At 38.7% G+C, this 72,089-nt stretch overlaps 1 long non-coding RNA gene across 1 annotated transcript; it reads left to right on the forward strand.

The window, feature by feature from the left end:
* Positions 1-11,476: 11,476 nt before the first annotated feature.
* LOC114626385 lies at positions 11,477-45,944 on the forward strand. Its single transcript, XR_003712230.1, has 3 exons — positions 11,477-11,553; positions 45,399-45,446; positions 45,873-45,944. It is a non-coding gene; the product is annotated as an uncharacterized LOC114626385 (long non-coding RNA).
* The last annotated feature ends 26,145 nt before the right edge of the window (positions 45,945-72,089 follow it).

Genomic DNA, 72,089 nt, shown 5'->3' on the forward strand with positions numbered 1-72,089 from the left:
TTTATTCCAGAGAAAGTCAATGTGAGAATCTAATCACTTAGCCATGCCAAAGTGGGGTAGAACTTTTTTCACTAATTAATTAATTTATTTACTTTATATCCTAATCACAGCTTCTCCTCCCTCCTCTACTCCCAGTTTGGCCTCTCCCTTCCCCTTCCCCACCCCCCTTGGCTTCTCCTCAGAGGAGAGACTTTCTATGGATATCATCTCGAATTCGAAGTTGAAGTATGACTTGGTGTATCTTTTATTGAGTCTAGACAATCTAGTTAGCGAAAATGGATCTAGAGGCAGGCAACAGAGTCAGAGACAGCTCCTGCTGTTGGGAATCCCACATGAAGACAAAGCTGTACACATGTTAATATGTGTAGAGGGCATAGATCTATCTCATGCATGCTCTCTGGTTGGTGGTTCAGCCTCAGTGAGTCCCTATGGGCCCAGATTAGTTGATTCTGTAGGGTTTTTTGTTATGGTGTCTTTGGCCTCTCTGGCTTTTTCAATTCTTCCTCCTATTCTTCCATAAGATTCCTACTGTTTGGCGGTGGATCTCTTAATCTGTTTCCATCAGCAGCTGGGTGAAGCCTCTCAGATGACAGATATGCTAGGCTCCTGTCTACAAGTATAGCAGAATATCCTTAATAGTGTCAGGGCTGGGGTCTCTCTCCATGGATATCAAGTTATTTCAGTCATTGGTTGACCCTTTCTTCAATTTCTGTTCCCTCTTTATCCCTGCACATCTTGACATCTTGCAGTTAGGAAGAAGTGGAACTTTTGTTGATTATGAGATTCTCCATGACGAGCTCCATCCCTTATCTCATGCTTCACTGACATAAAAATCAACTTTTAGTGATGGCAAGGGGAAGGTTGCTTCAAATAGCAAGGTTCAGAAGAATGCCAATCAGAAACAAATCACTTTCACTGACCAGTAAATATCTAGTGTCTACCGATGTGCCCAGGAAGCAGCCAACAAATTTGGCTTACTTAATTAGTGGAAATAGATGCTTTCCTGATCGCTACTTGTCTATCTTTCTTTCAGGCTGGGATTGCTAAGCACCTGTCTCTTTCTTTCATCATACAGAAATAAAGAATTTTGGTTTTTATGTTTTCTACGTTAAGGCATGTCACATTGTCTTCTCTTTATTTTGTCTTTTTCTAATTTTTCTATCTTAACATTACTGATTTTGGTTCTATGTGGGACATTAATAGTACTAACACCCATCACCAGCAGAATGCACCCTCTGGCCAGCAAACACTAAGAGCCACTTGAGGGAGCATATATAGAAACCTACTACTACAATAGAAGCTTCGTAACATATATACATGTATGAAATAAATCTAAATGGAGTAATCAAATAATGGGGGAGAGAAAGACCGAACAACATATCTTTCATCACCAAGTGATGAAAAAAAAAAATGATCTCCAGTACCAGGAATGTATTAAATCTAATTAGTTGTTGGCCAAAGAGGATCTGTAAGAATGCCCATAGAAAACCCAGGATATTGCCAAGACTAATTTCTGAAGACTTATCTCACTGAACACAGAGGAATCAAGCTGCCTAACTAGAATTTTCTTCTGACTAGGAGTCATGGTACTGGAATGTCCTCTGCATGCTGGCAGGGGAGAAGGGTAAACATCAACCCAGCTACAAACCCTTTCATCTGCAGTGCTGCCCTGCCTGCAGGATATGAGGATGTAATACTGTCAAAAGCTGTGGATCTAACCAAACACTATTTGTTCGGACTTAAGTCCACTTCCTGAGGTGGAACCCAGGCCTGGCCCTGATAAAATGGCCAAGAATCTGAGACTAGATAGACCATGGTCCTAGGAGAAAGCCAAATGCTATTGTACTGCTAACAGCAATAAAATGATTCCTAACAACAATATGCTGTACCCGTAGATCAGTGCCTTGCTCAGTTATCATCAGAGAAGAATCCCCTTGGAGTAGATAGGAAGTAACACAGAAACTTACAACTGGACAATGTGAAGACAGTAAAAAACCTTGGAACACTAATTCCTAAATGAGATATCTTCACCAAATTCCTCCCCTACAGGGCTCAGGGAACCTTGTGTAAGAGAAGACAGATTGTAAGAGCAAGAGGTAATAGATAACATCAAGGAAACAATATCTTCCAGACACAACAGGACTGACATGCACATGAACTCACAGAGACTGTGCACAGGGGCTTACATAGGTTCATGTCACATGAGGTTCCAGTGTTGAAAGGGGGAAGTGGACACAAGAAGATACGTTTAACTGACAATTGCTTACAAAGGAAAAATTAGTTTCCTTCAATGTAGTCATACTGGATATACTTAAAACCATACTTAAAAGCAGGCTCCATGACCTGCAGAAAATAACCAACACAAATTCAGTGGTATTTTTGTAGATTTTTATTTATTATCTCATAATGCTTTATTTTGGCATTCCCCCCTTATTGGTCTTTAGTTTGTATATTATGATTTGCAATGTTCTGTTTTTATGGTTTTGTGTGTGTGTGTATGTGTACATATGTGTTTATATTTTGTGCTTTTGTTTTTGTTTCTTTTGTTAATTCAGAGAATCTTGGAGGAGTTGAAGAAAAGGAAACTATGACTAAAATGTAATGTGTGAAAACATTTAATGCATATATACAATATATGCGACATATTGTATATAATATATTCTATTGAATTCTATATATTATTCTGTAGAATACATTGTGTTCAATATATATATAATATATTATATACAATATATATACAATATATATATAATATATATTCTTATTGAAAATATTTTTCTATCTTTCCTTCTATCTCTATCTACTTACCTATGTAACTATGTATGTATGTATGTATGTATGTATGTATCTATCTATCTATCTATCTATCCATTTATTATTTATCCTCCTTAGGATGGTGTATGAAATCCTACTTGTTTCTAGCCAGTGTTACTATTCATTTATTTCCTACAGATGCTGTTTTCTCTGTTCATGAAAAATGACTCTTCTTTCTGAGCTTCTATTGTTTAAATCCCCATGACTTAGGTATATTCTGTGCACTCATCTCTCAAGACTATCTCATGTCTTCCTTTGAGTCTACTCTGACACCATGCCCCTAGTCCCAGAAGCTGAGAAGCTTATTTCTCTCTGCTGCATTGCTCCTCAAGCTTCTGTTGTAAATACAGAGAAATGGGTTTCTTGAAGGAAACAACTATGTTGCTCGTTTCTGGATCATCATTTGTGTCATGTGGTATCTGTTATGTCAAAGACACTTGAGCCCTGTGTGTTGAATAAAAAGATTGATGGTAGAAAATTAGTTTAATGAGTGATTAAAGACTCAGTGAAATTTTACTCTTAGGGTGAGAGATTGCAATCTAATAACCAATGATGACAAATATACAAGATAGACAATTTTAGAGATGTCAAAGAAGGTATATTTTCCAGCATACTGTCCATGTATACATGTATGTCACTTTTTTCTTAGGACATTCTTCATTCTGTCACCACCTCTCTGTGTGACATGTCTTTTCCTTTTGCTCTCCGATATTACTAGACTAAGTCTTGAGAGCATTATGGAGCCAGTGTTTCAGAGCGTGTTTATCACTAATGTTAACATTTTCATGAGACAACAAAGTGCACTCTTTCCTTTATGACAGGATATGATGTCTGGTATGGCAGTGCATGCCTGTAGTCACAGCACCCAGGAGGCTGAAGCAGTAGAATGGCAAGTTCAATGCCATCCTGGACCATAGGGAACATCAATTTTAAAAACCTAAACATACATACACAGAAACACATACACACATGCACACACACACTCCATTACCAAACCATCCTGGGTTAAATGCAACAGGGCCACAATATTCTTGAATCTCTTCTTATCTACAGGTGGTCTTTTTTCTGCTTCTTTTTATCTATGCTGCATCTCAGACTTGCACTACCAATAGGAATACGATGATAACAAGGGAGTATCTAGGCCATTGGAGGCCTGAAACTCCTGGTTGTACTTTTTTGGAATCCTAAGTGATTTTGTAAAGGCCAGTGCCTGTCGTACTTGAGAAATTGCATTCTAACTGAAGTCCATGGCCCCAGAAGCCTGAAGCAAAAGAGATGACTCAGAAGTTTTATTTCTTAGTTAGTCCAGATTTGCTGAATTATGATAAAATAAATCATAGTCCTAAACTGAGCTTTAAGATGATTTACTATACACCTGCGAATAAGTAGAACACACAGAGCAAGTTGATAATTATTCAAGTTAGCGTTGCAATGACGATTTGAATGATTTTTCTTTAGCTGTGAGTCCACTAGTGCCTTGTGCATGTAAAACAGTCCTTGTAACTGACTTTTTCATAGTTTGCTCTCACATGTGTTTGGATGTGTTCTTTGTTTTCCCTGTTGTCAACGGCTCTCTTTTAAGCTTGTGTCAATGCTCCAAAAATGATATCTTTCTGGAATTTATGACTTAGCTGCAAGACTTCGACCTGGGCTGCACCTTGGCATCTAAAGTGTCAGAAGGGGGCATTTTCATCTTTATCCTGTTATAGATTCAGAAAAGTGAGTACAGGCCTTATATCTTTGCCAATGTGCACTTTCTCAGGAGAGCAGCTTTCAGTCTCTGGGCACGTGGAAATGTCTGAGTGTTATAGAATTATGAATCACTTTGTCATTCAGCTCTTTCATCGTCGTTCAGGTCATTCTGTCAGATGTATCCGGTGAGAAACATTGAAGGAATCATTTATTCAAAGTGAGATGATCTTTATCAAAAGTGAGTACACTGTCTTTTAAGGAACTGGCATGAAAATGGTTTCTGAATCCTTGGCCCACACCAGTTTCAGATGAAGGAAAATATTTTGGTTTCTGAAGAAGGATTTTATAAAGAGAGCTAATTCAGAGGTAACCTTTGAAAACAAGGAGGGCAGCAGATCATGGCTTCTATACATGAAGTTTAGTATGGGAATGGCGTCATTGGGACTCTTACCTAATAAGGGCTATTATGGTCTCTGCAGTCACTGGGTATGGGCTTGGCACACATAAAGAGCCTCTGACTACCAAGTGGTGTGCACTATGTGACATTCACAGGGAGTTGAGTATAAGAGAGTATCAGAAAAATCTTTTATTGCTACATAATAATGAAATATAGTATAATATTTCTGTGCATGATGCATACATACAATAGGTGATGGTCAAAGCAGAGTACTTAGCATATCCACTATCTAAAATACCCATTTTTTTTCTGTTAGAAACATAGGAAATTCTTGTTTCTAGCTATTTTGAAGCATGCATAAATTATTTTAGATGATCATCACCCTATCATGCTATAGAATGCTAAAACCTACTGCCCTTACGTACTTCTATATTTACTCATCATCTTGTCCTTTCTCTTCCCACCAAGGAAAGGTCCAGGTATGAGCTCTACAGAAGGGGGACTGGTAGGCACTTGGGCAGGGAATGAGACTCAGTGAATTTCAGGAGAGCCAGTTAGAGGCATCTCTCTGTAATCTGCTTGCATGGGGTCTACCTGGAGCTCCATAAGACTTGGAGAGGAAGACAACATAACAACGGCAGCCAGGAAGCACAAGGCACTTTCTAACACCCCTATCAAATAAGAATTTTCTTTACTTCTACTCCTTCCATTTCCTCAGCTTTAGGCTGAGATTGAAACAGGAATTATAGAAGATGAAATGAGAAGAAAGAGACTATGAATGTAGTCTAAGACTAAGAAATGAAGCTCTGCATGATGGTAGGACACAGACCCTTTCACCTAATTTGAGATCATGGCTTTCACCTTACAGTGACTACAGGATATCCTGTTCCCTAGGACAGACTGGGTGAATCATGGGAGTACTTTCACTTAGGCAGAGTGTGATACTATAAAATGGCATTGCGATCAGATAAATTGCAATTCAACATAGGGTTGGTGACATTAGTTGGAATGTTTTCATGAATGTCTCAAGTACTCATCACTGAGAAAACAACTTTATTTAAGAGCAATACAACCTCATTTATCCATTATTTTCTGAAAATATGTACATAAACAGAGTTGGGTATTTTTTACTTATTTGAGCAGTAGGTTTATTTTAAAGAAACAAAATTTATTAATATAAAACAATTTATTATCATTTTCCAAGTCAAAACCTACCGTAATCTTACATCCCACTTCTTGATAGTTTGTTGGCTTATTGTAACCAGTGATGAGATCTATCTGGTTTTTTAAAAATGCATCTGATGTAGATCACATATCCAAGGTGAACAGTATGTTTTCATAATATTTCATAGGGTCTGTCTTAGTTCGGGTTTTAATTGATGTGAAGAGGCACCATAACCAAGGCAACTCTTACAAAGGACAATATTTAACTGGGGTTGACTTAGAGTTTCAAAGGGTCAGGCAACTATCATTCTGACAGGAAACATGATAATGTGTAGGCAGACATGGTGCTAGAGGAGCCAAGAGTTCTACATCTTCATCAAAAGGAAGCCACGAGCAGACTTTCTTCTAGGCAGCTAGGAGAAGAGTCTCAAAGCCCACCCCCACAATGACACAATTCCTCCAACAAGGCCACACTTCTTAACAGTACCACTTTCTATGGGCCAAACATATTCACACCATCTAAGGTTCTATTCATTTATTATGTATTTGAAAGTGATTATACCATAATAGTAATAGTCCATAAATTTATCCTCTGTATTCATATTCAATAATATAACCAACAAGAATATTGCCTGATAACATCATTTTACTTTTTCTGTGATACTATGAATAATATAGATTAACAATAAAGTTTCTCTGTGGATTTCTCTATTTTGCCCAGGACATTTTACTTTACCTACAGGAAGTGGAAAAGAGTTACATCAAGGCTAATTGACTTGTCCAAGGTTAGATACCAAATCAATGAAAGGCAACCCAGAAGTCCCACCTCAAAAGCGTTAAGTCACCAGACTAAATACAAGGTCTTGGTAAGACACAAGAGGGATGAACACAGCATTAATGGAGATTAGGAAAGTGGGTATGGAACACAGGGGTAAACTTTTATGCCTTTTGATTTCTTAGTATGCAGCTTATATGAGTGTTTATGGAGCTCCAAAAATAGATGTATCTGATATATATCTAATGATGTACATGTTTTGACTTGCTTAGTTTGTCTATTATTGAGGGACCAGAACCTATTCTGAACTTTGCCAAAAGAGATAAAAGACAAAACTCTCTTAGATGTAGAATGTGTAAGCTGTCTCATGAGGAGATATTTTAGAGTAATTGGGGAAATACAGAAAATTGGAAGCAATAAGCACAATAGACTTCATTCGTAGTATTATCAGGGAAGACAAAACCATTCAGGACCTGATCTTGATACATGTGATACTGCGGCTGAGTAGGAAATTCAACTAAAACAGAGTTGTTTGGTAAATTGTTAATCTCATGCCAATTAAAAAATAAAACTCTTGTATTACATAAGCTAAGTTTTTTGATCTCCTGGTGTTTCACAAAGTTGTAATCAAATTGTTGACTAAGTCTTTGGTCTCCTCTGAGGACCTGACAAAGGGTCTGACTTCAGACTCATTCCTGTGGTGGTCAACAAGGCTCAGTACCTTGAAAGCTGTTGAACTGAAGGCCTTAGCTTCCTCTAGGCTTCTGGTAAGAATCCTCTCAGTTACTCTACTCACAGATCTTTCTTGAGCAGGGGTTCTCAACCTCTGGGTCATGAATTCTTCTGCAAACCTCTATTTCCAAATATATTTACATTACAATTCATATCAGTAGCAAAATTACAGTAACAAAGTCACAAAAATAATTTTAGGGTTGAGGATCCTCACAACATGAGGAACTATATTAAGAGGGCTTGCCACTAGGAAAGTTGAGAACCATTGCTTTACAGAGACTTCATACCACAATAGTGGGTTTGCACAAGAGTCAAGTGAAAGAGTAGGAGATGGTAAGCAAGAGAGAATGAATGAGATCTCCTCCATAACCTACCGTGATAGTGGCATGAATCATTTTTGCAGTGTTAGATGTGAGGTGCTAGGTCTAGCTTGCTGGAAGAAGACTAAAGGGCATGAGCACCAGAAGGCAAGAGGAACTGTTAGCACATTTAGTTCTGCAAGCTGATGGGCTATGAGTCGAGGAAGTCACATGAAAGACATTTTAGCTTTGGAGGAATTTTGCAATGATTTCTAAGTTTGTTTCTAAATTTTTATTCTGTTGTTTTTTATTTATAAATAATTTTAAATTAATAACTGCATATTGAATACATGGCTGGTGGTCTACTGGTTCTTGCGAGGATAGCCATCGTTGTGGTCCTTGTGGGCCTCAGTACTCTATAGCATTAAAGCCCACCTTACTGTGCGTAGGACTCTAATACAAAGCAGAGGCTTGAAGTTAAACACAAGTTCTTGACTTGGCACATGCCCTGGTACACTTGAGTAGAAATACCAAGCTATAGAAGTCTGAAGTAGATTTTATTACTAAGAAGATGGTCATCTGCCTCAACTGAAATGACATCTACCTTTGAAAAATCTTTACTGAATGGTATTCCTTTAAAGAACATTGGCAAAATAGAACTTTTTGACATTACGGTTATTAACCATGTTACACAGGGTCATCTTTATGAACTTTCAAGAAAGAAATTTGTTATAGACTTGGAAAACATGTCCATCTCAACAGCTGGATGATTTTGGAGGCCAGAAGCTCGGACTTCAATTCCCAGCATTGTGCTGCAAGAATATGGAGCATTTATATATCACTCCTACCATTTCATTTCACTTTATTTTTCTGGTTTAGTTCTATCTGTATTCAACTTTTCAAATTATTTATTTATTTATTTTCAGCATAACTGCATTTTAAAATAGATACTTCAAATCCTATTTGGAAAAATGTAAATCAATTCATGAGAAATGTGGAACATTTAACTTTTCAGAACAATCCATAATTTAATAATATATAAAAATCCTAAAACGCTACATGTATTATCTGTATCCATAATTATATTTTTACTGCATAAAAAATATAGTTTCCCATAGTAATAGAGAAGAAGGCCAAACAGATTATCCCAATTGCAAGCTGCCCGTAAATAATTCATTTGTATTTGGCTAGAAATGAAATTTGACATTTACTTAGGAGAATGAGTTCATCTGGGTTCTCTTTCAACTCTTTTTCCAGAAAATAACCTTTAAGTCAATATGCTGTCCTGACCTAGGAAAACATAAAGAATTATCTCCCAAATTTCTACTTTCCAGCATTTATTCTATTTTCCACAAGGAAGCAATATGGCCCATTCTTTCAACCTGAAAAGCTGTCTAAACAGGTCTCTCTCTCTCTCTCTCTCTCTCTCTCTCTCTCTCTCTCTCTCTCTCCCTCTCTCTTTCTCTCTCTTTCCTCTACCCCTCCCTCTCTTCCTAAGGTTTTTAAGTTTTTCCTAGTTTTGCATAGAAATACTGCCTACATTCTCGCTAAACTGCAAATTGTTTGCAATAGTTTTAAAAATAAACAACAACAACAACAACAACAACAAATCCTAAGTTCATTTAATTGCAGCAATGAAAACTTGGAAGCACTAAGCTCATTTTCAAATGCACATGAGCACATGAAATCTGTTTTCAAATATGGTTATATTTGACATATATGCATGTGTACAGCTGTGTGCAGTTAACATATATTAAAGATACTTTGAAATAGAATTAGAATAAAATATCATGGTGTATGAGCAATAAATTGTATATACAGCATGTTTCCCCTTGATTTTCAAATTGCTTTAATATATTTACCGTCTTCACCAAGAGTTCATGTATTATAAATCACAAGGATGTTTCAGGGCATGACAGACCCTCATTCCCAAACAGAATGGGCTCTCATGCATAACTTTCTTTGATCAACAACTCAAGCCAAATGAGTTTAGGGTGAAAAGAACATAGAGTGTGTTTAACAAAGGAAAGCTACAGCACACAAACCGTGGTCCAATGTAGGCAACAGCCTCTTTAAGATTGAGTCTCGGTTTTAATTTACAGTCTTATTTACTTATGTTTGTTAGTGCAACGATGTCACCATGTGCAAGGAGAGGTCAGAGTACAACTTGTGGGAGCCAATTTCTTCTATTGTGTAATTTCCTGGACTGAGACTCAGGTCTTCAGACTGATCACTAGACACTTTTGACTACTGGGTTATCCTACCAGCCCCTCTAATAGCCATCAAAGCTTGTGGGAGACTTAGACATTTTTCTAGTGACATACAAATAAATATAGCTTTAGTGTGATTTTACAAGAAAGTATAAAGACTCTCAACCGATTTTTTTAATGCAATTTCTAACTCACAAAGTAGACTTGTTTTGACAGAAACATCTTTGGTAGCATAAACAAATCTTAATCTGCAAAGTATTGTTTGCTTGGGGAGGCCATAAAATTTTACACAACCACGATGTGTTTGGGGGGAAAATAATAGGTATGGGGAGGGGGGGTGCTGAATACTGTCATTGAGCTAAATTGACATTTCATCAAGCTGCTCTCTAAATATTTACATTTATACCTATGATAAACGCTGTTCTCTGCTTCAGTGAGATTCAGCGAATTATGACTGTACAATGAATGCTTAGCACTAAGCAAATCATTTGTACCATTTGTTCTAAGGCTCAGGAAACTTTGTTGAGGAGGCCACAGGAAGAATGGAGAAGGAAACTAAGGAGAAGGGCTGAGAAGTACCATCTTTAAGACAAGACACAGTTGTTGTATGCAGTCACAAACTCAGCAACCTTAGATGCCCACACTGGGTCTGTATAAGAATGGGCCTATTAACAATCAAATAGGGAAGAATGAGAGACTAAGGGGGCCCTACCCATAGGTTGTACTGCTTGCTACCAAAGAGCATGCAGAGGAGAACTCACGGCCTTCAGTCCTGTATCCAAGTCCCCATCAGGCTCCAGCAGAGAGTTCCAATGTAATCACTGTATCAGTGGCCTTGGGGAAATTAAGTGGGTCATAAAACAGAAGCAAAACTCATGAATCTGGGAGAGAAACTGATAAAAATTAGAAAGGAAGTTGGCAGGATTGACAGGGATATAAGAGAGGCAAGATTGGGAGAGTAATCAAAAAACATTGCATCATTGTATAGAATTGTCAATAAAATCAAGTAAAAATATGGGTAGACCACATTTTGTGCTTGGGACAAATTCTATGGAGCTAGTTTGAGATGAAGGCATGGATCTGACTCCTTTCATGTTGGGTCATACTCTAGAGTCAGCTCTTATTGTCAAATCCAGGGTTTTAGTTTGATGGATATTTTGAGAAGAGACTGATTTTGATTAATGACTGACATACTCTATTTGACTTATCCAGTATTGAGTTTTTTAGTTAGTAAAGTTAGTTGATGTAATGTTTACCAAGTTCCCACTAGCCAAAGCCTAAATGTCATCCCTTGTGTGTTTTCAGGACGTTTATATGCACTTTGGCCAGAGTTTTATTGGCATGTCTACAGTTTGGTTATATATTGGCATGATAAACAGACATTTTCTGTTTGGGTACATGATCCTCATTTAAAGAAACTACCTAATTATTCAATCTGAGGAGTGCTTTGGAATAGTTCCAATTTCTCAGGTAAATAATCTAGTATACATGTGAAATGAGGGTGGAGAAACTAATTGGAGATTTGTTGGAAAGGCAATGCTTTATTTACAATTAATATGCTTGGCACCTAGAAAAATATTTTTGGTAAATAAGCTCTAAGAGTTGGAAAGGAAGATAAATCTTACCTTGAATAATAAGTAACAAATCAACGCTGTGTTGTGTTAGAACACTGAGGTTAATTCTCTCATAAATAGAAGTATACAATTGTTTAATCTTTTAAATAGTCCTCTTAACCCGATTTATAAAAGATGTAGAAATATTTTCAATACTCCATTGTCATGAAATGAATGTTTTCAGTTTTAGATATGAATTCAGTTTCACAAGCTAAAAAAATTTTATCCTAATTTTAACAAACATTTTCATTAAAAAGTAGAGATTTTAATTAACATATGCAAATTATGTTTAATTTTAAAAAATGTGTGTGGTTATATAAGCAAGATTGTTTTGTTAATCATGACCCATTTATAATATTGGTTAGTTCTGAATGCCCTTGTGTATATACTTCTATCAAAGTATTTTTAGTTTATTAGCTAATTCTTAATTATGGAGATCTTAATTGTTCAAGTTATGAATTATTCAGGTCCTTTGGCCTATTTATTCAACTCTGCTGATGTCTCTTTGTTAGCTGTCTGTATAGCCATGCACCCGTCTGGTCATTTGTTCTATAGTATTTACAATACACTTACACGCTAGCATGCTATACCTGGGGATGCATTGATACTCAGGGCCGACATACTTACTCTCTCATGCTTCTTTTTACCTAGAAAGATAAATAAGCAACTGATAGTCCACTATTTCAATCACAACAAGGTAGTGGGGAACAGTGCTGAGACAATATCGAATGGGAGAATGGATCACCTGATGGGAAGGGAGGAGGGGAGATGGAGCAGGAGTTTATGTAGAAGACTAGTTTTGAAGGACCTGACAGATGCAGGAGCTGGGCTAGAGAAGAGGAGCAGCAATAGAACCTCAGAAGAACATTCTTGGCAGAGGGAAGAGAAAGTACACAGGTCCAGAAGTTGAAAGAGAATTTGAACTTTGCTCAAAACATGGAGTAGGCTGGAGGTGAAGTGCTCCAGATACTCACAGCACTTGCTGGAAAGACACAGAAGCACAGTAAATTCAGAATGTGGCTTGTATTTTTAAAAGTCGTGCTTCCAAAAGATTTAGAGGATAGGAAAAGAAGGAACCAATAGGGAAATCCTAATTCTTCTCATGAGTCCTCAGAATATTTTGTTATATTTCCTTTGTCCTCCTTGGCCAGTAGCACTTCAATACCTAGCTCCCAGTCTAATTTGTTTCTCCATCTCTCTGTCTCTGTTCATGAGGAAGTATAAAGAACAAGATGACTAAGTGGTCAGTCTGAGATGCGTTTGCAAATGTACAGTGGTTGTCTTGCTTTCTTCCATGTTTGCCTCATCTCCTCCTTTCTGCCAGTACCCAGACCTCTGAGGTTATCAACCCCTATGGTCTGCATTGGGATTCAGTCGTCTCTCCTCATTTCCTATGCTTGGTGCTATGATATCTTACGAACCTATACTCAAGGGGCTCTTAGTGACTTAAAACATTTGCATCAACTAAAGTTTGCATTGTTCCATATTTCACATGGTGGTTGGATAAATGGAATATATACATAATGATATCCTTGGGTACATATTTTTATATTATAACTGTTTAGGTAAAAGTCAGGATCCAAAGAAATTTGCATTGGTTGAAAAATGAGTACATTTAATAATTAGGTCATCTCATACTGTGACTAGAGAACGTTTGGGAGAATACATGTGACTCTTTAGTAAGGATTTTCTCAGGAAATAGAAATATCTTGGTTTTGGGTGAAAGGATATCAATGGAGAGATTCATTGTTTATTTCATAGATTTCTATATTTGACCATTTTTGGTAAGTATGCAATGTAAAGATTCCTTTGCCTTTTTCAAGTGGTCGAATGTTTGGTATTGAGAAATGCTGTTGAGAAAGGCAGTTTTTTGAAATCAGAGTCTTTGTTGACAGTACTTCTTCTACAGTACAGAGATCGCTACCTATTCAGGGCTAGAGCATAGGTGTGATATAAGGGAGAATACAGGAAGGAGGGGCATCAAGCTTTATCTGTACTCTGGATAATGCTATGGCAGTCTGCACAGAAACCCCTGCCTCTCTTTACGAGAGAAAAATCCACATGGACCAAAGAAAAGAGTTTATAGTGTTAACTTGGTAATTTAGAATAAGGTTTGTTCTAGGTAGAATGGGTTGCCCTTATTTTATCCTGCAAAAGGAAGAATTTTCACTTAAAACACAAATAAACAGATTTGGTTTTCCTTGGCTTTCTGTGGGCTGGTATGAACTCCCTTGAGGAGAACAACGGAAAATATCTTTCTTGGAGCCCTAGGAAGTTGTGGCTTTCTGTTTTGTTTTATTTGGTTTTGTTTTCTGTCTGTCTTCTCACTCCATAGTAAGTGTCTCAAGAACTAAAACTGCCTGTGGGCTTTTCTAGCCACAACACAAGGAAGCATGTGGGAAAAATGAAGCCCCTGTAAGTGCTGGAGATTTTTGCTCTAATTTAGTCTAAAGCAAGATAGAAAACATAGCAGAAATTAGCATAAGGATCTGACCAGTGTGGTTAAGGGAAAAGGGTACCTGCTCTGCCATGAAGCAGGGTAGACGCAGAACCCGTTGTTGACAGTTACTACTTGTACATTCCTGGCAAACTCACAGCTTAATTTTCTACAGTGTAAGATGGAATACTGATACTAACTCAGAGACCTTGAATGTCTTTTGTAGATGATATTTATAAAGGACCTATGATCTGGTAGAGGCTGAGGACATGGATTATCACGGGGAAGTAGGTTATGGGGTAGAATGACTACGAGATTTCAAGTGATGCTCCTAGCCCAGAGTCCCTATCCTCCATTGTCATGTCTGGTGGAGCAATGCATTATTCAGTTCAGTCATTATGATACTATGGAAATTCTGGTGTGTTGAAAGATGTACTCAGTTGGATGGTGGATGCCTGCTTGATGTGGCTGAGGGATTATTAAGCCTCGGGAGATGACAAAATGGCACCTTGAAGGGGTTCCTCACATCCAGGGTCTGATCCCCCTTACAGGCATCCCCTGTCTGCCAGGCTTTAGATCTCCAAGGGACCTCAAACTAATTTCCATTTCATGAACATCTGAATTGAGATGACCTTTTGATGCCAGAGAAACATTAAAGGAGATTACAGGACCAAATCCTCAGAGCAGATACTCTCTCAAGTCCCTAGTCTCAAAAATGGCAAAGCTGCTGGAGTTTTGCCAGGAGAACCCCCTGAAGCAAAGGGCATGAATAAATAATAATTACGGGCATCTCAGCTGCCTCTGTTTGAGCTCCGAGGGGCAAAGGTAGTACCCTTGATTACACAGACCCGTACACTTTCTTTTGCTCTAAAACGTTTTTGCTGCTGTTGTTTGCTTCCTTCCCTTTGTGTGCTTACCCGCTATATCACTTCTTGGCTCTGTAGTTTTTTATTTCCCGAGTTCTAGCTTTGGTGTTCATCATCTCTTGCTCTTAAGTTAATTTTCACCATGTTTCATGGGAGGTTCTCCAGTGCCTTGGTTCTCATCTTCCTTCACATTCATTTTGTCACATAAATGTGTCTTGTGGTAATGCCGATTTTTCCTTCCCTGGCCTTCCCCTGTTTCCTCTTCCTCATGTTGACATCTGAACTATTGACATAGTTCACCAAGCACATTGAAGAGATCTATGTGAATAACCCCATTGCTTGCTCCTGGAGCCTAGGCTTCACAACTGTCTCTCCTTTAGTTGAAGATATCAATCCTGTTCCCATAAATGCCATTTGAGCTTAAATATTAAGAGCATAATGAGTCTCAAGAGCAAGAAGACCCTATAAATGTTGAAGCTGTAAAACTATTTCAGGGTGGTCCGAAACTCCTGTGTGGCTCTACCACAGTGAGTTTCCATCCTGTTTGGTAGTATTAGAAAAATAGTTGATTTGTCATCTAGATTTGTGTTCTCTTTAACATTTTAGGAAATAGAGATTTTGTATAATTTTCTTAAAATCTTGGCACAGTTGCTATTGATTTTCTTTACCACTGAGAATCCAAGGGACAGTTTTGTACTTCAAAAATTGAAGTAGAGTTGGTCCGCAGACAGCGTCTAAGCCTCAAGAATGCCTTGGGAGAACCTGTGTTTATTGCCTTGTTCCCAATTAACCCTGGGATTCTGTGGCATCCCTCATGCCTGCCAAGCAGATTATGGCTTAGCAGTGGTATGAAACTCAGCCAATGCCAATGTGTTGCCCAGTAAGCTTGTGCTGACTCAGTGGGAGGACCCCTCTCATAGCAACACGTTCAACAGAGCATGTGTTGCTGGCTACATGGGCACACATGCCCATACCCTTGCAGCCTGTTCTGAGGATGTTCTGCACAGTCAATTCATCGAAGTGATACCAACGCTGCTCACTTGGGTATGATTCCCACATAGGTTGAGGCTGCCGTGAAAGAATGAGGAGAACTTTTTTTTTTAAATCTTTTTGCTTAGTAGAATATTCAACAATTCTTAGGCTGAGGCATCCAGATGGACCTAGCGATAAAAAATATGAACACATCAGTAACAAGAACAGAGGGCATTTTGAACTTAGTCTCAGAACTGTGAGGAAGTGTGAACTCACTTTTTGAAATTGAACCGAATCTCAGCTCATCAGTCTCAACTCTTTAATGTCTTTGGCACACTCTCTTTCCATTCCAAGGCTAGCCCAGAACACTGAACGCTGAGGCATGCTGCAGCAAGAATCATGACATCACATTTCCTTGCTTCTAGTTCTTCTGCATATTCCTATAGACAATTCCAAATGCTCAGTGGAGATGAAGGGAGGACACTAGACCTGGCCACCAAGAGCCTCTGTTGGTAGGGTGTGAAGATGGTTGGAAAGGCTTGGATGCATCTCCATGTAAGTCCTTGTGTGACTTCCATGGTGTCCTGGCTGAGTGAGGTCACAGCACTCCCCTCTTACTTCTTGATTCTCTGTGGAACATTATAGGCAACTTTCTCTGAGGTGCTAGCTCAAGTCTCCACTTAAACTCCACCTATAGCCTTCCCTGAAATCAGCTTTCAAAGAAGAATTTAGAGAGATGAATTTTCAGATATGTGCAAGTATTTTAGAATAATACCAATGATTTTAATATATGTAGCTGTCAAACAAAAACCATACTGAAAAGCAAAATCTCCAGAGTATTTAAAAAAAAAAACAGAGGCAGAATTATTGCACTATGTAATCAGTAGAGGAAAGGTTGAAAGACAGGGCAATGGCCAACTTAGGGTTTTCTTTGCTTTCCCTCCCACTCACCACTTCTCAAGAGCGTCTACACGCCCGTAAGCCACAGGTTTATCTTTCTTCCTCTCTAGGTCTTTATTGAAACCATTAAGGTGACATTGAAACAGTTCAGGGGTTCACTTGTGCCATTAGAGATGTATCTCATGATTTATATAAGTACGTTGAATATGAATGTCCTTTAGCTATGATAGTTTAGCAGGTTAGCTTCTTAGCTAGTATTCCTCACAATGAATCTATATCACTTCATCTTTCCACTACGGATGCTGCCTCAACCAAAACTAATGATCTGCTCCAATATCAGTCATTTATCTAGCTGTAAAGCTCTTGAAGTTAAGGTTACCATCATTATAGCATGTGGTCTGACTTACGGTAGATATTTAATTAACTATTATCCAATAAGCATTTGAGAATTTCCCATATTCTGTGATGCCATAAAAAAACAAAAAACATAAGACTCGGTGCCTATCTGGAAAAATTTTGGGAAGATAAATTTGACACGTGAATATTGAGTCATGAAGACTATTGCTTAAGTAGCAGATGAATGAAATAGGTAATGTCAGTGAAGAGGGTAGAGGTAGGGATGGGGGAACATCATAAATAGCTTGTGAGGTTGAAATATTAGGCATGTTTTTTTTTTCATCTTAGGGAGAAGGCTAATTTGAGGAGATTAAGACTTGGGTGCCTCAAATCCCCTCCATTCTGAAGCACTGTGTAATTTTAAGCCATAAAGAATGTCTAGAATGTAAAGAAGGAAGTAATCATTCCACCTAGACTCCATCTAAGAAAGGAATGGGGAAAAGCACATTAAGAGGTGAATACAAGTTTCCAGGGTACCTACCTTTAAATGCTTTTATTCAATCATTTCCATTTCCTGAAACACCAGGGAGTGGTTTTCTTCCTTCATACTGAGACTAGAAGAGGGCTTGCATAGCATTTTCTTTGCAACACATTTTGGGTTGTGAATTCTTTCTACTCATAGCTATACCAGGGGTTCCAAGTGATTCAAACTGTGGTTCTTATAACTGCTACTTTAGATGAGTCTTAAGACACTGTCCAATAAAAGAGGTCAAAAGGGTGTTTCAAGTCATGCTGTCAATGACGAGTCAGAGATAGATGGACCACATCTTGGAAGTACTGTCACTATCATGGGAAGAGACTCTTACCATACCCACATTCCTCAGAGCTCTGAACTGAGATTCAAGTTATCATTGTAGCAATATAGTATGTTTTAATTTCTTTTTTTCAAAATTTCCCAGTGTTCAAAAAGGTCAGGAAAGGGCCATAATTGGACAGATCCAAGTACATGAGTCTGTAGTTGAAAGCAAACCAGCAACTGTCTCATCTGGTCTATGGCCCTTGTAATCTGGGAAACTTCAGCTGTTTAACCAATCCATAGGTTATTTGCTAGCTCCTTCAGTCAGACATAGTTTTCCAGCCACATGTTCTTACATGGCTTGGATTGTTTTAATAAAGCTTGGGTATCCTTCTAGGACCAGTATGTCCTGATATGGTTGCCAAGGTGCCAGCCAAGGAGGGTGGGTGGTATCTTCCTGCCTTGAATCTGGCTCTGCTGTGGGAGGGGGGAGGGGTTGGGGAGGGGCTCTAGTTCTCAGAATCCCCAAAGGTGGTTTCCTTTAGGTCATGGCCTGGACACACATGCTGTTTCCTCCGTGAGATGAGTGTTGTCTTTGGCTCCTCTCTTCTCTTCAAGCTACTTTTGTTATTCTATTCTTATATTTGTGAGACACTTGAGTAGCCTCATTTTGAAAAGGAGTTAAATTCATCCCTCAAAATCCCCACCCCCTCTTCATGGAAGACTCTGTATTTATGCATTAGAAATTTTATACATGTGTGTATTTCCACAGCCAACTATCACTCTAAGGTGACAGTAAAACAGATGATTGACATTAGATATTCTCCTTTTTAAAAAAAAAAATGAAGGGAACCTTAATTCTATTTGGTCCACTTTTGGTAGCACAGATGCACACAGCTCCATCCCTGGTTCTTTATTACTACCCACAGGCTAAAACTCAAGCTGTAAAGCAAAGCTTGATCCGTAATTAAAGGAGGACCTTGCTTCAGTCACAGATTCGCAGAGGCTGTGCTGGGCAGGCCCACCAGCTGTGGATCTGCTCACCCAGTGCGCGCCTGTGATTGTGCGGCCCCGAGTTTCTCCCAGTCATTCCCATCTTATTAATGCTTCAGTGTAGCATAAAGCTTCATTCATTATTCATAATAATCCAGTCAGAGGGCACTTGGAGACCTGATAAATTCTCACCTAAGTGACAACGGCTGACAGGGCCTAGGGTTTTATAGCCCTTCCCCTGCCATAGCAAGGAGCTGTGGGCAAAGGTCCAGAATGATCCTCCACTAATGACCAGTGTGATATACGAGCAGCTGCTGATTTTCTGACACAAAGCTCCTTGGCTGAGGCTCCCACCTGCAAGCCGAGAGCCGGAGATGAATATCTGTCAGACTATAAAATGCCGGAACCCAACCACATAGTCTTGGGCATTAACGGGTTAACTCTGAGAACACAAGCAGTAAGTCTGAGGAGGAAAGAAGAAACGCCACGAGCCCAAATCCCACAACAGAATGAGCGTAAATTTGAGATTGTGTCAATGGTCCAATTGATGGGTTCTTGATGCTGTTGATTCTAATTTGTGGCACCCGCTCATGATGCTCTAAGATCTGGGAAACTGATTTATAAAAATCAATAGTCAGGTTTTAAATTGCAATTTTCATAAGGGTAGGAACTTTTGAGTCAGTGTTCAAGGCCGCTTTTGGTCTCCCACTATGTGCACAGAAACTATTCTTTGTTCACGCTAGTGCTGCCCTTAAAAGTACATATGTTCTCCTTCCTATGTGGCAAATTGTATTTCAGAGTGACTGAAGTTAGCATGTCCCTGGTCTAGGTTTATGTACGAATGCTGACAACTTTGGAGATGTTTTTTATTCAATTTTAAAAAATTAATTTTCATGTTTTGGGTGTTTGCTTGGCTCTGAATTTTAAAAACGTATAACATTTTCTTGACTTAGGAAAATAATGGAGGACAAGTACATCACAGAAAGTGGGGGCATGACTGAGCACCTGATACTTAACACAAGTTTGGCTTCTATCTCCCTCCCTCCCCCTCTCTGTATAGTGTACATGATATGTATGTACATATATGCATGTTTATACATACAGTTTTATATGTACATATGTGTATTTTCTCACACAGTGGGAATCTGCCTCCATCCATCTGCTTTCTGTGAGGAGTTTTTTTTTCTTCTAAATATTCTTGCTGTTTGCTATAACTACCCTCTCAGTCACTTTTCCCCAGAAGAGGACTGAATCTATTAGACTTTGTGAAAGAGGAGATAGGCATATTTTCGGGGACTTGCTTTGCCCAACAGTTAACTACTATGCAGAAAAGATTGTAGGCCATGCATAAGAGGAAAGTGTGAAACAGGGTGTATACGCTCTGTACTGGGAGGGCTTCGATTGTTGCAAAACTAAGATGTTAATTCTGAGAGCATTCAGATACAGCATTTACGATACAGCTTCTTTTACGGAGCTAATTTAGAATCCACGTGAGGAAAATGGGAGCATTTTGATAATGGAAATTTAGGGAGGATTGGAGAGGTGTAGGGTAGAGGCTAAGGGATATAGATCTACCCACTTAATGTGTAGATGCAACTTCCTGTGAGCTGGTAGATGCACATACTCAGAGTTATAGCTACTTCCGTTAGGGTAACTGTCCCTCACAAGAACAACCACTAACTGTCAAAGGTAAATTCACTTTTTTAGGAAGACAAGAATTGTTAACACTGAAATCCATCTTTAGTCCTCTGCCTAGTATTCTGGGTGTCAATGCATTGTTTTTAGGGGGCGTCTGTAATTAGATACAGCTTCCATTACATTCATGAATCACAACTGATATTTTCCACTACATATTACTTGGAACTAGAACTGAATATGAGGAATACTCCAAGGGACACAATAGCAACAATGACTAAAAGGATAGAAGCTCTTCGAGTTCTGTAGCCAAGAGGTAGAGTTTCTCCTAGGTCAAGTATACTATACTGCTGGACAAAAACAAAACAAAACAAAACAAAAAAACCCTCTTAGAAGTACATATTGATCTTTATCTTCAAAGGTCAAGATACAAGCAAATATTCATACTCAATATCTTCTTTGCCTTTTTGATCATGATAGTCTTGAAGTGAAGCCTACCCACCGTTAGGTCCTCTTGTCAGCTTCAACAAATGAAGTGGAATGCATTCCCTCTTCACTTGAATACGGGATAGCTTTGTGGCTTGTTTTGACCACTGAATGTGGCAAAGAGAAAGGCTGTTTCCGTATGGACATCAGCCTTCAGTAGAGTGTCAGCTGCTATGTTCGTACTTTGAGAAGCTCTTCCCATAAAGCAGGGATGTCTCAGAGACCACTGTGCTGTGGGCAAGCTCAAACTAGCACAGGAAGTCACCAACACAGTGAATGGAGCCTTTCTGGATTGCCAACCAAGCCCACTGACTAGTCAAGGCATGAGATGTTCCAGCTAACACTATGCAGAGCAGAATAACTTGCTAAAGGAGCCTGGCCGACCAACACAGTAGTAGGTTCTTTTAACAATCATTAAACTTTTATCCTGCTAAGTTATGGGATGCTTTTTAAGTAGAAAGAGAGAACTCAGCACTGAACAGGTCTGTTTTGTCTTTAATCGGACAGCAATTGCATCTGCTATAAGACACACCCTAGATCCTTGCAGATGGAAGAATATCTTGTTCCTTTGAAATGTGATCACCCTTGCTGTTAATATGCCTTGTCAGACATTGCTTGATACAAAGGTTAGAAGGCCTTCTGTGTCATCAAGGTTTAAACCACAGCATCATCGTATACCCATTAAAAGCAAGGCCTGTTTGATTTTCTCCTTTGCACACTTTTCAGAGTCTAAGTGTGTTTGTGTCTTTCACTTACTTAATAAATACTATTATGGATCCTTGACTACTTTTGGTCTTCATAACATTTTCATCCTAAAAGTATCTCATTATTTATCTGGCTTAAAAAATTTATACTGACTAAAAATACTCCTTGAAACCAAACTTACTGATGATGCCATTTGTTCCTCTAGTCTCCCACAAAACAAGTTATTGGAATTCAATTAAAAGTATCTGAAGTATATTCATTTATTACCATCAATATCCACTTGTCCACTGGCAACCTTTGTATGAGATTTTTAATTCTGTTTGACATTTCTTAAACCAAATAACATTAAAAGGGACAAGACTATACTCTAGAGAATAGGAGACTATTCAAGGAATAAGGGAATGCTCTTCTCAGGGGTATTTTACTGCTTTATCTTTTTAAAAAAATAGTGAGTTGTTTGGTTAGCTGTTATTATTTTTCCTTACTGATGAGATTACTGATTTCTTCATGCATATGTCCTGTAGGTTAGTCGTCTCTGTGAAGTCCTGAAGGGATGAACAGTGCAACTCATCCTTGGTGCTTGTGTGTCTCAGGAGTTTCTTTAGTCTGTCTATTCCTGCAGCTCCTGTGTAAAAATATGTACCATGGATAATTCTGTTCTTATTTCTCACTCCTCATTTTCCACTTGGGATCCTAGTTTATTTTTATAAGGAAAAGAGCATTGTCTTTTCGCACTGAGTTTCAGCCCTTGTGGTGGGAAATGTTCCCTGCTCTTTCACTATGACTTGCTGGGAGAGGTGCAGTCTAATGGATCTTTTTCTGAGTGGAATGGAAATGTGTCTCGTGAGGAGGTGCTCTATCCCTTCTCAAAGAAGAAGAAAATGGGCCTTCCCTGGAAGTCATGACTTAACATATTGCATGAAAATTGCTCACTGGTAATTTTCTTGAGAGAAGATAACATTTTTGTCTCGCAGGAGCTGAAGTTTATACAGGAAAACTTGTGAGTTGAAATTAAACTTTTGAAACCAGGTCAGTTCATTTCCCCAAACCTCAAAGTGTTAGAGCTGTCTGAGAGGGCTCCAACAATTCAAAAAATGTCCATGTGGCGAATAGACAGCTTCCATGACATATGGCCATGTCTGAATGCTGTTTGGTGTGGTTCGTTTCTCCCTGAGGGGATGAAGCCCTCCTCAGAGCACCCACTGTGTACCTCGTCCTGTCTCATCACAGACTACTCTCCATCTCCTCTTCCTCCTTTCCTTGTCTTGTTTACTGTAGTCTAATTTTCAAGCTCTTCATTGATGGCTCCAGCTATTCTTTTGTGGGTAGTGAGTGGAGACAGACTTCCATTTCAGATGCTATAACACAGAAAGATAAAAAATATAGAAATGACACAGGGTGCTGGTTTCATTTTATTCTATCAAATCCACTGTGATATCTGCACATAAATCCAGGCTGGAGTCCCTTTCACGGCAGGCCATAAGTACAGTTGTTCACACTTTGTGTTTCAGTATGAGGGTCACTTTTCCAGCAACTTCTCATTTTCCCAGTCCTTGCCTTGGGCTAATAGTTAGTTATAAAGCTCCATCTCAAAAATGTCAAACATAATGAAAAGAAACAGAAATCATAAAAGAGAAAGATGGTCACAGTTACCACCATAGGCCCCCCCTCACTCAGACTTTGTAAATCCATCATCCAGTTAGAAGGGCAGGCTACTGCTTCCGCTGCCCTGGCCACCATGCCCCTCCTAACATCACCGGGGTACTATTTGTCAAAGAACACTTCTGGAAGAACAACATTGCACGATGTGCTGCTGAGTAGCAAAAGAAATGGAAGCATGTTTGCTCATTCCTGAGTCTGTTCACAGCACCATTTATATCAATCCTGAGTTTTTAAAAGCAGTGAACTTTTAATTTATAGGGCCAAAGGCCTTCCCCTTCTTTGCCTCATAGATGGGGATATTTAGATTTAAGAACCTCACAATACAGTAAGATTGAGGGAAGGAACACAGTGTCCTGTTTCTAACCTAGATTTTACCACAGTGAAGAATCTGTTATTAGGAGAAAGAATTCAGTGATGATAACTCTAAACCTTGAAGAAGATCAGCCATATTTTTGTGGAAAGAAGGCAACAGAATGTGAAGGATTCTCTCCCTACCCTGTGTCTTCTTTGAACATATATTCTACTAAGCCCTTCTTATGGACCAGGCATGCTAATATATATTGAGTTCTATAAGGATAAGCAGCATAGAGCCAGCCTCCATCCTCATGGAACTTGCATTTCATCTGAGGAGACACATTTAAGAAAACACAAATCAATTAATATGAAGCTGTTCCTCTTGTGAGCGTTGTAAGGAAAGAGAGTGTGGAGCTGTGCAAACACCTGACAAGTTAGACAACAGATCTATGCGTGGCCCCTGAGCACTGCTGTTAGTAGATTCCTGTAGATTTCCTGGTAGTTTTAAAATCTTGATGTCATGCTTATTTCTGAGTGAGATTTGGCAGAGGATGTGTGTGTGTGTGTGTGTGTGTGTGTGCATGTGTGTGTGTGTGTGTGTTCGTTCACTGGAAAAGTCTCCAGAGGAAAGACACCTGCTGGTGTGTCCTTTCTTCTCATAGAACTTGGATTCTTTCTGCCATGTACTTGATTTTTAGTATCAATCTGCTTTGAAGCAAATCAGACTTGTTCTAACTTGTATCTTTAGACTGTCCTTTTCTTACATATAATTAAGAAAGTAGCACATAAACAAAACCAGTGGTGAGGGAGCAGCGCAAATTGTGGACATGATAGAGATTTAAGTGATCTGATTTATTCAACCAACTTCAAGTCTTTCTTCTATTTCTGAAAGACAATCTCAGACGGCCAGAGGGGTTGTATTTACCGTGGCTTTCTACTCTCTTGGCCTCTTGCATGAATACACTGGATCGGTGCACATTCTTTCCCTCATAGGCTCACTGTGGACAGGTTGAGGCATCATCAGACCTGCTGATTTGTGACTTAGCCTTGGACTAATGCTTTTAGCCTTCTTAAGTGCTTATTTGAAAAATGTAATTCATTTGTTGTAGCTTATTTCTTGTTATACAGTAAACACGATCAGTATGAATATGATATGAGCAATGTTGATGTCAGGGAACAATGTTTCCTGAGCGCTTTCATGTTTCTTCTGTATAGTCAGGGTTTTCTGCGCAAAAGAGTCTAGAAACCTGATGTAAAATATGACAGCCACACTGCCTTCAATGTAGACACTTGTGCAAAGATGGTTCTCTCTCTCTCTCTCTCTCTCTCTGTCCTGGAGCTATCCAATTGTGTCTTATGAACAATGAAGTCTACCCAGAGTTGCCTGCCTATATCCCCCTGGGCCAAGATCACTGTCTCCAGACACTGCTTGTACTTCCCATTTTATATGAACTTGGATTCCTGTAGTTGCTGAGTCTTTCACTTGGTGTAAAAACACCACTGTTTACAGAGTGGCTTTAGGACAATATTATGTCACTGTGTGGGGAATGAATACAATAGCTCATGTATACAGTTAGTAAGAAGCGGTCTTTGCACAGATAATAATGCCCTAATCACTGAACCCATTGATACTATTTTATTTGTAAACAAAACAAAGCAGAGAGAGCTGCTTGACATTTAATGATGTAATAAAAGATTTTGAGAGGAGGAATTATCCTGGATCATCTAGCTAGCCTACAATGCAGTCCCATATGTGCTTATTTGAGATAAGGGGGAGTTTAGAGGCTACCCACAGAGGGAGAGAGGAGGATACATCAGAGGTTGGAAGAGGCACACAATGGATTCTCCCTGGAGCCCCAAAAGGGACTGTGGTTCAGCTGACACATTGATTTAGGAGAGAAGCTTTGTAAAACAGAAAAAAGGAAAATCTGTTGTTTTAAAACAAGTTTGTGATCATTTCCAATGGTTACCATTGGCAACAAGTGGAGTGAGTAATCGAATCCAGGGTCTAGTTTTTCCTGTTTCTTTGTGCATGTAGAATTGCACATTCCTTACATCTGCGTAGTAAGACCTTATATTTGTAGTTTTGGAATTCATGTTTGTAAGGAACACAAAAGATAAGGAAAGACACCAGAGTTGGCAGGATTTATAGTTTTTAAGCCAGGTGGTCATGAGCCATATTCCTGAGATGACACAGTGGCCTAAAGAGTGTAACTGGGCTTCTAACAAGAACATTATGTCTGATTCTCTGATACCAGTTATTTTAGTTCCATTCCCATCTGAGTCTGATACCCAAGACTTATTCTTACTGGGGACACTATGCTCCTTCAACAAAACCCCTCTCTGTATTCTTCAGACATGGTGAGAAGGCATACCTGTCTTTCACCTATGAGCACAAAATCTGCTGTCACCACAGAGCAGCAGTAACGTTTGCTTAGATGTCCTTTTAACACCTAGAGTTAATCTATTTACTTGATACTCCTAAGAGGTGGGAACTTAAACATTGTCAGTCAGAGAATAAAATAACTGATGGAGGGTTTTTTTTTTCTCATCATCAATGACTTTTTTTTTTTTAGGATTGTGATAGAATACACATTATGACTCAAATTTTTTTATATATAAAGAGAAAAAGGCAAGAAATTCCAGAGTCTGTCCTCTTCAAGCCAGCAAAAACTGACTAATAAAAAGCAGAAACCATTCCTCAGAGGTTGAAAAACCACTGCTAATGTTGAGTCTGTTAAAGGAGTTTTGGCCATAAGGTCAAAGGTGGTTTTCTCCAAAAGTTCCATTGAATACAGGTCATAGCTGAATTCTACGCATAGAGCTGTATAGCTTTGGACTATTGTTATTTTTTTTTCACCCAGACATGTAAGGCATATATAATCTAGCTAGACAATGAATTACACTAAATCACTTAATGCATATGTAAATTAGTCCACAAGTTCTGGACTGCTCAAGCTAGTTTGCAAACACACACACAAACTGCACTCCAACTGAAGGCTTTTGCTTGAGTTTTTTAAAATGTAGAGCAAGTCACCCTTGTGGTTACTTATCAAGCCTTGTTCCCTCTTTTGTGAAGGTGACAGATCCTCTGTTGAGCAACCTCAGCTAGAGGTTTCTCTTGGCAAAGCTTACATCTAGCACTCCATTAGATAGCCTGGTCAAGGGGTTCAGCGAAATGCTCTCTAGCTAACCTATTATCAGCAAAGCTCACACTCTTAAGAATCCTACTTTTGATGGGCTCTGGTGATGAGGTGGATCTCCAAGTGTAGTTCCTCCAAGCCAGTGTGGGATGGTAACCTCCCAGATAGCTTTATAGAGTTCCTTCCTTAGCATTCTGGGAAATAATAATAATAATAATAATAATAATAATAATAATAAAAATGCAATGAAGAATCCATCATCTTCTCCACTAGGTATCTGGACTGAAGGCTTTCCACTATGTTTTCAACCATCTTCCCTGACAGGAACACTGTGTGCTACATAAGAGAGGAACTGATAATTTCTGTATCTTCACACAATGCAAAAACTATGATGATAGTCAACACCCAAATGTGGCCTATGGAAACATTAATTATGTTTTCTGTACTGTGTTAGGGAGTTTGTAAAGTGTAGCGACAGACTGGGACATATTCTTTGCTCTGAAGGGTGTAGAACCTGGCTGGGAAGATTCATTCTGCAGATGCACAGAGACCTAGCAAAGTACACTCTGAAAAAGTACAGAATCCCACATTACAAGCATTACTGATGTATGGAGACTTTGCAAAGAATACCCTGAAAGTTCCTAATCTATATTACAAATACTTCAGACTCATGGAAACTTACCAAACTACACACTGAACGTACTTAATCTCACATCTCACAATGTAGTGGTACGCTTTCTAGGATTCAGACTTAACATGCCTTTCTAAGAACTATAAGAGATTACAGAATGCTCTACCATGTATAAGAAGCAGAGAGGAAAATTTACAACTCTTTGTATTTTAAAGTGAACAATGGAAGGATAAACAGCTAGCAATGAAAACACATACCACGAATTAGAGAGCAAGGGGAGGGCTGGAGCTTTTCATACCTCCGTTTCTCCATAGTATTTTGTATTGATTATTTGGGAATTACACATCATGAGCCCTAGCACATTCACTTCCCAGACCTCTCAGCTCTGCACTCCAACCCTTTTGACCCCATCCTGGAAAAAGAAGAAGACAGAGAAAACAACAACACAACAATAATAACAACCACAGCAGCAACGAAAACAAACCAAGTCCAGGTTGTGTTGCCCATATACTCACTAGAGCATGACCAAACTCCTAGTAACCAGCTCTTTAAAGAAACCTGAGTCCTTTGCCACCTGTAGCCATCAACTGTGGAGATCTACACTTCAGCATCCTTATTGCAATTTTTAGTTCTCCTTAGGGACTTTTTGACTAGACTATTACCATTTTTTGTGGGAGTTGAGGGTAGGATGTCTTAGTTTGGGTTTTACTGCTATGAACAGACACCATGACCAAGGAAAGTTATAAAGGACAAGATTTAATTGGGTCTGGCTTAAAGGTTCAGAGGTTCAGTCCATTATCATCAAGGTGGGAACATAGCAGCATCCAGGCAGGCATGGTACAGGAGGAGCTGAGAGTTCTACATCCGTATCTGAAGGCTGCTAGCAGAATACTGACTTCCAGGCAGCTAGGATGAGGGTCTTATAACCCACATTCACGGTGACACACCTACTCCAGTAAGTCTACACCTTCTAATAGTACCACTCCCTGGGCCGGGCTTATGTAAACCATCACATGGGGGATAAAAGTACGAGGTGGGGAAAGAATTTGGAGAAAGGTTGGGGTTAGGTAGCCTTCTATGTCTTTTCTGCAGTCCTCAATTCCATGGCACAAGTAGCTTTCTTGCCCTTTAGAGTCAGTGAGGATATGGATTTATACATGGTTTCTGGAGACAGCATAGACTACTGATGGATACATGGTTTCGTGCATCAGCACACACCATGGACTGGACCACAGCATGATTTCCAGTGGCAGTAGAGATGACCAACATACAAATGCAGATACTATCATAGCCACAGCAGAGACTAAGGAAAACAACATGGCCTCAGGTAGCAGCAAAGGCCCCTCACATCAACACAGCACATAGACATTACTATGGCTTCAGGCTGCAGCATAGTCCACACAGACATCTACATAGCCTTCGATGGTAAAGCAGACCATGAACAGTGACACAGACTCCAGCTGCAGTAGGACCAAGGACCAACACGAGGCCCTCTGCAGCAGCATGGACCCAGAAATCACCATAGCCTCAGATGGATGCACAGGCTACTCACAACATGCCAACCCCACCCACCCACCCACCCACCCACCCACCTAGGTGGAAGCATGGCCCTCTGATCTCAGTGTGGCTTCAGGAGTCTGCCTAGACAAAGGACATCTATTTGACCTTTGTTGGTAACTCTGGACCAGGGACATCAACACCATCCCAGGAACTGTAGGACCATTAGCAATGGGTTCCCAGAAATTCCCTTTGCACTGTCTGCTCTGGCAGAATCAGACTCGTCTACATATCCTGACTTCTCCAAAAAGGTTACAATTTTATTCTCGATTTCTTCAGAACTGAAACACTGTGGAACTATCTCTTCATGATTTGTTCCCTCAACAAGCTGAGCCGTTGCATCAAGTCGTTGGTCTGGTTCAAAGTTTCTGGTTTGGAGCACAGCATCAATACTGGACTACTGCTGAGACTCAGTTCAGATATCCTGAGGTTGCCAGAGTCTGGTAATCCTGCAGCTCTGCTTCTGCAGGTCTGTCTTCTTCATGAGCTCTGGTAGCTCATAGATGGGGTAGATGTTGCAGTGGACTAAGTCAAAATGCTGGGTCTGGGCCTGGGTGGTAGGTAAGTTGGATAGCTTCGAGCTTCCCCACCCCTTCCCCCAGCTTCTGCCACAGCCGACCAGTCCCGGAGGCTTCTGGTACCTACATTTATAGCTGCAAATGGCCGTTTAACATTTTATGAAATTAAAATCAAATCAAAGTCAAAGACTTTTTTCCAAAATTAAAAATAAATTGAAACAAGGGAAACTTACTGTAGAGTAGTTTACCAAAATAGCCTTACAAGGGACCAATATTCTATCCCTTTAAACCGTATTTACACTGTTCAAACCTAAGACTAAGGAAAAAAAAAACAAAAGAAATTTTAAACTCTAATGAAGGACTCACTAGTCATAATGTAGGTATTAATTATGTTAGAAAATATGTGTTATGATAAAGCAATGAGGTAGTTACAATATGTTTAAGAATCAATTTTCAAAATAAGAAAAATTCAAATATAAGCGGTAATACCGAGGTAAAATGCTCATCATTGTATAATTTGAATAGAAAGTATTAGCAGGAACTCAGGTTTCCATTCTTTATGAAAAGCTCCACTACATTTCTTACTTCTCATCATTAAATTATAGCACACCTATAACAAATAGCCACAGCACAATGGTTACAGCTACCCATCCTTGTTGTCTTTTTCTGTCATGTGACCAACATCATGACCAGAAAACCCTTTTCCTTCCTTTTGAAGACATTACAAAGATATCAAGGAAAGTCATAAGCAATTTAGTAAAACATAACTATCCATTAGTGTAATAGTCTATTCTGAATGAATAAGTAAATTTAAGGATAAATTAACACTGCCATTGTGCACAACATAAAGTAAGTGTTTACCACTCTAACAGTGGTGGAACTCGGGAGCACAGAACCTGAAGTCTCATGCAGTAGCCAGCTTATTCACAGCGTTGGACAATTTATACTCTGAGGGTTAAGAAGAATATCAAGGACGAGCTGCATGTGGCAAAACATGTTTTTTCTTTTTCATAGCAGCATATAAACAAATAACAATAAGCAGTCATAATTAATAATTTGAATTAAACTTACTTCTTTCCCCTACACTGGGGAGAGGCACAAAAGCACACTGCAAGAACAATTCTGTGTTTCTGCCGAAACCAAGGTGACAAGACACTTGTTTTCTTGGAGTTTTCTCACAAACACTCTGAATGTCCCTCACACAGCTCCATTCTTGAACTGTAACGATGAAAGGGCTTTAAGTCTATTATTATTTTTCCTTTGTTTAAAATGACAAGTATTTAAGATTAAGTTTTAATTGAAAAAACAATACATTTGGGGTAGAGAAATTTCACTCTGTGAAAATTTTCTTTAGGGAAACAAATGTCAAGTATGACAAATGTTATCACTTTCTTCTTTTACTGAGGGAAGATTCAGAAGCTGACACTCAAAAAAAAAGGGGGGGAGAAACAATAAACCTGGGAAGGAAAGAGATTACTTCAGTTTATAGGTTCTAGTCCACGACAGAGGGAAGCCAGGTAAGAATGGTCACCAGAGTTTGAAGGAAGACCAGTGGAAGGGACTCTGCTTTACTGGATCGCTTTCCCTGGCTGGCTCAACTACCTTCTTAAGCACAGTAGGCCCACCTGCAGAATAATGGCTACTCCCACAGTGAGCTGGGCCCTCCTATACCAATTGGCAATCAGAAAAATGCCACCCAGACATGCTCATATGCCAATCTGACAGAGGCAGTCCCTTAATTGAGGCTCCCAGGTGACTCTAGGTTTGTGTGAAGTTGACAATGACTAACTAACCCCTGTGCTGGAGAGATGACTCAGTGGGAAGAACACTTGTTGCTCTTGTAGAGGACGCAGGTTGCAATTCCAGCACTGTGATGTCCGCTCACAACCGACTATAACTCTGGTTCCAGGAAATCTGTTGACCTCTGTAGGCATCAGGCATGTATGTGCATCACATACATATATGCAGGTAAAACACCCAAACATATATAAGATACATAAATAAATGTATCATATATTACAAATAAATACAATAATAATATTATTATAAAATATTATTTATAATTAATTTTATTAGCTTTTGATTTTATTTTGTTACATTTTTATAATTTATAAATAGATGAAAAATTTACATATATTATACAAGATATTATATGTAATTAATAATATATTATCATTATAATTTTTAAAATATTATTATTATTATTATAAAAATTAAATGAACAAACATTTTTTAAAAAGACACTAACCAGCACAGACTCTAATGTGATTTCTCACTGACAAAACCCAGGCCTGAAGTGGCTGATTCCTAGCTGGGAATGGGAGGTATACATACAAAATAAGGCTTCTCAGAAGCAAGGACACTATCAAGTACTGTTGAGATAAGTGAACAAGGCAAAATAGAGCCAAATATGCAGAACACCTTAAATGCATGGCCACTGCCCAAAACTGGAATAATTTCATCATCAGGCCAGCAGAAGCTTAAAGGTGATTATCAAATTAAACAGGAGAATCCATGAAATTATAATAATTGTGTGGTTGTCATCCAAGTAAAATGCTGAAATTAAAAAAAAATCATAAAACAAGAACTCAAACTATTCCAAACAGAGTCTTAGATAATAGAGACCTCTCAGGGTGGGTGGTGGCCAAACCTTCAAGGACGTTCAGGTAACATTTTCAACCCAAAACAGACTTACAGGTGTAATGAAGAGCTTATAGGAAACAGAAGCTACTCAACCTCATTTGGTGAAACTTTAAAAATTCACATGATGGGACTATAAGAAAATGATGCCATCACTCTATCATCATGAGCGCTGATTAAGAAAAAAGTGATGTTTACACTTAGGGAGACATGGGTCATTAGTGAACCGAGGGACATATGTGGGTACAGAATTGTGAACACAACCATCACTCCTCCCCACACTACTGCAGGTATAAAAGACAATGTTGAGACGTCAAGGAAAACTGAAACACAGTTATTACATGTTGGAGTTATGAAAGTGAGGTAGCTATAAAGGACACTTTAGAGACAAGAAACAGATGAAATAAAATCATGGCAGAATGTTAAACCTCGGCATGGGTATCTCCAATACATAATGTTTTGTACTTTCCTCTATGTTTTAAATTTGCTCTCCCTTAAAGAAAAAAAATAAAGAGGAATAGTATTGTATATTTGTGTACAATTTTAATGGATTAAAGTAATAATGCTGTCCTTTGAGGTACTTTAAACGGATACGCATTGAAAGAATTCTCACTGGAGCATGTGCTGCAAATGGGCTCTCTCATAGATGTCAGTAAAAATGTAAGTGTAACCAACAAATGAAGGTTCTGAAGAGAACATGGAAAACCAAGGCTTCTGAGACTGCACACTGCCGTCTATGCAGCCCTGTAGGATAACTAGGCATACACTGAATTTTGTTAATATAAATAAAGTCTGGAGTGTGTACCGCACACCATAGGTGCAAATGTGCATTCCCCCTGCAGACTTAGCTCTGTGTTTATCTAATCCTGTCTAATCTTAAAGACACATAGCCAAAACCATGATGCATCCTTTTTCAAGTGTGAAAATATAGAGCTGGGAAGGTGGCTCATCACTCAAGAGTTCTTGCTGCTCTTGGAGAGGCTCCAGGTTCAGTCCCCAGCACGTCCTCCATCCTCAGGTAACTTGAGCTCCAGGGACTTTGACAACCTCTCCTAACCTCCAAATGTACATGAGCTCACATAGGCATACATACATACATACATACATACATATGTACATACATACATTCATTCATACATACATACATACATGCATACATGCATACAAATAATTTTTCAAAGGTCTTTTGAAAATAAAAAAAAAACAGATCTCATGATTCACTTGGGATTTTATATGACAAGAGCCTGATTCATTCATTATTTCCTGGGATAAGTGATTTTGAGAACAGAGGAATATTATTTTTCTTATGCATCTTCTAATGTCCAATTAGAAACAGTTTACAGTTTTTAAGGAAGACGTTTGCTTGCCTTAAAGAAGGAATACCAGGCAGGAGAAGTCATTTACTTATATAGGTCAGTATCCTTCTACCCCTGACATTCTAGTTACTAAGACTTACTTGTATCCTTATGATTTTGTTTGATGTGAGTCAGACAAGAGAAACATATATTGCATTTATTTCTCAAATTGCCATATGAAATGTTGGGTCTGGGCTGCAGCGCCATTAAGAGAATTCTCCACCTACATACAGTCCACAGAGCCATAAACAGGTGACTTTATTTGTTTTGCATTATGATTTGAATATGGCACCATTGACACTATATTCAAACTCTCTTTTATTATAGTTGTAGTTTGGACAGATCTCTCCTTTCTCTAGTTTGTGCTCTCTTCTGCTTTCCGTTCTTCATTTTATACTTCCCACAGAGGGAGCAGGAAATGGTTCACAAGGGATGGAAGTTATTCTGTTCATTAAGGAATCTCAGAAGATAGAAAGAAAATGTCTTCAGATTTCAGGCTGGAGCACTTTACCCTGCCTTTGGCAAGTAAAACATAAATCTTATAACCTCACACTGTATTTTAAATTTAAAGCTATGGGTAATTTTCAAACTGAATGACTTATTTCACTAATTTGAAAAGGCAATCAAATTGTGTAAAAGCATATCTTTTTAACACCTATAATGTTTGCAATAAACATTTCTACATTTGGAAGTTGGATGAGTCTCATGGGTGAGCATGCTGTGTTCATATTTAGAATATTTTTAAAAAAAAACATTATGAAAATACCGCATAACATTCACACAGCTACTCTACAGAGAGCTGTTCATAGGGAAAAAATTTTTACTTTTTCTTAAAGCTGAGAAACAACAACAAACTCTGCATTATGCCCCAGCTGAGGCTTGAATAATGAAATGAAATAAGGTCATCACTGTAGTGACATCTCCCTGGAAATGTCACCACATTTTGTTGCAAAACACAACAAAGACTATGGGTTTGCATACGTAATTCACCTGTCTCCTGCAGGCACTGTGAACTTCCTGGGACTTTGTGCATTTTTTTTACCCCTCCATTTTTCCTTTTTGGAAACGAAGCCTGGAGGGAGCAGACTTCAGAGATTGACTGTGTGCGAGGCAGTGGAGCCGGGGGTGAAGCAAGCCTGCTTCGAGATCCCAGCCACAAGACAGGGAGACGCGAAATCCATAGGTCAGCCTGGCGATCACTTGCCTTTGGGCCTTCAGACAAATTTAGCAGCTGGAGAACCCTAAGGAATGCTGATCTGGTGTCTTTCTCCGAACTCCCCAATTTGAAAAGGAAAAATAGAACACGCCACCTGCTATTGCTGCTGTGTGCAAACAAGTTTCAGTCTGACTTTGTGACTTCTGACTTCTGTAAGAATATTGTCCCAACTCAATACCACATCAGTATTCTTCTCTGTCCTCCTGCCTCAGTGTACCTGCCTTTCTGCTAAATCCCTTACCCTCTACCCAAACCTTTCCTTTTACCTGTAGTACATATTATCTAGGAAATTTTTTCTAACATGGGAGTAATGCAAATAATAATGAGGATGAGGATCAGGAGGATATATTATATATGTAATAAATATATTATTAATATTATTATTAAAACCAATTAGAATAAATCATTCTCATATACATGTTTACATTTCTGATAGTTATTGCTTTCAAGAAGAAACTACTTTAGATATGTTTCTAATGTTATCTTGTTACATAAGTTAGAGAAATGCAGACTCAAGAAAATTGTCTTCACTTAAAATTTATAATATGTTGATCACTACCAGGAAGCTGTTGATTAATAGGTTTATATCAAATTGGAGGTATTTCCCTGAACTTCAGTCTTAATTGGTGTTTTCAGTAGTGATTTGGAAGAAGATAGAATGCTTTTTTATAACACATTAAGAGTGAAGAGACTATCTATCAGCATTGGTTTTTATTTTTATTATTATTTTATTTTTTTAGAGACAGGGTTTCTTCGTGTAGCCCTGGCTATCCTGGAATTCTGTTTGTAGACCAAGCTGTCCTTGAACTCACAGAGACCCACCTGCTTCTGCCTCCAGAGTGCTGGGATTAAAGGCATGTGCCACAAAGCCTGACTTCCTTTCCAGTTTTTAATTTTGTTTAACTCAACACCCGGAGCGATTTGTCTTTTTAGCTGCTATCTACAGCTGCTTTTAACCACTACCTGCACAGCCTTCAGAAATCTCGATTCTCAATGGAAGGCAGGTAAACAGCCATGGATTCATATTGTTGGTTTGCAGATGTGAGGGGTGACGGCAGCCACACTTCCTTCCCTGACTATAGGTGATATCTCAGCAAATTCGGCTGTGCACACATATGAACACATTCCTTGTCTCTTCTATACATTTCTCTAAAGCATATAAATGATTGAAGTGTTCCTTGCTGATTCCTCTAGGAATTAGAAGTGACTCATTAGTAGTACCTAAACAGTTGATAATACCAAAGTGAGTTTGTTTTCAAGCCAGGCAGAGAGACCCAACAGAGGGTCACAAAAAAGAGGTTCTAGTGTGTCCGTGAAGCGACTGGGAAACTGGGCTTTCACAACCTCAGGAAAGCTGCTTTGAGGCAAGTCTTTCCATGTGGAGGATTTTGTGGAGATCAAATAGCCTATGTTCAGGTGAACAAAGCAGGTCGAGGGTTTGAAGGCAAGGGCTCAGAGAATCCGGAGAGGCAAACTGGCATTTCATACCATGATTGTAAAGTATCGTAAGCAAGTTTGTGGAGGTAGATCAGGGAGTTGTTTGCAGCTTGTTTTATTGTGCAAGTGATTCCTGGAGTGTTACATTCCCACTGTCAAAGGCAGTGAGAAATGTTGGCATGGACAGTGAAGGTGGTTTTCATCCGTGAACTTAAGCTCTGATGAAATAGTAAAGAGCAAATAAGGAAGCAGAAGTAAATAAAGTCCAAGTGTGCATAGGCCTGAGTCTAAGCTATGAAGTATAACTTAGCTAGTCATGTTCAAGATTAGATATGCTACCCAAGCACACAATGAAAGTGGTCGGATTTAATACTAATTAATTTGTTGTCTTTAGGAAGGAGAAGTCTGAGCTAAAAATTTGACTATAAATTCTGAAAGTTTGTAATTAGAAGTGGCTCATAGAAACTAATTCAAGATGAGTTGGCTAACGATCTACTATAGAGTGTATTGAGTAATAGTCCAATATTGAGTGTAGCTCATATGTAGTTTATTCATGCATCTGTCTGTCTTTCCAATAGTTGATGGAGCTGGTTAGCTATGTGGGCACATTTTACTTCCTGGGCTATAGCTATCAGAAGTAACCAAGTTAGTTTCATCCTTGTTTTAAAAAAAATGTATTCATCAAAACCCAAGTGGGAAGAAATTGCCTTAGGACTTATATGCTCTATTTTAGTCTGAAAGCCTGGCCTTTCTGGAGGAGAGAATAGTTGAAAACAGCTGCTTAGTAAAGTGGCAGTGCTGATACATTTAAGAAAAGAATAAAATGATATAATATGCATTTATAGGGTTGCTAATTATTGGTAATCTTGTACCAAACATGAAATTGAGTCTGGATTTCAACCAAACTAGGAGGACTTTGAGGGCTATTTGATTGTTAAAGCAGGGTCATGGCTTACACAGGGTTAGCTTAACAGGAGTCTGTTAAGTCTTTCCTAGTAGGGTGAAGTTGGGAAGTACTCTGAACTCTGTACACTCCCAAAGAAGGCATGTTATTGGTAGACTTTTAGATAGCAATGCCAACAATGTCAAGAGTGCCGAGGCACTACAACCCTAAAGGATGGCTTGATGGAGTAGAGATTTCACAGGACCAGAAGCAGGAGACCATTCCGGGAGGAGCCACAGCATGGAAACGTTACCAGATGACTGAGGCTTGGTTGGTAGCTTAGCTTTATTTACCAATGACTACAGAGCTGTGAGTTTAGAACACAGCCACTTGTTCATGACCCCAGCTATTTAGACTTGACTCTGTATGTACCGTGGAGACTTTAAATGGTTTTAAATTGAATGTAGAAGATAATGTTCAGTACAAAATGGTGCCATACGTATCTGAAGATGAGCACCCATTATGGACATATTTAATTCATGTGGGACCCAGGATGATGCTCCCTTCATTCTTTACAGATATAAAGAAGCACAAAATACATGGGCGTAAGGCAGCGATGAAATGGAGCTGACATGAAGATAAAACTGGCTATGCTATAGGTTGGAAAATAAAAGTGAGCCTTCCATTCAGGGCAAGCCATAAGTGGCATCTCAACAGTTGCCTATATCTCACAGTGTCTGAAATATAACTAAGTTAAAAAAAGAGAGGGTCATATATTAGAGAGGATTCCTCTACATAAAGCATACATTTTCACTGAGAGAAAATTTGTTTCTCTTGCTTATGTATGCCCTGTGATGAGTATTAAAGCTGGTGCATGAAGTAAAGGACATGAGAAAAGTTGGGTGTGAAACATGACGGAGGTCAAAGTTATGAGAGAGAGAATGTTGCCCACTTTGAGCCACTGTACCGACACTGACGCTTAAAGCAAAAGTGAAAAGATAAAACTGAGGTGGAGAGTATGATGCTCGGTTAAAGTCTGGAGCCCATAGAGCCTGATATGCCTATTAGACATCTAAGAGTCAAGAGTTGACATCTGACAGAAAATAGATTGCTTTTTACAGGTTATATGTATTCTAGAAATTAAAATGGGGCTACCATCTAAGATGTGACAGCACAGTACATGTTGACACACTGACTTTTTTTGATTTATTTATTTTGATTGTGGTTTATGTGTGCATATGTGTGTGTGTATGTGTGTGTGTGTATGTGTATAGATATGTTCATGTAGATGTCTGATGTTGAGTGTTGAGACAGGGTTTCTCATCAAGTCTGGAGCTCACTAGTTGGATGACACTATCTTGTCAATGAGCTTTAAAAATCCACTTGTCTCTGTTTCCACATTGCTGGCATTATAGGTGCACACCACCCATTTTTACGTAGAGTTAATTGAGCCATCCCTTCAGCCCAGCTTTAATAATTTGAATTGCTCTGAGGTAAGATGGACTGAACAGAGTGTTTCTTGACTGCAGAGCTGTTTAACTATTTCAGTCTGAAGCAGAGTGAACACATGCCTATGACAACATAGAGACAAACATCGAGCTGGAAGCAGGTGAAATTCCAAAATCCCCAGCTGATCCTTGGTAAGGACTTAATGATTTATCAAGCTTTGCCCACTGACATACTGAAAGCGACAGTTAACAAGTCAGCACACCCTCTCTTTAGGTCCAGCAATGTTCAGTTCAGGCAGAGACTCTTGAGTCAGGCCAACTTTTCCACTTTTTCTCCTGACATCTCTTTGGGTAGTTGACATTGCAATGCTTTTATTTCTTCATTATTAGTATGGAACAATGATGTTCCCACATTACTGAGCTTTATAAGATATTTCTTTTTAAAATTTTTTTTGGACAGTTTCATATGTATTTATGATGTAGGTGGTTACATTCAATCTTCCATACCTTCTGTCATTTCCCTAATTATCTCTGAACCCCTTCATAGTCCCAACTAATAGGTCTCCTACACATTTGTCTTTGTGTGTGTGTGTGTGTGTGTGTATGTGTATATGTATGTGTGCATGTTGCTAAGGCTAATTAGACTGATAGTGTTAATATGGATATGGGGTTATTTATTAGAGCATGGGTAAATTACTCCTGAAGAAAATTAGAACCCCCCTTACGTCTGTGACCATTACATGCCAAGAACTCCTTAGAAAGGAGTGGTGCCTTGTAAATACCTTCTCTATCCACAATGGAGTGTTAAAGGGCCCAATCATGTACTGCTCTTAGGCAAGTATTCGTAGCTTTAATGTGCTTCTGATGGCTGTTCACAGATGTTTTTGGCTTGAAAATCGCTTCTCTACAGAGACTGTGCCTACCAAGATTAGCTAAAATTGCCTTCTTGTTCAGCTGTTCTCAGTAATCCCTCATCCCTATCCATCTGTATATAATAAGTACCGTGCATTTTCACAGTGTTGAGGCTCCTCCATCAGAATGAGCAGAGCCCACCTGAAGTCAGCTTTCCTGCCTTGTGTCAGTGTGTGTCCTTTCTTCAGTCTCCTGTCACCCCTACTCAGGGTTTTGAGACCCAAACTATGTAAGAACAAGGCACCTATTACTTTGGGAAACAGTGCTATCTACCCATGCAGAGTACTTCTGTTCCAACTTGTTATTACTATTATACTATTACTATCACTATTATTTTGTGGGGGAGGTAGGTGAAACAACATCTTTCTACGTATTCCTGGCTACCCTGAAATTCACCATGTAGGCCTATTTTAGAAATAAAACAACTGGGTGAAGAAGTTAGGTAATCATCCTGCAGAGGCAAAGCTGGACCTTGTACCTTTGTACTGCTGACTGATCACTGTGATATTTGAGGGTTCTTTCATGATGTCCCAGTCCCTTCTCTGTATAGTCACACATTATGTGCAGTAACTGTGTGGCCAAAGTGTTTTCAGATGTGCTTTTAGGAAGGACTTGGATGCTCTCTAACACTGGATGCATTTTACTTATATAATGTCATCGTCATTGACGAGTTTCTATAACTACACTATTTCTTGATTATTTGTAACAGTAAATACTTCTTTTCAGAGTGTGGCCCTTATTAGCTGAGCCCATTACATCTTTATGTCAATTTTAATGTTATTATTTGTACTGTTAATTAAGGAATAATGTGGTGTTTAATACTTTTCTAGATCTATTTATTAAGCGATAATGACAAAAGTATTTTTCTGAGATCCTGGTGTTAAATGTGACTGTTTTGTAAGTAATTACTACTTTCAAATTCTTTTGAGGTGTCTTGCTGCCTTTAGAAATGGATTGAAGTGGCTTATTGATGAAGTCCCAACTTAGGATGAGATTTTTACCAAAGAAAACATGGTTTCAAAAAAATGCAGAATGTTCATGGCTTTTAAAGAACTGTATGTATGTGGACAATGAGGTCCTGAGATCTTTAGCAATTAAAGAAAAAGGGAGAATCTATTGAGCTATTAAATTCTCAACTTTTAACAACACACAGAAAGTACACTGAAAATGCTAAGGATAATTTTTTCTATTGGTTTAGATATCTTCTCTATAAAATAAAGACATTAGAAAGCAGGCTCTTGCATAGGTCCTAGGGATTGGAGAGAGAGTAAGAGAACAGGATTCGTGCTATGTTTACCATGAACTGGGAATGTGAACATTCATAAAATATTTATATAGTCAAATGAATCAGGGGAGATAGCTCTATTGCTACCAGGGAATGTCTCTCTGACCCAGGAAAGTATGGTGTCTTCTCATGTTCTGGGTCACTTGTGTCACTGTCTGAGCAACAATCTTCTCTGTTCATTTATTTGTTTCACTCAGTCCTTAGTATTCATTCCACATACATTTCATAAATAGTAGATATGAAGCATGGTTAGTTTGCTGGATAGGCAAAAGACATATTACCATAACCTTTACTCTCTGTGGAACCTGTTATGTAATGAGGAACCAGTTGAGGCCAATAAATTCTGATAGTGATTTGACAGACATCATGGGATTCTGTAGAGGTGAACAGAGTGGAAAGGGCTATGTAGATTACCAGCTTAAGGACTCAAATTCTATTTTACTCCTCTCAACAACCCTAGTCAAGCTCAGAGAAGTCAGGGCAGCTGGAGGTTGAAGCATTGGCTCACCATGCATCAGAAGTTAGGAAGCAGTGTGATGACAGCCGCTGGTCAGCTCTCTTCTTCCATTTATACAGTCCAGGATTGAGGTCAGAGAATGGTGCGTCACACAGCAGGTGAGAGATCCCATCCCAGTCTATGTACTCAAGATAGTCCCCTAAAGGGACACCCAGGAGCCTATCCGACTGGTGATTCTAGATTCTATCAAGTCAGTAATAATCATTAACCATCACAAAAGACTTGTAGGTGTAACTTAAAAGCAGTACCCGACTGTTTTCCCAAATGATAATATTAAGATATAATATAATAATAATAATAATAATGCCCAATCCAGATTCCAGTTTCTTGGGGTGTAGGTGTTCTAACACAGAGGAGAAGCCAGCTGTGGTGATTTTACTCCTTTGACACATGGATGTTCTATGATACAAAAACTTTGCATTGTTCCACGTCTCAAAGCATCATCAAAAACAACTGTAACAAACAAACAACAACCAAAGACCACATAACCAAGCCCCCTCAAATTTAATGATGTGTGAAAGATTTTGGGACAGTATCTTTTACTCTGTCATTCACACGATCCTGGGAAAACTGATATTTCTACTTCTCAGATGAGGGAATTGAGGCATGGAGAGGTTAATTGATTTCCTCGAGGACTTATACATGGGTGTGGTAGGCTGTGGAAATGCTGACCCTTGGGAAAACCAGAGATGACTCTCCTGTCCTCTCTACACTCGGCATGTGGAGGAGTCACATTTCTACCGTCAGCCTCATACATTCGACTACTGTTGGTAATACTCAGAATTAGCAAGCTTCTCATGCTTGGAATGTTGTTTCCCCTGATGTGGTATACCTAAAGATAGTTCCATCTTTCCTTAGATTTTTGAGTATTTAAAAGATAACAGGTCGATGAGTTTCCCTTCAAATATCTGCTCATTTAATTAAGCTATCCCCTCTAGACCCTCTGTAACTCAATGTCAGTTACTCTTAACCTTCCTAATGGTATAACCCTTTAATACCATTCCTCATGTTGTGGTGACCCCAACCGTAATATTATTCCATTGCTACTTCATAACTCCAATTTTGCTGCTGTTATGAATCATAATATAAATATCTGATATTCAGGATATCTGGTATGTGACCCCTGTGAAAGGGTCATTCAATTCCCAGATGGGTCATGACCTGCAGGTTTGAGAACCACTGCACTATGTAATACCAGGTGGTCTTGAACACCTGATTCTCCTGCCTCAGCTTTATAGGACTAGAATTGCAGTTGGGTATCACCATGTGAGACATTTGATCCAGATGCATATTTTTTTCTTTGCTTTAAAGGAGGTTAAATATTTTGTGTTGAAACAAAGGATGTCTACCCACATCTTGCTTTAGTGATATGCATCAAACAGTAGTAACATGTCATGAATTTTCAAATAATGTGTTCATAGTTGGAAATGTTTGCTAAACAGGTTGCTGCAAGGGGATTGATAATAATGCCTATATATTTGCTTGTTTATGACTTGATTATTATAAAGTCAGCAAATTTATATTATGTAGAAATATGGGCATTCAATATAGCTCACTGTTTAACTAAGCTTACTTTGTAACATTGTTTTCACAAAGATTTTCTGAATGTACTTTCTCTCTCTGACATATTTTCTCATCCTGAAGGACAAATTAGATTGGAACGTGGTAGTCTTTTTTTAAAAAAATCTATGTTTAAATAGTCCAATATCTGGCTTACTGTATTTATAGTAAGAAAAAGCTTCTAAAATATATTCATATTTTCAAAGACTATTTTAGTAAGTTTTGTGAACCAAGAAATGTTTTGATAGTCTAGAAGTTTGTATGCAGGTAATAACTCTAGCTCTGGAAATCTTAATTATTTTTAATGTAGAAAGATGAACAAAGGTTTGTAGAAGATAAGAGTTGCATAGCCTGATACTCTGTAGGACTCAAGAGCTAAGAAGACAAGAGCTACATACTCTGCCACTGTTGAGCACCTAAGAGCTATGTTGACTAATATTTATGACTCTTGGATGGTGAGAGACCCTTATACAGAATTAAACTGGGAAAATAAGGTTTTCTGTTTTGTTGTTGTTGTTTTTCTTATTCTTAACTGAAATACTGAAGTTGGAAGATAATTTGAAACTCTGATAACACCCCAGCAACTGCTTCTGGGAGTGCTTTGCTAAAACAAAGAAGCTAGTAAATCAGATATAACGACAGAGAAAAAGTCACAGAGAATGCAAGCATGGAGCACAGAGTGCTAATTGTAAGGCAGGCCACCAGCATGCGGAGCACGCACAGAAAGTACCTGAGGTCTGAGGTCCTCTGGAATACATCTTTGGTGATAACAACACAGTCCGCAACAGGGATACTTTTATATTTATTTTATTTGCCATTATTGCCAGAGGCCTCAAATCCCACATAGTCAAAATCTCCATTCACTGCTGCCTGCTGGGCATTTAACAAGGGCTCTTGTAACAGGACCCAGAACAAGTATGAACATGAATAAAAAGTGCAGGGGCCAGCCAGGCACCACAGGCTGTGAGGTAGCCAAGTGGAGGCATTGGAGGGAAACAGAGAAAGCAGACAATGACCCCGAGTGCCTCAAGGCATGGCTTCAAAAGGTGTCAACACCAATTAAATTGTAAAAGCTCTGTCAGTGTCTGAAAAGTCATCCAGACAGGGACAAGACAGTACATAAATCAAAGGATGGGACGAGATTCTGTATGGCCCATGCTGGACCAGCATCCGCATGTGTGTCTGGCAATTTGTGATCCATATGTGAGCCTTCAAGACAAGCATGTCCTTAAAGATGTAAATGCCCTTCTGCTGGAAGCACACTTGTCTCACTGCTGGCAGAGCCTGGAAACCTTTACCAGCAGGTGTCCGACGGGGGTTCCCAAAGGTAAAATGCCTAAGAAAACACTCCATGACAGCTGAAATATGTGCAGTTGATTATGACCAAGGATAAACCAAAAGACAACTTGGCACAAGCAAAATAGTGACACGAGCTATGGACAAGAAGTAAGGTGAAACACGATTGAGAGATTTCTTTGCTGATAAAGCCTCCACAGAACCTCTGTTTTCTGCAACAGGACATTTCCAAAGCAACTCATTAACAGGGGATTTATTTCAAATACTAACAATAGCAAGGAGATAACTTTTCGTGTCTTATTTGGTCATGGAACGTGCTAATGTGGCTTTAACGGAAGGTACCCTAATCTCAATTCATGAACTGCCTCCCTCTCTCTCTGGCACAATGACTCTTTCGCCTACGGGTAACTATGATAGGTATGACCAATTTGTTGGACGACTTTCAAAGTGACAGCAGAGCTGAGGAGGAGAAGAAACGCATCTTTATAGCTAGAGGGGGGTAGGCAGGGAGAACTGTCAAAGTATTTCTCATGTATTTGAAAGCTAAGTTATTTTCTTGGTCTACGGAACTTTTTCACTCAGCAGATCAAGTAAAATGCCTGAGGTTTGAGGTAGATGGATTCATACGGAAGAGTAGACAATAATGTCATTAAATTTCCAATGAGTCATTAAAAAAAACCCTGAAAATATTACTCTTGCTTATATTCTTTCTAAGTGGAAGACTATTTAGGGAGAGGATTTAGAATGAAGTCAGTTATCTTGAAACTATTTAACGTAGCTTAAGTTTTATTTTGAAGGAAAAATGAACTGAATATAAAATAAGGTACCATATCAAGTACTGAGTATCAGATGACATGATCTAGTTAAAACTTTCTTTTACAGTAGAATAGTATTTTGGAAAGTAAGTTTGATAATCAGAAGTTAGGAAGTCAGTGGTGAGTTTATGTACATTTTACTTTTGATGTGGCTAGTCAAATGGGGATGCTTAAGACAGTACTTTTCTCTCTTATATCAATTCTACATTGATACTCTGGATAGTAGTGTCCCTGGCTTGATTGCTGGTCATGATATTTCCCTTCTCATAGTATTACTGTATATGTTTTCAAAATTGTCACCATGAGTAACAGGGTTTATACATCCAAGTGTCTACAATTAAATGTCTACTCAGAAAAGACATACATCATATCTAATTAATGTTAATTGTCTACTTGTTACAACCTAGAGTCACCTGAGAAGAGAATCTCAATGAAGAACTAGATCAGGCTGACATGTGAGTATATCTGTGAGGACTGCCTTCCCAGTTTTTGGAAGACTGAGTTTGAAAGTACTCAGTACCATTCCTTGGATTAGGGCCCTGACTATATAACAGAAAAAGTGAACTGAGCAGTAGGCACACATGCTTTTTTTTTTTTCCTCTCTGCTCTGGGATTTAAGTGGGTTAGTTGGTTCAAGCTCCTGCTTTGAATTTCCTGCAATAATGAACTCTAATCTGAATTTTAGTCAAGGTATTCTATAACAGCAACAGACATGAAACATGATGCCAAGCATCTCATAAAACTGCACATAACTTCTAAAAGTGAACACAGTCTCACACCGAAGCTGGAAAGAGGAGGGATTGGGTTTTATGAACGGTTGTTGTCAGTCATAGATGAGTCTTCTGATAAAACAATCTAATGTTTCTCTTATCTTTCTCCAGCCAACATTCAACCACATCATAAGATAGACAACCTAGGTGTCTACCACACTCTTCATTCAGCAAAGTCCAGGACATTGCATGCTTCCCAGAAGTTAGATGGGAAAGTGGCTCCATTTAGAATGAAACTACGTAAACTGAAAAGGTATTTCCCCTACCAATCAACATATCATAAATCTAAGAATGACTATGGGATTCATAGTCATAAAGGAGTTGTCCTTTGGACAAGATTAGAGCCTCCAGGCTCAGGGTGGGGAGTATTCACTCCCTACGGCTGCATTTTCTGAGAAGAGACTCATATTCTCTTGTTCTTGGTGACTTAAAGCCCCAAACTCTGTAAGTTCAATTCACTGTTTATGCCTTCGTGTCACAGTTGTATTGGGAAAAGTCCACTTTTGAAGAATGAATAGTTTTCTCAGTCCAAGGAAAGTCAGATACCACAGGTGATTTTCCATCACACAAAAGTGCAAGCTCCTTGAGTCAGTCACAGATGCCCTCTGCCAGGGAAATTTCTCTAAACGCGTTTGTGTTTCTTATCTGTTTCATTCAATTCATCATGTGACCTGAAGTTCCCAGAAAAAGACCACACCTGTGCTAGTATTTTAAAAGGATGATGGATTGATCAGAACTTTGTGATGGTGGAGAGTTGGGATGTTGCAGATTCAGAGCCAAGTCACAGACAGATTAATCCTTTTCCAGGTTTCAGTGCTGACAGCAGCCACATGCTTGTTTTGCTCCTTGTCTTAACAGCGATTTCATTTACCTGGTCTTTGAAAGGCTGTGGTCTTTTTATGCCCTTTTTAATGCTCTTTTATAGTTGAGACTCAGTTGCTTCTTCTGTTCTTACTGGTTGTACTGGCTAGTTTTACTGTCAACTTGACAGAAGCCTGAATCACTAGGAAAGAAGCCATCTTAACTGATAAAAATGTTTCCATAGGATTACCCTTTAGGCAAGTCTGTAGAGAAGTGGTTCTCAACCTTCTTAATGCTTTGGCCCTTAAATACAGTTCCTCATGTTGTAATGTCTTCCCCAACCATAAAATTATTTTTGTTGATACTTTATAACTGTAATTCTGCTACTATTGTGAATCATAATGTAAATATCTGATATGCAACCCCTGTGAAAACCCCAAAAGGTTTGCAACCCACAAATTGAGAACCATTTCTATAGAGCATTTTTTGGCTTGAGGATCGTTGTGAGATTGCACAGCTCACTTTGAGCAGTGCCACCCCAGGATGCTGGTCCTGAGTACTATAAGAAATCAGACTGAGAAAGGCCTGAGGAGCAAGCCAGTAAGCAGTAGTCCTCCATGGCCTCTATTTCTCCCTTGAGTCTATGATCTGACTTCCTTCAGTGATGGACTATAAATTACAAGATGAAATAAGCCCTTTCTTCCTAACTTCTGGCCAGGATGTTTTATCAGAGCAATAGAAAAGTGACAAACACCCTCATTCCTCATTGTATATTTTACTTTATTTTATTTCTCACATAAACTAGTCTTATGGTTTACAAAATGGTATCCTTCTTTTCCAATGATAATCAGTCAGTTGTAACACAGATCAATTAGCAGACACTCTAACTTTCCTAGAGCTACAGGCTTATTTTGCATGTGCTTTATAAATTACTATAGAGTTGTCATTGACTAGGACTTATCACGTAGTGCCTAAAGCTATGAGAGAGTATATTTCTGTCATCTGTTATGACTTTGTGTGTGTGTTCTAGCAGATATTGCCCCTTTTTGCTCTTATAAATGAAATGTGGACTAAGAGTACAGCTTGGAATCTGAATCCTGAAGCCAGAATTTCCCCTAAGTCAGTTACTCCTTGGTTACTGGTACCCAAAAGTTATGATCATGGCAAGTACTTGATGTTCAGTCTGTGGTCATGATTAATTCGGGTGGCTGAGTCACACATGTGCCCTTTGAACAAAGATTTTTGCCTATCCTATTACATGGGTCTTGGCCAACTCTGGGAGGGTACCTCCACTAGATGTGTTTAGTCATCTTGTGATTTATTCCTGCCGTCTTTTCGTGGAAACTTATCTCTGTGGATTTGGAATGAAACGTATTCCGTCTTCTGTCATGGAAGTGCTAAGAAAAGTCATCATGTTGGATATTACAATCTACATTTTATAGGCACTTGGGGTGCCTTTAAAGAGACAGGTGATGGGAGTTTTTGATATTGTACTGTATAAAACTTGGTGTGATTCTAAGTCAACCTGAGAAACTTTAGATAGAATAAACTAGGCTGAACACACATTGTGAATTCAGGGAAACTGGGAAGACTGAAAGACAGCTTTCTCTTGTACGATATCAGGTGCTCCCATTAACCAGGACTAAAAATAATAACCTGGCAATGATGATGGGTTGATCATCTGCCGAAGAACCTCTGAGCCTTCTGCTAAGAAACCATTGCATGTCATGTGCATGCTCAGAGGCCCAACCCATTAGCTTTAGGCTGTCCCTTTTGCCTGGGGCTCTTAGCTTTTCTGCTAACATAACACTCTCTTCAATCCTCCTAGAAATTTGTAACTCTTTGCTTAGGAACCTCATCTATAGCATCAGTCTCCTTCTTAAGTAGTTAACTTGAACTTAAACCTGGCTTTCTCCTATGCTAGGCATTGCCTCTTACCTCAGCATTTCAAGGTGGGGCAAAACAGACATTCCTTTCTACATGTTGACTCATGGCCCTCTCCCCGGGTCTCTAAGAGCCAGGAATATTCTTCTCTCCCACTTCTTCTCTTTTCTTTCCTTTTAAGATTATGACCTTCCTTCCTCTGCTTAAGTTATTGGAGGATTCAGCCTCTCTGTTTGGATAGCTACTTGTTGAATTATAAGTTTCTTATCTTCATAGAGAAAGCCACAAATGAAGCCAAAGAGAGAATCAAAAAGTAGAGAAAGGTGCTGATTTGATACAGATAGCTATTTTCTTTCTATTTTTCTTTTCTTTTTTTTTAAAGAAGAGTTAATTATGTAGTTTGAGATCCTAGATCTAGTTACTAAGAATCTATACTTGCACTTTTTCAAATCAAGTCATCTTTTCTGTTAACAAGTTTTCCAACTCTTTTAGTATCATTTGCAACTCAATAAGCCATTTGAGAGCAAGCACCAATCAGAAGCCCAGGACAGAATTATTATATGACAACAGACAGTGTGAATTTACTGGGAGCATAGTAGAATGGCATGAGTATTAGGAAGAATTTTCTAAGGAGGTTTTTAAAAATGTCAGCTATTTAGGTTTTAATTTAGACTGTGAAAAGCTGTATTACATTCATATTCATGTCTTTATATCATTTATGAACATGAAAACACTTAAAATAAACTGATGATAGAAAGCACACAGCGCAGATACAAGTGCCTGTATCTCACTCATGTTTTGTTTGTAAGAAATCAAACGCCCTAGTTTGTTTTCTGTTGCTGTAATAAGACACCATCACCAAAAGCAAGTTGGGAAGGAAGGGGCTTCTTTTGAATTACAGCTTATAGTTCGTTCATCATGGGGAATCAGGGCTGGAACTCAAGGCAGGAACCTGGAGGCAGGAACTGAAGCAGAAGCCATGGAGTAATGCTGCTTACTGGATTGCTCCCCTTGGCTTGCTCAGCCTACTTTCTTATACCATTCAGGACAATTTTCCTTGGGATGAGAGTGGCCCAGTGGGCTGGGCACTCCCACATCAATCGTTAACCAAGAAAATTCCTCAGAGGCTTGCCTATAGGCCAATCCAACGGAAGCAATTGTTTTACCTTCTTTCCAGATGTTCCAAATTAGCAAGAAACTAACGAGCATACCACATTATGGCATTCGCTTGACATTTGTGTTATGCTAATTGGATCTTTGACTGGGCTACTGTGCATGTTAAATGAAGCACCGAAAGGAAAGATTCGAAAGTGTGTTCCATGAGGAGGAAAACGATAGTCAGTGGAAGTGAGATACTAATGAACCAACTTTAGCTCTCAGACTTTTCTTCCTCAGAGACATTTGACTGCTAATAGTTAGAGATATAAATTTTCATTTTACTTAATTTAAGGAGATTTAAAGGAAAGTGTTGAGGTCTTTGTTCTGCTTAATGGCTTAAAAAATTCTATTGTGCCTAAAATCCGAGTATCCTTTATCCATTTCTTAGTTTGGGGTCATGTTGGTTGGTTCCATAATTTCGCTGTTAAGGATAGTGTGGCCATAGCTTGGATGAGCAGTTGTCTCTGTGATGTGCTGACTTTGAATTCTTTGGGTAAATGCCCAGCAGTGGCAGTACTGGGTCATATGACAGTGCTAGTTTTAGTTTTTTGAGGAACCTCAATACTGATTTTCATAGTGGCTAGACTAATTTACATTGTCACCAGCAGTATCCCTTTGTGTCTGCATCCTTACCAGCATTTGTTATTATTTTTTTTTCTTAATAACTGCTATTCTGACCAGGGTGACAGAGACCCTCAATTCAGTATACTTTCAATTTCTATTTTCCTGATGACCAAAAAGGCTAAATAGTGTCTCATGTGCTTATTGCCCAGTGTGTTTATCTGTTGAGAATTTTCAGTTGATGTTATTAGCCCATGTATAAGTTGAGTTCTTTGAATGTGTGTGTGTGTGTGTGTGTGTGTGTGTGTGTGTGTGTGTGTTTGTGTTTTGAAGTTTTATTGTTATTGATTCTGGTTAATCATTCCATATAAGATATGTAGGATTTTTAGCTGTCAGATACTGCAGGCTGTCTTTTTCGCTGGTTAACTTTTTCATTTGGTAAGCAAAAACATTTTAATTTCACGAGACCAGTTTGTCAGTTGCTTTCATCATTTCCTGAGTGACAGGAGTCCGATTCAGAAAGTGGTGTCCATGTCTGAAGGGTTTATCTTTGCTTTGATCAGTTAAGAGTATCAGGTCTTATATTAATGTTCCTGCTCCTCTTGATTTTAATAACAGTCAGAAGTAAGGATCATTTTTTTTTCATTCTTCATTTATGGAAGAGATTGTCTTTGCTCAGATATGGCTGTAGCTTTGTAGGGTTGAATCTGGGCCTTCTATTGTCCCATTGGTCTCTGTGTCTGGTTTTCTTATGTTCCATGCTGTTTTGGTTAGTGTGGCTCTGTAGTATAATTTGAAATGAGCATGATCATACCTCCAGAACTATGTTATATTTTTCTCAATAGGATTGCTTTAGTCATGTAAGTCTTTCATGTGTCTGATGATTACTTTTATGATTAAAAAATATTTCTGTGAAGAATGGCATTGGAATTTTGAAGGCTAGTGACTTGCCTGAATTTGTAGCTTATTTTGGGAAGTACACTAATTATCAACATACTCATGTTTCCAATCCATGACTGTGCAAACATTCTCCAGCTTCTAAGTGGCCTTTTTTATTTCTTTCTTTAGATTTTCTAAGGTTTTCTTTGTAGTCATCTTATGCATCTTTGGCTAGGTTTATTCCAAGATATTTTTGATGTTGTGAGTAGGACTGTTTCTTCAACCTATCTCTCACCATGTCTGTCAGCAATATATGGGAAGGTCACTGATTGCCAAACATTAATTTTGTTTCCTGTCACTTTGCTGTAAGTCTTCATTGTCTGGAAGAGTTCCTGGCTGAATCTTTATGGCCTTTTGTATATAGAATCATATCATCCCCAGATGAGTAAACTTCATTTCCCTTCTTTCCTGATCTCATCCATTGTCTTACTGGCCTAAAATCTCAACTACTATACTAAAGGAGACCAGAGAAAATGATACTATCTTGTTCCCAGATTTAGTGGAACAGGTTTGTTGTTTTCCCCACTTAGGATGATGTTAGCTATAGGTTTGTTGTATATAGCTTTTATTACATTGAGATATGTTTCTTTTTTTCCAGCTATCTAAATGTTTTTATTACAAAGGGATTGAGTTCTGTCAAAAGCCTTTTCTGAATCTATTGAGATAGCATGTGATTTGAGTCCTTTAATTTATACGACTCATTGTAGTTATCAATTTGCATGTGTTGAATCTTCTTGTGTATCTGAAATGAAGCCAACTTTATCATCATGAGTGATCTTTTTGATTCATTCTTGAATTTGGCTTTCAAGTATTTTAGTGAGCATTTCTGGTACCTATTTTCATCAGGAGGTCTGGTGCATAATTTCCTTTTTCTGTTTGGTGTCAGAGTAATATCAGCTTAGTTATAATAGTTGGGTAATGTTCCTCCTTCTTGCCTATTAAATAGGTTTGCAACACTGGTGTCCGTTCTTTAAACGTCTAGTGAATTAATCTTGGCCTGGACATTTTTTTTAATGTTCAAACATTTTTTTTTAAAGGATTGCTTCAGTATTGTTGCCAGTTACGGATTTGTTACTTGCTTGTCTCATTTCAGTGAAAAGTTGACGCTCAAAGCATACATAAATTCATCCTATTTCTTTGATATTTTCAGATTTAGAGAAATATAAGCCTTCCAGGTGTGTCTTAGTGATGCTTTCACCATCACTGGCACCATAAAAACAGAATGTGTTCTGAGAAACTTTGAACAGCTAATCACTGGCTTCTTTCTCTTCCTCACTTTCAGAATATTGTGAGTGTTCCCCCGTGTTTCTCCACTAACACCTGGTGAAGGATGGACCCAGAGGAACCTCAGGGGATCCGAGAGGAGAATCCCAGCTACCCCTGGGATTTGTCAAACTCTTACCATGATTCTGCTTGTCTTGCCTCTCATGATATCAACTAGTCTTCGTGGACATAAAGGAGTGCTGATGTAAATGATGGCCAGAAAGAGGCTTGGTTTGAAAGCCAGGAAAAATTTCCACTTGTCACTAAGGAGGAACTCATGTCTTCATTGAAAAAATGAAAACTTTTGCTCAGGGCTGGAGGGATGGCTCAGCGGCTAAGAGCACTGACTGCTCTTCCAGAAGTCCTGAGTTCAATTCCCAGCAACCACATGGTGGCTCACAACCATCTGTAATGGGATCCAATGCCCTCTTCTGGTATATCTGAAAGCAGTTACAGTGTACTCACATAAATTAATAAATAAATTTAAAAAATTTTGCTCAGCTTAGTTATTGGATATTTATGTATAACTTGCAGGTTATGCTTACCAAGAAGCCCAGAAATAACATAGTGACATTTAAAAAATCTTCTGCTTCATCAGGTTCTCCCTTCCCTTCAGAATAGCGTTAATGGCTCTCTATGTACTCTGCATTTTCAGTGTGTGATTACTGACTCCGGAAGCTGTCACGTAAGAACCAAAGTGGGAAATATGTAAAACATCTGTTTTTGTTTTGTTTTGAAATTCGGATTTTATTTTTATTCTATGTACATTGGTGCTTTTTACATGTATGTCTGTATGAGGGTGTTGGATGCTCTGGAACTGGAGTAACAGACAGTTATGAGTTATCCTATGGTTGCTGGGAATTGAACCCAGATCCACTGAAGAGCAGACAGTGCTCTCAACCGCTAAGTCATCTCTGAAACTTCAAAGCTCATATTTAAATTAGATAAATTGATAATGACTACTCCTATTAAAGTATGCCCAGGTGCTGTACAAAGAGGATTTGTTCTGTCTGCTTGAAAAACACATATGTTCCAGTATAGGAGTATATATTAAACTTAAGATTTTGAAAACAGAATCCCAGCATGTGCTATTGAATTGGGTCACTATACACAATCCAGATTTGTTGCTTAGAGTAACACATTTTTCTGAGCACTCAGCTTAGTGCTACAATAGGGTTATAGTCACAACGGGATTCAGGTCTGAGGAAATGAGAGGCCAGAAGGAGCTTGAAGAGCATATTGGGGTGAGCTGGCCAGACAGAAAGCAGAGAGAAGGAGGAAGGGTGTTAGAAAAAGGAAAAACAATGCGAACTGGAAGCTGCCTCAGATGCCACAAAAACCTCTGGATGGAGAGGCTGCTGAGTTGGTGAGTGGAGTGGAGCTGGAGTCCTGGAGGAGGAAGGGGATTGTGCTGGGGCTAGAGAGGTCTGTGGGCTGGCTCATGGAGAGCCGCAGTGGCCAAACTTCATCTGGTTCCGTTCTTATCATCTGTACAGGTTGATAAGAAGACTGGAACTATGTCAGATTGCGTGACTGGTCACGTAGTCATAGCCTATCATTTCCTAGTCAATGGCTCTGTGGTGCTTCTTTATTTGGACAGAATAAAATCCATAACCTTAGCTCAAAATGGATACCTTTTACCCAACAACGATCTCCTGAAATGTGGTAGGCTTCCCAGCACATAGGTCTGCCACAGTGCTATGATTTCATTGTGTTGAGCCCTTTGCCTAGACTACTCTCTGACACTTCCTTGTACATATGAGGTCATTTTATAAGTCAACTTAATTGCCACCTTTTTTTCCTCAGTGTATTTTTTTTAATTCCTCCTATATCTCTCAGAGAAAACATATTCTTCTAAACACATAGTTCCTCTAAATCCACTCTACTCTCTATAGTATTTCTCACATTTTCTCTGAGTTACTTATACATATGTATGTTATGTATTACATATACATGTTGATGCATACTATGTCTTACACATATGTATGTGCATGTACGTGTCTCTCATTACTAAACTTTAAGGTTTCAGATGCAGGAATGATCATGTACTTGACAAGTGTCTCGTCCAGGAGCCCATGGTCCATTGCCTGCACTTGCTGCTTCGTTGCTGGAGGCAGGGCCCACTGTATCACTGTGCGTATGCAGAGAGACGTGCTCAGCCAACGTAGCTTTCCAGGAGCTCATTTAGCTGAAAGAACACTTCAAGCTTTGGGGAAATAACAAGAAGCAGGTCATTCAGTAAAACAACTTTCAAGTTACCAGAGAGCAGTGGGCAGAAGCAAACAGTGCACAGTATAGCGGTATGCGTCATTTTCCCATCTGAAGACCCTCCAGGGTTTGAATAAAGAAAATGACCTGGGCTAGAATTTATTCAGCTGAGTAAGGTGGGATAAAAGTCCGTAACAGATCTGACGGTGTTCGCTAACTGACACCTCACCTTTAGCAAGTCTGATGAGTCTCTTGTGGTTGTGTCTGAGTTGAACTTACAAAATTTGATCTACCCAAGTGATGTCTATATATCTCAGATTTTATTACACATTTCCCGTATTGCCTTGGATTGCTGTGCTTCAGAGTCTATTTGATCTTTTGAGCCTATACATTTGTTTCAATCTCCCTACTGGTGCCTGAATAAAAAACTGAGCGGTAATACTCAATGGAAAAAAAATCCATTTTTCAGATTTGCTACAGTGCAGCAGTAGAGGGTCACATGTAAGCCTCACAGGCAGCTTTAGTGATGTGTTCAGTAGGAGAGGGTTTAGGAAGTTAAAATCAGTTATTTCATAGACACTGATGTTACGTAACAACTGGTTAAAATCACTGCATATGATAAAGATCTGACATATCTATGCATTATATATAAACATATTCATTTATTTATAATTAACGAATATATAAACAAGTATCATATATCATGCGTATAAATGAAAACAACCTACTAAGCCTTTATAATGTTACTTGTATATGTATGTTTTCAGGGCCAGCCCTTTGATATTGGATAACCAATTGGTTTATTCCTTTTCCTATTTTTCTTCTCTGGAGCTATTTCTTCTACTCTCTGTCAGAATTCCTTAGTTACGTGTAGCTCTTTGGGTAGAGTTGAGGCCGTTAAGCCCCTGTTACCTGGCCACATCATGTCTATGGTGTTGTTCTTATTCACGTCAGATTTGAAAGAGACAACGTAGTGAGAACATGAGAGAAATTAGAGGGATAAAGGAGAATGGAAAAATAATACAACTATATTATAATCTCAATGAAGTATTTTTTAAAGTCTGCCCTATTTTTGACCATGTACAATAATATAGATGCTTTAAGTATCATCAGTTTTCTGTAGTCATAACTACCACATTTCCCTAAGTACTAAAAAATTATCTGAACAAAAGCATGATCTAGAATCTTCTATGGACCAAAAAAAAGTTATAAATTCTGTGGATTAGAATCAAGTTGAAGCATTTATTATTTCTTTAAAATACATGTGTACTTTAACTGTTTTTAGAAAGTAATCATTTTGGGGGCAAGTGGTCAAATTCTGTATTATATTTATTTCTTAAAATGTGTGTGTGTGTGTGTGTGTGTGTGTGTGTGTGCGCGCGCGCCCATGTGGATGTATGATGACTTGGTGGATGTGGTGGTATATTTTTTGAAAATATCTCTCTTCTAATAGATTGGAACTTTTGCTGGGCCTCATAGCTGAGTTAAAAATACTCCTTGAGGTCATATAAGACTATGGCTGTTCTCCTACTGTGAACTTACCCTGCTTCCTTAACTTGCTTTAAGAGAACAAAAGAACACCCAATTTTATTTGCTTTGGATTTCCAATGTAATCATCTTTTACAACCTACACTAATACATAGCTGTAATCTTAAATTATGTACTGTTCCCTGCTCCTGACCCAGAGAACAGTGTGCGTTAGTGTGTGTGTGTTATGATAATTATTTGCTGAAAACAGCAAATAGGTCAAAAGAGACCTTATGTTACAAATACTTGTCACAAACGTTGGAAATAGCATAGAGATAGCGTTTGATACACGGTATGTTTGCAGCATTGTTTGTCACCTGGGTCAGTTGAACTCTGTGATTTCATCTAAAGATTTCTATAAAGTATCTCTCATTCCTTTTCCCTGATGAGAGACATGGACACAGGGTCAGACATTTAGACATTAGGCAGGCATACATAAACATGTATCAGACAGACTAGGGACAAACCAGAAAGTAGAAGCTACCTAAGACTAACATATTTTCCCCTGCACAAAGAGAAGTTTCCTCTGGTGAGGTAAAGGTGAATGCAGAGTGTTTGCAGGACACCGTGAGACTGCCAACAACACAAGAAAGTAAGTGTCTGTCAGCTTGGGTAGGAAACCGTCTTCCCAGGGCAGGGACTTAGAAGAGACTGTTAAAGGGGTGTGCTTGGCAGGCTGTGGTCAGTTGGCTTTTGTGCTCTTTGTAGACTCTGTGAGTCAAGTGTGAGTCATGCTATGAGAAGTCTGTGTGGAATCTAATGAACAGCCCCAGGGAATGGCAGGAACCCAAAAGCGTGTTCATGGGGAAGCTGAGTTCTACCTCTCATGGAGAAGCTAGTGAGTAGAGGCCAGAAGCCTCGCAGTGATCTGTCCTTCATCTGTACAGTGAGCAGATTAACCTCCGTCAGCAGGAGGCCTGATGGGTTTGACTTTCTGTAACTGTCGGGAATCAATGAGGAAAATCTAAACAATAGTATTCAGGAGGCCAGCAGAACACAACACACCATGCTGAGGTCCGAGCTAGCTGACTGATGCGTGTTGACTGTTTCCGAAAAATCGTAATACCTGTAATTATTAACTGATTTCTGTTTTCTCCTACTAAGGGAGACATCATCACGAAGGAGGAAGATGTAAAACATTTAGAGATATTCTCTGGCACCGTGTCAGCAGCACTCCTGGCTCATCTTCTCTAAGTAAACATGAAATGTTGTAAAGTGGCTCATTCTTGCAAGTTTTCTCTTTTATTTCAGTAGTGTCCACACACACTGGGGGTGGGGGGACATAGGCAGAAGGGTTCAAACTGACCAATCTGTAGATGCTCCGAATTGAATATGGGCAAAAACAGTTCTAAAAATCCAATAACTCAATATATTTCTTTTAACAGTAGGTAGAAATGACCGTATAATTCAAGATGCCAAATGCATCCAGTATGGTGGGGGCACCGATTATTTTAATGGGTTTGTTTTAAAATGTATAGTGTTTTCCGCTTAGTCAAGAAAATCTAGTGATTTCATTTACTATCAGGAAGAAAAAAAAGTAATATACATATTATATATTTATATACCCACAATAGATTATAACCATAGAAATAGTCAATACCATCGATGACAGCTGGAAACAGCTACTACCATGGATGATGAAATACAGTGCCCTGCAAAGAGAAGTAGCTTAGGTTGGAGCTCGATGCTTCTGTGTGAGAGTGGCCCTTACTCCTCCAGTAGAATTCCATTAGATATAAAAGAATTTCTGAAAAAAAATCCAGTTTGAGATTTATGAAATGTCTTTTTTTATTTTCCCATTTGCTTTTAAATCAATAGCAAATCATAAGCTAAATTTATTGAAGGTTATATTTTTTGACTTTTGAGGGGAGAATATTTTTACGGAGTAAAATTTAATTTTCTGTAAATCTCAAAAGTTGAGTAATTATTTTTAAAAAGCACGATTATAAAGAGTGTTCAATGAGCAGTCTGATTCGGAACGCCCATTGCTACGTACTACAAGAGAAAGACTTTTGGAATTAACATCTGTTTCTTCATTCAACTTTTATCTTTAAAAAAAAGTAAAAACAAAAAAAGCAGTAGTTTTCAGAATGGGAACCAAGAAACATGTGCTGTGAACTAAAACAACTCGTTCTCATCATTCACTACTCCTGTGAAGCTTCCCAAAGTAAAGAGTGTCCTGAAGTATGGAGGAGGAAGCAGTCACACTGGGTCCTTTGCTTTCTCCCACCTAGCTGAAGGAAGGCTGACAAGCTCTTGGGATCGATCAGGCACTCTCTCAAGATGCTTGCAAGAGTGTCCTAGCTTGATACTTGCCAGAAATAACACCACAGAATGTTTTTACAATTCTACTTTTGGGCAAAAACAGGAAAGGGAGAGGCGTGTTAAAATTAAATTTAAAAACATAAGATGGATATAAGCACGAAGAAAATATAGCCCTTTCTTTTCAGTTTTGGAAAGATAAAAACTGACTTTGATTATCCAGATCATTCTCTTATATGCGTTTTAGTAGGAGAACTATCAAATGCTTTTAAAATGCTTCAGTATTTCTCTTTTCCTTTTCCCACATGTGGGCTGCTAATCTGACAGTTTCTTATTCACCTCTCTCACCTGCTTGCATATTCACTCCATTGGAAAGACACACACTGCCTACTGGCCTCAGTCCTAGGAGCAGGTAAGGTGCTTGCACACTAAGGGGCTTTTACATATTTTTCAGGACTGAAATAATTGTTAATATTTGTAGTTTGCTATTACATTTTTCAGCCCCAGCCAATCACTATCTACTAAACATGGATCATTTATATAACCACAAATGCTAAGGTAAACTACTAAAACTAATATTTGGCAGGGGCATAAAAAAATTGTTATTGAGTACAATGCTATTTTTCAAACTCTGAAAGGGATAGCACAGTAATATGAGGAGAACCCCAGATCTTTTGTCTTTTCATTATGCTTTCTTTCGGGTGTCCGTTGTCAGAGTGGATGATAAACATTTTTTCCTGTTTCAGACTATTGTGATATCCCCCTGGATTCCTTTTGAAATGGTCTCCATTTGCCTCTGACATCATTGCTATCCTCTACCCAGCAGCGGCCGTGGACTAGCAGCACACGGCAGTAAACGCTCACCTTCCTCTTTAAGGCTTTTCTAATTTTTAATTAAAAAGAAATGCTAGATTCTTGCTGATCACCCAGAGTGTGACTCTCCATGGTTACCTGTCACTCAAAGAGCTCCCGCTCTGAAGAATGCTAATTAGCCCTGCTAAAGCTCTGTAATTGAACTGGAGAGATGACTGAGGAAGTGCAGGTCTGCCTTCATTCAGAGCCGCCTTGCCATCTAAATGGATGGGGCCATCCTGACAACGTGAAGACATAAAGGGAGAACAGGAGGAGAAAGAAAAGCAACAACATTCCATCTGCCATTTTTTACTCTTAGTTTTTAAAGTAATTATCAAGATGTAACCTGGATACTGGAGAATGAATACCAAACCCAAGAAAAAAAGAAAGAAAGAAAGAAAGAAAAAAAGAAAGAAAGAAAGAAAGAAAGAGAGAAAGAAAGGAAAAAAGAAGTTTTCTTTAGCCTTCAGAGAATGAGCCCCACAGCACCTGCTTGACAATGATCCCAATCGTGGTGAATGCACTGAACTGTATAAAGATGAATCATGTGAAACAAATAGACACCAGAGTGATATTAGGTGAATGCTTGGGAGAAAATAGATTTTATTTAAATTGGGGTAGGATTCATTCCTGATAATTGACCTTGCAGGAATGCTTGGTTATTTTTGGAGTACAGGAGCAAAAGTTTATGCCATTGCAATGTCCCTCAAACCCCATGGGCTTGGGGTTCAGAGCCCATCTGTGAGATAGAAAACCTTACCCCATCACTGAGTTAGAGAAACAAAGCTGGTGTGATCCTGTTCCAAACAGTTTTCACCTTCTCCGAGTCTCACTTTTAAATATTCAAGTGACAAATCAGAAGTGGTCAAGGGATAGTCTAGTTGACATGATAGAACAGCACATTTTATACTATCATGGAATTATGACTTGGACATGCTAGAAACTTAACATATTAAAATTAAAACATTAGACACCCTGAATGTTAGCAGACTTTATTTGAGCCAAGAACAGCCTGCACATTGGAGTCAGTGATTGAGAGCTGTGCTTATAATCAGGGGATGTTGATGCCCAGGAAACAGGAAGTGGGTCCCAAAACAGCTTAACTGATTCCAGGTGGGGTTTGCTGTTTCGAATAGGTTCTCATTAGTTGGTCGCCTGTGATTTGAAGAAGTTTGATGGCTATGATTAGCTGAGAGTCATAAAAGATATGCCCATAACTTAGCCTCTCTATTCAGGCCTGTTAGGGGGTAGTTAACTATGCCGAGACTCAAAGAAAGGCAGTATCCTCAGGCAGTATTGTGTCAAACAGCTATCACATGCACACAGGCTTGGAAACTGAGGCTTAGAGAAGCAGTCAAAGCCCCAAGCCATGCAGGGAATCAGAGGACTCTCAACCCAAGTTTATCATTTCAGGTGATAGAGAAATGTGATTTGATTCTAGGTAAGACAGTGAACAGAGCGAGACCCACTGGATCAAAGTAATTTATCTTTTCTTTGTTATATTGGAGGGTCTGTATATATAACTTGAAGCAGTGCTTGATACCCTTCTTATGTTTGTTGAATGAATGAATGAATGAATGAATGGGCATATTCTTAGACCACTTGACTTTTCCACAGAATACTCAGATACTTGAGAGGTTAAACCATCCAGTAATATGATTTCCCTTCTTTCCTTTGTTTCTTCCTTCATTTCTCCCTCCCTCCTCCTCTCCTTTCTTTTTTTCTTTTCTTTCTCTTGCTCATGTTAACAGTGAATCAGTGCCCAAGTTAAACTGGTTATGGTGACTTTGACAAATGTCTTTTAATAGAAAAGCTAGAAACCCCCATTACCTTAACTTATTCAGCCACTGTGTTGTAGTGCCTTTCTCTGTTGGGGATGGGGTTAGAACACTCTCAAGCAACATACGTGCAAAGCCTAACGTGAGAATGAGAGTGACAGACAAAGCCACATTCTAGGACCACTGAGTTGCTGCTGTAGCTCGGGCACACAATTATTTTATGTAATGCTTACAATAAACTCATTCTTGTGGCATTATCTACATGTCTTTACAGAGAGAAAAAAAGTCTCTGGATATAATAAAATAGATTTCTTGGGGTCATAGAGATATAAATGAAAGAACTACTAATTAAATCCAATTTTTATATATTTTTTTAAATTTTATTTTTATTTCTTCCAATTTTTTTATATTTTTCTCATATCTATCTTCTCTTTAGAACACTGTTTTAGTTCAGCTTCTAACTACAGTTGCCTCATTCACATGTAAATCCACAAAACTCAAAATTGATTTTTTTGTAAGTCCTCAGAGAGTTGATAATTTGAATCAGACTTGAGTAATATTATCTAGTGAATCTGAGTCTTGCTATTTTCCTGGTGCTAACAGAAGATTTCTCTGAAATGGTGTTAATTGTGCAGGGGCTGGGGGTAGGTGGGGTTACATCTAGAATCATCTGGGAGATGGGCCACTGGGCATGCCTGTGGAGGGTTATCTTGATTGCATTCCTTGAGATGAGAAGATCTAGCTCATAGAGGTAGGACCATGCAGTGGCTGGGATCCTAGACTGTATAGGAAACAACATGTGATTGTTGTTCTCTGCTTCTTGACTAAGGAAGCAACATGACTCACTCCCTCATTCTCCTGGCCCTGTGACTCATCCATCATCTGGCAGTGAGAGCCAGAATAAGCCTAAGCCCTTCCTTCCTTAGGTTGCTTTTGTCAGGGTATTTATCATGGAATCAAGAAAAACAAAGTAAGACTTACATGAGAAAGTGAGAGCTGGCCAGAAAGATGGGGTTTATCAGCACTTGCAGGATGGCAGGCAAGCAAAGGAATTCAGAACTCAGAAGTTCTAGTGGGGATGGGCACACTGGGTTTTGACATCTCACCTAGAAAATAGAAGTGGAGGGAAGGAGCAAAAAAGGAAGTAAATGGCCCCTTGGTGAGGGTACTTTCCTAATAGTGTCAGAGAAAAGAGGGAGGATTATGTTGTATTGAGGGGTTGGGGAATCTCCACTTTAGGATACACATCAAAAGCCAGAGCCATCTGATTTGGGATGCCAGAAGCTTGTATGTGCCAGAAAGAGCAGACTTAAGAGTGTGGTAATGTTGGCCACAGAGAATGGGAGGGTGGTAGTGCCAGGGGCCAGATGAACACTTAGGGTATGAACAATTTGGGGACACAGTAAGATACTAATTTTGAAGATACTCATACTGAAGATCTACAATTCTCTTAAAAAGAGTAAAGGGAAGATGCGGATTTAGGCTGCTTGATTTTTGCCTCTCAGAGTGACTTAACCTTAGTTTCTCAACATTGTATTTTTTTTTTTTTTACATTTACCAGACACTATAATTTTAATTTTGTAATTAAATATCACCACATTAATAATCAATACATGTATTGTTTCGTATACAATCTAGGATCCTAGCCACTGCATGATCCTACCTTTATGAGCTGGATCTTCTCAATAAACCAATACATGTTTGTTCCAAAATTGGTGAGTGAAAGGCTTTTTGCTAAAGTTACTTATTAAGATTATTTTCTTCAACACTGATTTTGTTTCTGATGTTTCCCCAGAAAACAGCAACCTCATTATTCACATTCAGTCCTCCTTGTCTAGCTGATTACTGGAATTCCTTCCTCTACCTTTTCACATATGTCTAAGTCCTACTGTTTTCTTCTCTTCCATACTTTACAAGTCACATACTTGCAGACACGGGGCACAGCATGAAGAAGAGAAGCATTCGTTTGCTAGCAGAAGGGAAGATGGGGAAATGTCACCTTATAGTGCATCTTTATGATGCCTGAGTTAAGCCCACAAACTGGGAGACAGGTTCTGTTGAGTTCTTATCATCTTTGCAGGCTGAGGATATGAATGAGCCACAGATGGTTCTGACTTTAAGATGTATGCCTTCCAGCATTGTGGTTATTTACACGTCAAGTATGCCTGCCTTTTAAAATATTACCCCACATGACTGTTTCTTTGATCTTCATTATTATAAAGAAAATTGAGAACCAATAAAGTAAGTGATACTCTGACTGATGTGGAGACTCAGTAGCACAAACGACAGAAGGACGTAAGTCGGAGACTAATAGGAGAAACGGGCTGACATTTCCAGTTTCCGGCATCTAGAGTACTTCACACAATCCACTATCAGCTCTATTGACTCTATTTTTATTATATTTGGAATTAAAATAATGTGAGGACATCAAAATTAAGTATTTAAAATTTTTATGCCATTTATCTTTTGGTATTTAAAGCTGCAGCATTTCTATGGCTGGATGCTGTGGTTATCTTCTGACAGTTCCCAAAGCAATAATAAAGACAACATCTCTAGGGACCTAGTTTGGCTGGCATGCACAGAGTCCTGGGTTCAACCCCCAGTACTTCATAAGCCAGACAGAGAAGCATATGCCTAAACTGGATCGGAGGAGTAGGTAGGGGGAGGAGGATCAGAAGTTCAATGTTATCTTTGACTGTATGGTGGTACAAAGCCAGTCTAGGCTACAGTGAGACCCTGTCTGCAAACAAACAAACAAACAAACAAAGTACCAAACTACATTTCGAAATGGACCAAGTGACAACGTGGCAAAGTTCTGCAAACAAGATCAATGTAATGTGTGTAACTCCTGGGTATGAGATGAAACATGGTTCTCCCTTACTTCTTCCTGTTGCTAGACTGAGTGGACTGTTTTGGGCCAAATGGATGAATTTAACTCCCTAGAAATAGCAAAGCTTTCTTAAGAAAGATGTTGAAATTCTCATGACTTCAATAGAGTCACAAACTAACTCAGAATCAAACACAATGTGAAGTATTTTGTTAAAAACAATGAAAGATTTGGATAAACTAAAATTTGAAAGAGAGAGGGGGGAGGGAGGGAGGGAGGGAGGGAGGGAGGGAGAGAAAGAGAGAGAGAGAGAGACAGAGAGACAGAGAGAGACAGAGAGAGACAGAGAGATTGAGAATATGGAGGTCAGAGGACAATATCAAGTGCCAGTCACCAAATGCTGTCTTCCATTTTCTTAGATAGGTTCTCACTGGCCTATAACTCACTTAATAATCCAAGTTGTTTGGCCAGCAAGCCCTGGGGAACCTATCAGCCTTTTCCTATCACCTCAGAACCAGGATTACAAGTGAATGTTACCATGCCCAATTATTTGCTTTCTGTTTCTGATTTTTATTGTTATAATATGGCTTTTAAAGATTGAATTTAGGTCATTGTGCTTAAATGGCAGATACTTTACCAATTAAGCTACATCCCTTACCCCTTAACAATTAACATGGTATTGTTTTTAAAACTCTAAAAAATATCGAATACAATCTCATTCCTGTGTAAACAGGCAGACCAACTGACTTACATTTAGAAATGCATTTCTATTCGATGGAAGAAGTATCTTAGTTAAATTTATAGGTTAATTTAAATTGTCTTTTTAATAGAAGTATATTACATTTATATTGGTATGAGTCCATTAAAACAAAACAATCATTTAAAACGAGAGTACTTACATAAGAATATTTCTTTTACATATTAGGAATCAGAAGAGAGTTTGTAATGCTTTATAAAATACCTTGCCTTTTAAGAAGAAATATTGTGGACACTTGAGAGTGATAAAGGATATACCCTAGACCTTCCTGAATCTCCTAATTTAAACTAATATATTTTCTATATAATTCAAACAAATGAGAATCATCAAAATTACTTGATATTACCATATTCTTATTGAGAAGAAATGCCTGTATGAAGCTGGAAAGCTAGCAATAAAGGTGGAAGATGCAGAGGAAGCTACTCTTAAGTGTTGCTGCTAGGTAAGTAACTTGTTCTATACGTTATGATTAAATAGTGTCTGCGAGAGCAAACTCATGCTGTAGAGAGAGATGCCTCATGTTAAACACTAGAAGTTGCTTGAAAATTAAGACCTTGGACTGTGGGTGCTTGCAGCCAGAGGTCTTTTACAAAGCACTCTAGTTTTTGTTTTTTTCTGATTGACTCTCAAGGGAATATTTTACAGCAGTTGCTACCCAATGATCCCTTAGCAAATAAGCCAACTATACCCAGGAAGCATTGAAGGGCAGACAGCTCTGTACATGCATTGAAAGACAATTATGATAAATCCTCTTTAGAAGCATTGGATAAACCCAGTAGCAACTTCTACAATTGTTCTTGGGAAGAGTCAGTGGTGAAGTGTATAATACAAGATTGAATGACTCCAGGTAAACATGTTTCTGCCAAATGAATGTTTTCAGTAACTCTGGGAACACACGAGTTCACTTTGCTTGCAGATTATCCTGTTTTAACTGGAAGACCATAGTGGATAAGGATTTATTTAACAACAAACTGCAGAAATGTATGCACTGTGAACTGTTAGTAGCAAGTCTTCTTACAAAAAGGTCTTTCTAAAGTAACTAGCATAGTTACTGGGTATGTAGGAAGATTCTTAGGTTTGGTTGTATCCATGGTTTCTATGCTGGGGATCAAAGTAGGGCATTGTATCTGCTGAGCAAATGTTCTACACTTGATCTGAAGTCCTGCCCTGGTTGACTCTTCAGTCTATGAAGTTGTTGCTATGATTGCTTCAAACTGACATTGTGAGATCTGAAGAACGGTGTTCCAACTTACATACCTTGTAACTGACAATGCCAAGCCCTAAACCCAGGCTGATATGACTCTATGTTCATTCCCTTAGTATGAAATATTAACCAATTTATGAGGAAAAATGAAGTTCATGTAGTAGACATTTAAATAAAAACAATTGGTAGTGTTTTTACAACAAAGATAATTTCTAAAGAAATCATTGAATTGATTTCACATGTATGGAACACTTTGGAGCTCTTGTGTGTGTGTTTTGTTTCATAGTCTCTGCTTTTGGTTGCTTCTAGTTCTTCCAAACACATTGCTCATTTTTCTGGTGAGTTATTGGGACAAACTGATTCTATTGTCCCCTTTGACATGGAGCATCCTCAGGAAATCTGAGTGGCTACTGGATGTCACGGGGTGACCTTGGGCATCTAAGGGAAAAGAAAATGTAACTGATTTCATAGTTACCTTTCCCTGGACCTAATGAATAGGAGTCAAATCCATATTTGAGGAACAGAATTTGGAATTGAAAACAGGTCTGAATGTGGAAAAAAATGCTACCAAAAGAAATTGCTCAGGCAGCACAGTGCTTGCTGTTCAAGCAAAGACCCAAGTATCCATCTCCAGCATCCACTTAAAAAGCCAGATATGGAGGAATGCACCTGTAATTCCACTGGGTAGTGTTAACAGGATGACCCTGGGGGCTGGCTCCCTTGCCATCCTGGCAAACTTGGTAAGTTCCAGGTTTGTGAGTGATGTCTCAAGAGCCAGAGGATCAGGGAGTTTGCTGTGAGATTGTGTCTCTTAGTATCATCAGAAGCTGCACCCATAAAGTCTTACTAATGTGATTGCTCAAATGTGAGTTGAACTAGGAGGTCATCAGTGAACATGTCAAACTGAATGGAGGAAGTCCACAAAGCCTCAACACTACACTAAAAACTACAGGCAGCTGAGGAAAGCTGGGAGCAGGAGAGGTGGGTTGGTGAGCCTTGCTCTTCCTGGGACATACTGATGCTAGTGTCCCTTTGCAGTAGAACATCCATGGAAAGAGCATGCCAACTGTTTGTTCAATGCCAAAAGGTCAGCCCTGAAAACATACACACAAATAACATTATATGGACTTAACGGTTTATAGCTAGGAATGTATATGTACATACAAATATGTATGAATATTTAGGGAGATATATATATGTATATATATATATATACATATATATTGTGTGTATATATCATACACACAAATTCATAGACGTAATTCATGACATTAATGAAAAGAGAGGTTGTGAAATTTGGAGGAGAATGAGAAAATGTATGTGGGGGGAGTTAAGGGAGGAAAGGAACAAAAGGATTGCTATAATTAAGTTACAATCTCAAAATTTGAAAAAAATAGCTAAAATGGAGAAGTAATTGAGGAAGACACTCAGTATTGACCTCTGGCCTCCATACCAAAAGAACCTTGCAAATACACACTCACAAAGAAAATAGAAAATGAGATTTATTTGCAAGATTGAAAGATTCAGGGGGCAAAATTGAGTTGAAAGAAAAGAGAGGCAACCGAGTCTTCATTTTCTGGAGATGTTTTAGAATCGATACATCTTTCAGAAAAAAAATCAACATAAAAAGATTGTTTTTGATGATTAAAGCTGGATTAAACCCATCAATCAATCATAAAGTTCACATGCTGTTAATGCATTGTATTTTTGCTTCTCAGTTATTTCTTACAAATTGGCATTTACTTTTTATGGTGGACAATGTCACTATTTCATTTGATACATTCCTCTAAATAACTTCACTTTCATGATTTGAAAAAATTTAGGATCAACTGCATAGACAAGGAAAATTCATATACATATATATGTATATGTGTGTGTATGTATATACATATACATATGTTTCTGTATCTGTATATGTATATACATACATATACATACATCCTTAGATAATAGATCTGATATTACTTGAACTTCAAGAAAGAAAAACCTTGTTAAACTAAGAGGAGACTACATTTAGTTCTCGAAAATGGTCATTATTTTATAACTTCATTTTAAGCTCTAGGGACTGAACCCAGGGATTCTGCCTATGTGAATTTTTCAGTCCTCTGTAGGCTGACTCAATAATGTCTACAGGTCTCTGCTATTTGGACATCTGGTATACCAGATTCTTTCTGGTGCTTATATGCTGTGATTTTTTTTGCATCTACTGTAATATTACTAAGACTTCAGTTAGTTCTGAATTATGATCTTTATATACTGACATGGGGAATGTAAACACACACAATATATGCATACATGTGCATGTGCATTTATTTATAAATTAAACACAATGCAAAGAAATGTAAAAGTAGTTCTTCAAATAGTAATTCCTGTAATATCTTATGTTGTAAGTAATGGTGGTTTCCCAGAGAAAAAGTAAATTTTATTTCTAAATCAAGTGTTATAAACTTAATAGAATTTTATCTTAGTGCAAATGCTACCCTAAAGATTCTTTAAAAGGACTCGTCTTTCACATCACAGTATTATTGCTTTCTTTCTTTTGGTATAGAATTACTGTAGAGTTGAATTGTGGTGATGAAGGCTGCGATTGGGTTCTCAGTGGGAGGAATGAGTGTAATGCAGAATCAGACCATTCAGCTCTCCAGCCAATGAACCCTGGCAGAAGTGGACCCTTGACCAACAGAGCCAAATGGGTACTGGTGACATGGTCAGTGTGTAGGCTTCCAGGGGACCCACAGATCTCCCCAGAGTGACATGTTCACATTCTTCATAGTGACATATGCAAGAAATCCAGACATTTGAAGAAAGGTTAGCTGTTAATTCAGGCAGAGTGGTGGAATCCATTGTGTGGTCAGAAAAACCTGACAAGTGTGTCCGAGTGCTCATTTTTGAGATCATAGGCTTCACTGCCATTACACTGAGGCATGCTGGTATAGAAATAACAATGGGCAGAAAGAGCAAAGAAAATGTACCTGAACTCTTTTCCAGGGTGGGACAAAGATTTAATAACTGTTGCTTGATTGGCTTTATAAATCCAGGGACATGGGGGGAGTATTGCCTTCCAATACTGTCCAGATTCTACCTAACATTTTTCATCTAAAGTCCTAAGACACCTTAGGGAAGTACGCGATTCAGTCAGCGGTGATCACCCTTTGCTTGGCAAGCATGCTTGAGTGACTTTTTAAATGGGTATTTAACTTTGGGCTGTTTCTGAGTTTTTTCATCCCTGGTGATGAGTCTGGATAGCAAATTTCCCTGGTTTAGAGACCTGCTTTAAAAATCTCCATAGCACTTTCCAAAGGGCTTCACAGTGTAAGAGTCTGGATATGGATGGTTGAGATTTTTAGGTGTTAGGAGAACTAACTTAACTTAAAACCAAAGTTCTAAGTGCATTAATGGATTGAGAAACAGATGGATCATATATAATATGCTTTGACATATGAGACCGTGGTGGCCCACTAAAAACTGAACGCCTTTGGTAGCCAGTGCAGAAATGCTCATGGTCCATTTAGATAACTACTTGTTAGCCTCAGATTGGTGGCATATTGGGGAGAGACTCACACAGTCACGACAAAACAATGCATGTAAAGTGACCAGATTTTAAAATAGTGGGTGAACACACAGAAGTTTGTACAAAAGGATGAGTGACTTGTTATTATTAAGAGCCCCTTAAACAAAGAATATCCAACGTGAGACTTGGGCTGATGAGTACAAAGAACTCAGTTAAAGAAATGTAAAGAAGTAAGGACCAGAAAGGGAGACAGTCTTTCACACGTTGTCTTTATGTAGAATGTGATGAATAAAATAATTCTGACATTTTTTATTTGTTGTTGGCTAGGATGGACAATTTTAATTTCTTAGGTAAATAAATCATTGATTATGATGATGATGGCATGTGCCTCCCTCTCTGTACGTGTGTGTGTGTGTGTTGAACTAGGCCTGTATCTCACACTCTATCTCTCTTAAGCTTCTGTACTCCCCCACACACCTCATCCAACCTCATGGCTTCATGTGTCTGAAGATCACAGTTTTATCTTAGTCTGATATTTTTCCACCTGGAAAGTTTCCATTTGATTTTGAGTTTAAATGATGCTTTCTTTCCATTCCTACAGGTCTTATTGTCTAGGGAGAACTAATGCCTTCTTTGGAATTTCCATTCAAATACAGACTTTGATTCACTGTCAACTTTTGCAAGGATTTAGTGAAATACATTTTGTTTTGCATCCTACCTTCACTACACAGAGATATACTACAAGTGTGTATACTACAAGCATATATACGATGAGCTGCTTGAGGTCAGGAGAGTATTTCCTAGATGTTTGTCCTGAGGCTTTGAAGAAGAAAGACAAAGTACCTAATTAGTATTGTAATTGGCTCAGAAAACAAACATCCCTTTTAAAGAAATGGTTTTCTAAAGACTGCTTACAGTGGTTAGAACCGATTCTTAGGGAATGGATTAAAATGTTTGATCCCATATCACCAAAGATTATTAGAAGAAATAAAAATATAATTGAAAGCATTAAAAAATTACAATATCTCTGTAGTATGTGTGTGAGGGACAAGCTCTGCTGTGGCGAGAGCAGGAATCTCTGGGAGTCCTCCAATAGGCCCTGATGTGGTGAGATTCACAATCTTATAAATATACTTCTTTGTTACAGAAATTGTATCTGGTAAGAAGCCATCATGAACTTTTAGATTGAATTTTATAAATAGGACACTTAATGTTGAAAAATTGGAGTTTGGTTTCAGCAATTAATACACAGACAATAAAATAATGCAATAACTGAGTGCTCCTTACAACCAAAGTGTAAGGAATGTCACAGAAGAGCCACGGTTCTCACCTTGAGGGGAATAAAGAATAATTTATTTTGGAGTCAAATGTAAGTGACCATTCTCCTAGAATGCAAATTTGTTTCACTCCAAATACTATAATTTATTTTGGAGTCAAATGTAAGTGACCGTTCTCCTAGAATGCAAATTTGTTTCACTCCAAATACTATGTCTCTGTGAGGTAATAATCTCTTCAGGATTTGATAGTATTAGAATAAAGAAATAAATAAAGTCGTGAATCATAATCCCTATCAAGTATATTGCTGGGCACATCAGGTAGGCAGTGTTTTGAGAGAGTGGAGAAGTCTCTGCTATAGGGGTCAGCCTCTGTCTGATACCATTCTTGGCGTTTGGGTTTGTGCAAGATAGGGGCCTAGTCATATGATCTCAACGGATTTACTTCAAAGTCACAAGGATGTTAGGGCACATACCAAGTTGAGTAATACATGATTATTTAAAGGGCAATGATAGCTCAAGAGAGTTTGGCTCTGGGTCTGCAACATTCCAACCTCTTCATAATCATTGAAGTTCTAATCATTCAGTCATCCCAGAAGAATGTTCAATGTAAATGGTACTTCTTTCCTGGAACATCAGTTGACAAAAACACTATGATAAGAAGGAGATAATAAAGTAAGGTGTGTGCATTATGATTCCATTCTTAGCATTTGTCCACCGACTCACAATAAGAGAGTATTGAAAGTATTTATGTATTACACAGCAGCCATTAATTTTGAGTGGTGCTTTCTATATTTTGTGAAATATTTATCATAAGCATGTCCCATATGATAAGATTCAAATTAAAATGGGCATGATTTAACTTAATAATAGTGTATGGTACTAGAGCATCCCCTTTCTTGGAGGAGCCACAAGGCAGAATGAAGTAATGGTGTTTTGGGACTGAGCCACTGATGATAGGGCTGGGGCTATCCAGGTGGCCAGCTCTGATGGGAGCAGGCTGTACTGTCCAGTGATCAGGGAAGTATGGAATTGGACCCTCAAAACATTTATCTCCCAGCTTCATATATAAACACTTGTCTTCCAGTTTCATATATTTGCTGAGAATGTGAAGAGAGAACACTGATTTCTTTTCATTACATCCCAGTGGGACTCATAATATCAATTTGTCTCGTGATTCACCAGTATTGATGATGCTGATGACATGAAGTAAAGCAAGAGGCAAATTCCAACCCATTCTAATTTATGGTGATTGGGGGGGGCTACAATTTGAGAATCTAAATACCGTGTTTATCTGCAACTTTTCCATTGAATTAGTTAATAGCGTGAGTTTGCGGGTTCTCACTTCATTGGTGGGTTCCTATTCATTGCCTTCACGTTTTCAGATTGTCATCGGCTCAAACATGACCAGTGGGAGCCTCTTCAAGTCAGTCTCTATGTTCTTATCACCTGTTCCCACAATTCCAGGGGACTTTCTTATTTGCCAGCCAAAGCGAGCACCCCAGGCTTAGATTCCACTCTT

This window comes from Grammomys surdaster, unplaced genomic scaffold (genome assembly GCF_004785775.1).
Source record: "Grammomys surdaster isolate TR1022 unplaced genomic scaffold, NIH_TR_1.0 234, whole genome shotgun sequence".
Taxonomy (NCBI): domain Eukaryota; kingdom Metazoa; phylum Chordata; class Mammalia; order Rodentia; family Muridae; genus Grammomys; species Grammomys surdaster.